The sequence below is a fragment of the Gossypium hirsutum genome, chromosome D09, assembly GCF_007990345.1.
Source record: "Gossypium hirsutum isolate 1008001.06 chromosome D09, Gossypium_hirsutum_v2.1, whole genome shotgun sequence".
Classification (NCBI taxonomy): Eukaryota; Viridiplantae; Streptophyta; class Magnoliopsida; order Malvales; family Malvaceae; genus Gossypium; species Gossypium hirsutum.
The window spans coordinates 10397792-10469880 of NC_053445.1; the positions used below are offsets into that span (position 1 = coordinate 10397792).

At 32.4% G+C, this 72089-nt stretch overlaps 3 protein-coding genes and 1 long non-coding RNA gene across 5 annotated transcripts; 2 read left to right on the plus strand and 2 right to left on the minus strand.

The window, feature by feature from the left end:
- Positions 1-821: 821 nt before the first annotated feature.
- LOC107892238 (terpene synthase 10) lies at positions 822-3577 on the minus strand. Its single transcript, XM_016817262.2, has 7 exons — positions 3290-3577; positions 2892-3159; positions 2425-2803; positions 2121-2339; positions 1893-2031; positions 1555-1803; positions 822-1437 (listed from the first exon to the last, which is right to left on the minus strand). The coding sequence occupies exons 1-7, from the start codon at positions 3527-3529 to the stop codon at positions 1135-1137; spliced, it is 1797 nt and encodes a 598-aa protein (XP_016672751.1). The 5' UTR covers positions 3530-3577; the 3' UTR covers positions 822-1134.
- An 11152-nt stretch (positions 3578-14729) lies between these two features.
- Positions 14730-15320, plus strand: LOC107892745 (uncharacterized). Its single transcript, XM_016817797.1, has one exon. It carries the CDS (start codon positions 14730-14732, stop codon positions 15318-15320), a length of 591 nt encoding a protein of 196 aa, XP_016673286.1.
- Positions 15321-53592: 38272 nt separating this feature from the next.
- Positions 53593-54252, plus strand: LOC121221140 (uncharacterized). Its single transcript, XR_005918536.1, has 2 exons — positions 53593-53841; positions 53965-54252. It is a non-coding gene; the product is annotated as an uncharacterized lncRNA (long non-coding RNA).
- A 14949-nt stretch (positions 54253-69201) lies between these two features.
- Positions 69202-71770, minus strand: LOC107892237 (terpene synthase 10). 2 transcript variants are annotated; one of them, XM_016817260.2, is made up of 7 exons: positions 71499-71770; positions 71097-71364; positions 70630-70981; positions 70317-70535; positions 70089-70227; positions 69752-70000; positions 69202-69631 (listed from the first exon to the last, which is right to left on the minus strand). In XM_016817260.2, exons 1-7 carry the CDS (start codon positions 71736-71738, stop codon positions 69332-69334), a joined length of 1767 nt encoding a protein of 588 aa, XP_016672749.2. In that variant the 5' UTR covers positions 71739-71770; the 3' UTR covers positions 69202-69331. The 2 variants fall into 2 exon arrangements, with proteins under 2 accessions (XP_016672749.2, XP_016672748.2); XM_016817259.2 differs by having other exon boundaries at positions 70630-71008.
- Between the last annotated feature and the right edge of the window lie 319 nt (positions 71771-72089).

The window sequence follows — 72089 nt, forward strand, 5'->3', positions numbered from 1 at the left end:
GTTTGTGTAGTCTTTTCTTGGTTTATTATATGGCATATACCTAGGTTGAGTTAGTTTTCACATAATGTTTGATCATGTTAATATTTGAAGTTAGAAATGGTGAATTGGAAATAGTTAAATGGTTAGTTTGTATACTTGAGTTTGGCATATAGTTGAACTGCATGAGATGTTGCAATACTTGTGACTTATATGTATATGTAGTTATGTCGAATGCTGAAATGGTTAGTATCATGAAATCAACTGATGTGATTGAATGGAAATGATGAAATTGATGTGATTCAAATGTATATAAAGTATTATTGGTTATAATTAAACCTATTGGAGATATATTTTTTGTTGGAAAAGTGAATGAAAATGTGAAATAGTTTGTTTAACTATTGCAAATTGGTATCTTTAGGACCATTTGGAAACAAACAATCATGTTGACATCAGGCCATTAACGTCATGACGAGATCAAGCTAGTAAGTTTCATCACAATGAATAACCCTCTAAGTCGCGAAGTCAACCTGATAGTTTGCAAAATTTTACAATTTGGTCCCTATTTGATTCCAAGTCATCTTAAAAGCTTTCATAAGCTCGTATAAGACCCGAAGATGTTTGTATAACATGTTGCAATCATGTTTTGAACATAAAAATATCTCTTAAATGTTAAAATGATTTTTTTTCTTGTCGCGATTGCTCCAATAATGAATGTGACATCTTGTAGCTAGGACCCGGATCGGGTTGAGTTGGGTCGAGTATAGGGTGTTACATAAATTGTGATTGAAATGTGTTTATGTGGTTTAATTATATAAAATGATATATATGTTTAGTTTGAGTTGTTCCGATAACAAATATGACATCTCATATTAAAATCTGACAACAAGGTCGAGTGTGGGGGTGTTACATGTTTGACTTTTTATTTTTAAGGTGCAGCAAACATGTAGCTTTCCTTTAATAAAAATAGAGGAACAAGAAAATGCTCATAGGTTTCAAAAACAAAACGAGATACAAAGGGAAGAAGCAAAAACCATTAGAAGCAAAGGGATACATGTAGTAGGATAGTCCTTACACTACCAAAATATCAGAAAATGATTTGGTGCACTATACTAAAAACTGCCATTTTGTGTAGTTTGGAAAATAATTCCAATGTTTTTAATCATTGGGCAAAGAAATTGGGTTAATGAATAATGATAACACTCTATCCTTGGTTTCATTACCTTCAATACCAAAACCATCACCATTTTGGTACAACAATAAGGCCACTCTCGTAAAGTCCATAACAATTTCAATAAACGTCTGAGAGAATGGAGATTTGGTCGTTTGTTCTTCATTCATATTTTTCCATGTTGCATCAATTAATTTCCTTATGTGACCACGAGCTTCTTCTTCAGATGTGCCGCTTTCATTCATATAACATTGGATTGATTTCGGAACATCACCTCTTTTGAGCTCATACTAGTCCAAAAATTTATATAAAAAAAATGTCAAACGGGTAAGCATATCACTATTAGACTAATTTAATGGAAATTTTAAGTTTACAACTATATATATTTATTAATATATATTTCTTACCGATGATGTGCCTAAATCATCTGCTAATCGTACAATTATGCACGACCAATAAATTATATTGGGGTGACATTCTTGGAAGTGGTGCAATCCCTCCTCTGTTATACGACCAGTTGCTAAATAGGAATAACCAAGAATTACACAACCCGATACTGAAATCCAAGCATTATTCATATACTCTTGTAGGGTTGGCGTATATCCAGTGTAATACCATTTTGCCTCCACCAAATATGATTTACATAGATTTGTCCACTGAATATATATATTAAACCATGAGTAACACAAATCAGACAGAGCTCATAATGAAAAGCAAAATAGATTCTTAGGAATTGGTTTGATACCAGTTTAATGAGGAAGGGAAGGACATCTATCCCTTGTTCCTTAAGAGTGTCAAAAGCCATTTCATTTATAGAATTGTATAGCGCATGGTAACATATCTTCATATAGTTTGGAAGCTTTTGTATTGCATTTATATCCCATCTGGAATTACACCAACACATTAAAGATTATTAAACATTTTTAAGAAATATCAAAAGCAGATAAAATCATATAGTAGTACAACAGCAAACCTTTCAACAACATCTGTGAACAGCTCCAACTCATCTAAGGTTCCATAGACGTCATAAACATCATCAATAATTGTTATTAGTGAATTGACCTTTGTTTGAATTCTTCTACCTTTTCCATTCTGAGGACTAATTATCATTCCCACACTCCATAAGAAGTTTTCCATTAGCCTATCTCTAGCAAAGCTCATCCTCTTGTCAAGACCAAGTTCCTTCCACCATCTAAATAATACAAGTGAAAGAAATCATACTTACATTGGAGCATATGCGAGTCAACTTTGGACTAGAATGCAAGAGGGATACTTACGCAGAAACATATCTAAGATCATCCTGGTGTATAGATTGCACTATGTTGTAATCCAATATAGCAAGCTCTAAAAGAATGGGATTTTTTTCCTTGTTTTTCTCATACACATCTATGAACCATCCAGCTTCAAACCTTGGAATCCTCCAATGTAGAGGAAGCTCCAAGGCATGTTCCACAAGCATCCAAAGATATTGATTGTCATTATTCTCCTTCAGACATTGATTGAGAAGTTTAGCTGCTAACTCTCTTGCATTCTCCAGCATTGTTTCACCTTCTAATAAGTGGTATGAAGCCTCATACAAGTTGAGCAATCCCTTGTAATCTTGATTAAGGCTTGCTTTAATGTTTCCAACGTCATCCATGAAGCAAGCGAAAACATCTATTGCATGAAAATAATTCAATGTTATGTATCATTAAATTAGATGTAAATTAAAACATCCAATTTTGAATCGTTTCTTGTGTTGTACCTTGATTCACTTTATACCCATGTTGTCTTAGCAGTCTAAATTCAAGAGCTGTAGCATATAAATTGTCTTTGTCCCTTGCAACAGTAGTGCTACGATCGATACTTATATTCTTCAAAGTTTTCTTTATTTCATGTCCAAAGTCATAGGACAACCCGAGTCTTTGTATGGTATCAATAAGCTCAAGTTTCTCCAAAGGATCCACCTCATTTTCAAGCATCATCCTCACTTCTTCCTTTAGTTTGCTTGCTCGTTCCTTGTATGATTCATCCTATATGCACAGGTAACAACAAGTTTTTGTTAGCTTGCTCCAAATTTAGCTATATTAGGGGGAAAAGGAAAAAAAGTTGGTATATCAATGCAAGTGCCCCGTATATATGTATTAAAAATGTGAAATATACCTGTACAAAATCGTTTCTGAGTGATTGAATATAATCATAATCCCAAATAGATGGGTCGTAATTAGCCGATCGTCTAATTACGATATCATCTTCAATAGAAATTTTGTTTGTAGCTTCACATTGTGAGGCAAAAGAAATAATTAACCTATGAAAGCTTGACCCATCATATGAGAAGCGTTTCGATTTTGAGTGTACGGGAAAACTGGAAATTGGAAATGAACGAAAGAAACTAAAAGCCATTTTCAATGCCTTTAACCTAGTATACTCAAATATATGGTTATCACTTGACGTGGAGAACATATTATAACAATGCATACTATATATAGAAGAGATTTTTGTTGATACATGCATTACCAAGCATTAGCACATAAAAAATAAATTTGGGATTATGATTATATTCAATCATAATTTTACGTATTACCAATGCATTACCAATGTATTACCAAATTTATTTTTATATGAGATGTTTACTTATCTTTTATATAACAATGCATTACCAAGCATTACCAAACTTTATATGGATGTTTACTTACATTCAAAATGCATTTGCAAACATATAATATTTTTAATCTAAAATGTTGAAAATTATTTTTTTTTAAAATTAAAATAATTTTTTTGTATTCATTTCTTAAATTTTTTTTTAATTTTAAAACTTAGTTAAAATTAAAAAAAAACTGTTTTATATATAATGCTCAAAATATAATAAAAAACTCTTAAATACAATATAAAAAATAATTGAAATTTTTAGCATTTTAAAAGTTTCAGAAGTTAAATGCTATTTTTAAAACAATTTTATAAGTTTTTTAAGTTGTTTATATTTTTCTAATAAAATATTTTAAAGAACTAAATAAAAATATCTTATTAAAATTTAAATATATTACAATGTTTAAATCAATTTTTTTATGAATGTGATTATTAAATATTTTTAATTGTTATTTTAATGATAACAATTTTATATAACACACAAGTAATCCATGCATCATCCGAGATAAAAAAATTAGTGTATTATATATTATAAAGTCTCGGGTTACCAATTGACGTGGATAACTTTTTATTTTTGCCACCTGACTTATTCATATTTTAAATTAATTAATAGTTTTAAACTTATGTGATAAGTTAAAATTAATAATTATCAATGCAAAAAAAATTAATTTTTAACCCACTATCTTTTTTCTTAAATAAAAAATGATTATGTCATAGGAATTTTTAATTTACAAATAAATTAATAAAATAAAAATATACATACACTAGTTTTTAATGTGACATGCATTTACTGTGATCTTATTTGTTTGATATTTAATTTTTAATTGCAATAATTAACATAAAATTTGAAAATCAATCTCGTTAAGATTGAGAGCGATATTTAAATAAAGCCTTCTAATAATGACGACTCTAAAATTTATAGCTAAATCAAATGTTTGAGAAAAAATCCACTTTCATTATTTCCAACCATTTACTACTTCGTTTAAGTGTAATTGAAATTACAAAAATTTCCCTTTATTTTTGAAATAAATTATTATTTTTTGTTAATTTAGTGTGCTGTTAATGTTTATTTAGTTGTAGTCGGTAATAATATGATTCACGTGATTTTATTTTTCTTCTACCTTTTTGTCTTCTTGCTTTTTATTTTATTTATTAATTTTAGCTCCTTTTTACGACATTATTTAAACTTTATTGAATTTGGTTTAATCAATAAAAAACCAAATCTAAAAGCAAACTTCAATACAAAAATGAACCAAATCTGAATAGCTCTAAATCAAATTAACCAAAAGAATTAACCTTGAGATAAGCCAACTTATAATAAAATTTAGGAGTACCACAAAGCATGCACTAAGCAATAAATGGTTATAGAGATATATTTATTTAAAATATTGTAATTTTGAACTTATTTACTCTTAGGAATTTTTGTGTTTTTTAGAGTTATTTGATTTAAATTCTGTTTGATTTGATTTGAAAAGTTTGAGATGCAACTCACTTATTAAAAAAAATAAAATAAAGATGTGAAATTAAAAATCTATGGGGACAAAGGTCCATGTAACACGCCAAAGTTTTGATTTGTGATTTGTAAAATTTTGTCAGGTGATAAGTATTTGATTTAGTGGTTAAGGGCTTTGTTAATGTGTTAGGGTCTTTGGTTTGAGTCATTGTGTGGGTAAGTTGGGTTATTTTGTTTTTGCTATGGACTTTGGGAGGTGTGCATCTAGCACGGTTTGAGTTGAAATTGAAATTAAAAAAAGAAAAAAAGAATCTGTTGGATAATGGTAAGATTAGTGGGTTAGTTGAGATAAGTAGTGCATTATCTTATTTTATTTTGCTTTATTTTTTTATAATAATAATAAGATTTCCTTTCCCCCACTTTTCACGTTTCCTTTCACTGTTTCTATTCGGTTGAATTTCGGCGCTTCTAGAAAGGGAAAAAATAAAAAACAAGAATTCTCAAATTTTGGTTCATTCTTTTTTTCTCTTTCGTTGATCTTTGCCATTTTTTTTTCATTCGGCTATTGGGTTTTATTACTTTGATTCAATTATATTTTGCGGTTTGTGGTGGTTTAATCTCGGTTTTTATTGTAAATTTAATTTTTTGGGTATCGTGTGGTTGCTTTCATAATGAAATTGTATCAGGTGTGTACCGAAAAACAGCGAACGGTGAAAGATGAAAAATTACACTGTCAACGACACACGGCCGTGTGACAGGCCGTGTACTGGACCATGTGTGACACTGCTATTTGGGTCCTGTGAACCACACGGGCGTGTGGACTCAAAATTCTAAATTTTTCCCTAGGGTCGTACACATCATGTTGATTAATCGTAGGCCTTCTGTGGAGTCAGTATGTGATCAAATAGACTGTTAAGTATGAAATTCGGTCAAATGCTAGTTTAAATTCTAATATCTATTCATATATTTGAGATGTTATTTGTTAAATAAACATTGTAATAGGATATGAGAAACCTGAAAAATGCTATGTATGCTTTGTATCTGTTATGTCATGCATTTATAACTGTAGCATGTCTGATTCTATTCTGTTCTATATTTGCGTCTGGAATGAGTTATATTATGTGGATGAAATATTTCTGTGAATGTCAATAATTTTCCTATTACAATGGCAACTCAGCTGCAAATATTCTGAAAAGTGTCATATCGACGCTAAGTGGTGTGTAGGGTTGGATGGGTGTTTCATATCCCATATGGTGTGTTGGGATGGTCGGAGATAGTGTGTAGTGGATGGGGGTAGCAATATATGTTTGAATATGTACTGGTTTGATATGAATATGTTCTGCTAAATCTGTCTGATATAAATTAACTGTTTAAAATTATTCGTTATACACTGAGTTTTGAAAACTCACTTTCTATTTGTCTGATATTTTCAGGTAATCCTCAAACTTAGGCAGATTGGTGCGACAGAGCTCGGTTAAACTGATTTAGTTTCAGTATCTGAAATACCTAAATTTAGGGTTATTGTGTTTAATTATTTTTGGACTGTTGGAACTTTTTCGACTGTTTTGGTTTTTGGGATTTTATTTTCAATTTTTGCATGATACTATTAAGAACGTTTCATCGAAAATGTCTATTTTCCTACAAAACAATTGATTTGAGAAAATAAACTTGGTTTTCCAAAACATAACGATCTAAGAATTTCTGCTGCTAAGTATTTGTTTTAGGAAATGTAAGCAAACATTGTTTTCAACTATAAAGTTAAGTCAGATGTATTTTTCTATTAAACCAGGGTTATGTAATAAAAGTTTACGACATTTTTCCAAAAGTTACGAAAAACTGGATTTATAACTGTTTTACGTAACATCTCTAGATTTGGCTATAACGTCTATGCTGGGTGTGGGGTGTTACATTTAGTGGTATTAGAACCAAGTTGCAAAACTCTGGCTATGAAATTTTAGGTTCAAAATTTTTTGAAAACTGTTTTTCAGGTAAAGTTCACTTCTACAAAAAATACCGAGTCTCCGGCACCGACCCTATAAGTACTTTTGACTTAGATAAACATTAGTTTAGAAAAACTCTGAAATGATTAGAACTGTAGAGACTGAACATCTCTGTAAATTCTTCTGATAACTTTTTGAGCATAAAATATCTACTAATAAATACTAGAACTGATATATAAAATTCGTAATGTAGATAATATATACGATGAGTACTAGTGTAACACGTGGACGCGGTACCCATAGGCATGGCGAGAGCCAAAGAGGGGCTCGATCTGAGTCATCCTTGATGGGCAATATGCCCAATTTAAATACAACTGAGACACCGGGTACACCTACTGCTGAGACTAGGTCTCAAAGTCGTTCGACTGAGGATGACGCATTGTTCCAAAGCATGTTCAAGGTTTTGGAACGGGTCGATGGGCCCTATTCTAGTTCTAGGAGTTGTGGGTCGGTAACAAAACAACTCTCATCTAATAGTGCTGAATTATTTACAGGTACCACTGGAATCGTCCCGACTATGGTCGAATATTGGTTGGAGGCCATAGAGAGAACTATGAATGATATTGACTACACCTCTAAGCAAAAATTAAACTGTGAAATATCTCTACTTCGCGATGAGGCGTATCAAGGGTACTCAGCCAAGTCAAATTAAGTCGGATCATTTTAATAGCGCCTTTCAGAGTAAATATGTGGGGGTGAGTTATGTGGATGCTCGTAGACGAAGTTTATTAACCTTGCTCATGGGGATAGGACTGTGGCCAATTATGAGTCCGAATTCATGAGACTGAGTACATATACTCGTGAGTTGGTATCGAATGGCTGTGATAAGTGTATCCACTTCGAGGAAGGGTTAAAGGATAATCTCAGGATTCTAATAGCTCCGTAAAGGGAGCGGGTTTTTGCTGTCTTCGTAGACAATGTGAGAATTTTTAAAGAGGTTAAGCGCGTTGAGTGTGAAAATAGGGACTGTGAGAGAGGTAGGAATAATATGGATTTAGAGCCTTCTAGTTCTGTTTCAAGGCCTAAGAAATGGGCCAGATCTGATGGGCCACTAAGGGTTGAGGTTCCGGTTGTGCCTATTGTGGTTCAGCCGTGTAGAGATTGTGGTAGATGCCATTCAGGCGAGTGTTGGAAGAGGTTAGGAGCTTGTTTGCATTGTAGGTCGATAGAGCACCGAATCAGGGATTGTCCACAACATTTTGGTTAGGTGCAAGCTCTAACTTCAAGTTTAGTTCAGCTTCAGCGAGCAGTTCAGCATCTGCCTAGAGGTTGTGGTCTGACCAAGGATGGTAAAGGTATGGGTAGAGGTCAGAGAGCACCGGGCAGAAGTGCTAATCATACTGAGGCTAGACAGCTTGCACTAGTATGTGCGACTAGACACCGTGAGGACTAAGACGCTGCGGATGTTATCATCGATACGTTCTTCATTCATACTGCTCCCTATATTGCTTTGATAAATATAGGATCAACATACTCTTATATAGCTAGTTCTGTCTCTGTTAACTTGGGCATGTCTGTTAAGAGCACTTTTGGAGAGATTATTATGATTAGTCCACTGGGTCAGTAGTTCGGGTTAATAGGTTTTATAGGAATGTCTCATTGGAGATGCAATAGGTTGTGTTTTTTGCTAATGTAATAGAGTTGTCATTCAGAGAGTTCGATTTAATTCTTGGAATGGACTGGCTCGTGAAGCATCGGGTCAACTTGGATTGTTCTAAAAAAAGGGTGGTTCTGAGATTTTAGGATTATGTAGAAGTGGTTATGATCGGCGAGTGTCGAGATTAGCACTCAAATGTGATCTCTACTCTTGTGGCCAAAAATTTAGTTTGAAAAGGATGTGAGACGTTTCTGGCCTATGTATGTGATTCAACTTCTGTGAATTTGTCTATTAGGGACATTCAAACTGTTAAGGAGCTTTCGGATGTTTTTCTTGAGAAGTTACTGGGTTTGCCTCTAGATTGGGAGGTCGAGTTCGGTATTGAGATTCTACCAGGAATAGTTCTGGTGTCCATTGCTTCTTACAGCATGACATCGAAGGATTTTATGGAACTATAGGCTCAACTTTAGGAACTCCTCGAATGAGGGTTCATTCGGCCTAGTGTGCCTCCGTAGAGGGCACCGGTTCTCTTTGCTAGGAAGAAAGATGGGACTGTGATGATATGCATCGATTACCGTCAGTTGAATAAATTAACGATAAATAATAAGTACCCACTTCCAAGGATCTATGATTTGTTCGATTAGTTTTGTAGGGGTTCTTTGTTTTCCAAGATAGATCTTCATTTTAGGTACCATCGACTTAAGGTCAAGGAAGTCGATGTCCATAAGACTGCTTTTAGGACTTATTACGGGCACTACGAGTTCCTTGTCATGCCATTTGGTTTGATGAATGCTCCAACTGCATTTATGGACCTTATGAATTGGGGTTTTCATCCATATCTGGATCAATTCATTGTGGTTTTCATCGATGATATTTTGGTATACTCTAAGATTGAGGATGATCATGATGAGCACCTTAGAGTAGTTTTTCAGATACTTTGTGAGAAATAGCTCTACGCTAAGTTGAGCAAATGTGAGTTTTGGCTTAAGGAAGTCACTTTTTTAGGTCGTGTGGTTTTTGCTAAGGGGATCCAAGTTGATCCTAAGAAAATTGAGGTTCCGTTTAAGTGGAAAATAGCCTAGGAATGTTTTTGAGATTCGTAGATTTCTTGGGTTAGCAGGTTACTATCGGAGGTTTGTTGAGGGGTTTTCAATTATCGCAGCTCCTCTGACTAAGTTACTATGTAAGAACGCACCATTTATCTGGACTGATGAGCAGTAATTGAGCTTCGAGAAGCTCAAATCTATTTTGACTCAAGCTCATGTTTTGATACAGCCTGAATCCGACAAGTAGTTTATGGTTTACAATGATGCATCACATATTGGTTTGGGTTGTGTTCTGACGTAAGATGCTAAGGTAGTGGCTTATGCATCCCGACAGCTTAAGTCACATGATGGCAACTATCCCACACATGATTTGGAGGTAGTTGCATTGTTTTCACCTTATAAATTTGGAGGCACTATCTGTATGGTGAGAGGCGTATCATTTACACCGATCAAAAGAGGTTCAAGTATCTTTTTACTCAGAAGAAGTTAAACCCTAGGCAACGTAGATGGATTGAGTTGCTTAAGAACCACACTGTACGATTGAGTAACATCCTGGTAAGCCCAATGTAATGGTCGATGCTCTTAATCGTAGAGCAATGTATGATTTGAGGGTAATGTTTACCGAGTTGCAAGTTAAGCCAACTTGGATTGATCAAATTTGAGTTAAATAGTTGGGGAGTGATTCTCTCCTTATATGTTTTCGTCAGGTTGAGGAAAGAAGTACTACTGATTTTGGATAGAACAGTGATAGGGTTTTATGTTTCTGAGGTTAGGTTTATGTGCCTAACGACTCTGATTTGAGGAAGTCCATTCTACGGGAAGCGTATAGTAGCCCTTATGCTATGCATCCCGACAATAATAAGATGTATCGTGACCTGTGTGAGTTGTACTAGTGGCCTAGTTTGAAACGGGAGGTAACAGATTTTGTCTCTCATTGTCTTATGTGCCAGCAAGTTAAGGTTGAGAATCAACTGCCTTCAGGTTTGCTTCAAACAATTAAGATTCCCTTATGGAAATGAGAACGGGTGACTATGAACTTCATTAGTGGGTTTCCTTTAACACCCACTAAGAAAGATTTTGTATGGATTATCGTGGATCAGTTGACTAAGTTAGCCCATTTTATTCTTGTTAGGACAAAATTGGCCAAGTTATATGTTTCTAACATCGTGTGTAACAGCCCGATTTTAAATCTAGTCGGAACAGTGTTTTCGAGGCCACAAATTCGATGAGAAAAAATTTATTTTTTATTATATTTTTATGGTCTACAATTTCACAAAATGATTTTGTAAAAATTTCGTTCAAAAATTTTGACGTTTGGGCACTCAATTTAGCCAAAAGGACTAAATTGTAAAAAGTGCAAAAGTTGAGTTCTAGAAGCTAGAGGTGTTAAATTGCATGAAATTTTAAATTGGATGTCCTAAAATGGTAATTAAACCATTGGTTAACTTGTTGGACAAAAACGGACAAGAGGTAAGTGAAGTAGGATTTTTTTTAAGTATGGGGCATTTTGGTTATTTAGTAATTAAAAGAATTAAAAAGGCTAAAATAGCCAAAAATTTGTCCATCTTCAAGCTAAGGCCGAATTTAGCAAGGGGAGAAACCATAGTTAGGGTTTTCAAGCTTCCAAGCTCCATGGTAAGTGATTCTAAGCCCTATTTTTACTGTTCTTTACGTTTTTGGAGTCTTGGTAACTTGTTTTAGCTATTTCTAGCAATAATTTAACCTAGGGTTTATATTTGGAAAAATACCCATAGGTGAAATGTGTTTATTTTGATGTTTTATGGTAGAATATAAATCTAGAAATTATGTAAAACAACTTTTGCTAAGCGATTTTAAGTGAAAACGAGTAAAACAACATAATCGGTAAAAATACCTAATGTTCATAAGTAAGTGTTAGAGTGGGAATTTGATGTTTCCATAGAAGGGAAAAATGTTCATTATGTCATAAAACATAAGAATAAGAGATGAATTTTAATTTCCGAGCTTTGGGGAAAAAGTGTAAATATGCAAAAATTTAGGGGCAAAAATTGTAATTTTTCCAAAGTTTGAGTTAAGGACTGTTTTGATGAATGTGCATGTTAAATAAGTTAAATGTGTTATTATAGTTCAAGAAAGAAGTGGAATCGACCTTGATCGGAGAAAAGAAAAGATTAAAGACTAAATTGCTAAATTTCTATATTGTTACACCAAAGTAAGTTTGTATGTGAATTAATGCATTGTTTTGATGTTATTCAATATATTGTTGAGATTTGAGTGAATATAGATTAAATATTTGATGTAGATTATAAAAAAATGTGGTTAAGTTTGAGAAATGTGGTAAAATGTTAAAAAAATAAGGTTTCCGATTGAACACTCGGAATAGACCGGAATACATTGGATAAAAAGGGGTTGCTAAGTGCAGATTCCCCGAGGGGTTGCTAAGTGTTGATTCCCAAATTATTGATTCTAAAGGTGGTTTCTAAGTGCTGATTCCACCGTATATTTAATTGTGAAAGGGGTTGCTATGTGCTGATTCTCCATATCACTGAATATAAAGGTGGTTGCTAAATGCTGATTACACCGTATATTTGATTGTGAAAGGGGTTGCTATGTGCTGATTCCACCGTATATTTGATTGTGAAAGGGGTTGCTATGTGCTGATTCCCTGTATCACTGAATATAAAGGTGGTTGCTAAGTGCTGATTCCACCGTATCTTTGATTGTGAAAGGGGTTGCTATGTAGTGATTCCCTGTATCACTGAATTTAAGGTGGTTGCTAAGTGTTGAATCCACCGAGTAACGGATAATATTTCGAGTGTTCAATAGAGAAATTGGAAAACTGAATGTACATATGAAATGGACAAGATTATGTGAGGAATATTGGGTTTGATACTTAATCGACCCGTGTGTAAGATGGTATGAAATATCAAAACTATAAAAGAGTAAATTTAGACATAAAACAGTTTTGAACAACAGCAGCTGTGCAATTTTGAAAAATCACCATAAATGTTGTAAATTGAATTAGAGGCTGAATAATATATGAAATTGAAGCTGAGTGAGTCTATTTTCACATGAAAGAAACAAAGCAAGAAAAATAGTTATATATTTTGAAATATTTGAATTTTAGTGAGACAAGGTTGAATTGATTTCTAAATCCCCTGTTCCAACTTTGAAAATCATCAAAAATTGTACAAAAATAATTATGACTTGTATTATACATTCTTGAACTTATCAATGAGTATATTTTCAATAGGAACAAACAAGAACATCGTTTTAATTCTGTAAAAAGAGTTAAGTAAATTTTAGTGAAGAGGGGTCAGAGCTGTCGAGCAGTGAAATAGAGGAAGTTTAAAGAATAAACTATACTAATTGGATAAACCAAAAATTCTAAAAATTTTATGGTAAGAAGATATGTGAGTCTAGTTTCGGGGAAAATTAACGAAACTTAATTTGGAGCTCTTTAGATTTAGATAAAAATAATTTAGTGATTGTAACTCGACTAGACAACTTTAAATTTAAATATAAGTGGATAGTGAAATTATGTATAATGCTATTTAAGCATGTTATATACGTAAATGATGTGGGATGGAGAGGAGGAGGAGGAAAATAAAATGTATGAATGAATTGTGTATAAATGGTCATATGCCCGACTATAATCAGTAAATGTTAAATTGAATGGTAAATACGTATTGGTACTGAAGGAGCTATTGCGGTATTGAAAAGCATATGATCAAATGTTTAAGAAATTTAGTCATGATGTATATATGTGTGATAATAATGATGTATGAATGATTATATTATTGAGTTGCATTGATTAATTCGATTTAGGTGATCGAAATGTCAAGATCATTTGTCTTTGGTATGTGATGATCATGTGATGCCATGAAAATTTGTTTAATTGTGTGGTTTAAAATGTATCTATATTTTGTTATATAACTTATTTTGTAATCTATTTGACAAATGATAAAAAAAATTAATTCGGTTACTATGTGAAGTGAATTATGATTTGTGAAGCATATCTATATTCGACAATAATGGATAAAATACATTTATGTCATGGGTGAATGGTTAAACACTTGGGTTAGTATAAAGTGTATTTTTAGTAAGGTTTGTTGGAAAAGAAATAACAGGTTTTGGTTTATATCGAATAGAGAAAATTTGTACTATCTTTGTGGTTAATTTTGTTAGTTGTACGGGAGATGAATGGTTAATGTATGTATGTGACAATTAGCTTACCAGATAGTGAACTATTGATTTACTACAATAGTTAAAAAGGAAAATTTGACGATATGAGAATATGTAATGATACAGATCAATTCAGGTACTCAGGACGAATTCAACAAGTAAGTGAAAATTTATAAATTCATACGACGAGGAAGTCAAAGATTGTGAGTATATTTAGCCAAGTAAACCCTAATTAACGATCCAAGAATAACAATTGCAAAGTTTTAATTTGGATAAAATTTTATAACTCGGATTAATATGTATATAAGTGTATTTATTCTCGTAATGCCTCGTACCCTATTCCAGCGTTGATACGGGTAAGAGGTGTTACAATGTGACATCACCAGATTCGGCCTTAATGTTTAGGCCGGGTTTGGGGTGTTACATCGTGAGACTTCATTGGGTTCCAATCTCGATTATTTCTGATAGAGGTCCTCGCTTCACTTCTTGGTTTTGGAAGAAGCTTCTTGAGGCTCTGGGTTCTAGATTAGACTTCAGTACTACGTTCCATCCTCAAAACGATGGTCAATATGAGAGGGTGGATCAAATATTGGAGGATATGCTTCAAAGTTGTGTCATTAACTTCTAAGGTAGTTGGGACGAGTTTCTGTCGTTAACCAAGTTCGCTTATAATAACAGTTTCCAATCTAGTATTCAAATGACACCTGACGAGGCTCTGTATCGTCGTAAGTGTCGTACTCTATTGTGTTGGACTCAGGATAAAGTTAGACTGATTCGATATTGTCTTAAGGCGGCTTTTGATAGAAACAAGTCTTACTTGAATTTGAAGAGGCGAGATATCGAGTATTTCGTGGGTGATTATGCTTTTCTTAAGGTATCTCCCTTAAAGAAAGTACATCGGTTTGGATGTAAGGGCAAGTTCAGCCCTGGGTTCATAGGATCTTATCGGATTCTAAAATGTGTGCGATCGATTTCTTATCAGTTAGAGCTACCTTTAGAGTTGAACGGTACTCAAGATGTGTTTCACGCCTCCATGTTGAGGCAGAATCGATCTGACCCATCTCATATTGTTTCTATTAATGAGATTGAGGTTAGGCTAAATTTGTCATTCGAAGAGGAGCCGGTTCAAATTTTGGATCGAGTTTTTAAGCTCTTGAGGAGGAGATCCATTCATTTTGTTAAGGTTTTGTGGCAGAATCATGGCACAAAGGATGCCACATGGGAACCTAAGGACTTAATTCAACAGCAACATCCGCATTTGTTTGAATCAAGTAAATTTAAAGGCTGAAATTTCTTTTAAGGGGGAGAGTTGTAACACCTCAAAGTATTCATTTGTGTTTTGTAAAATTTTGTCATGTGATAAGTACCTGCTTTAGTGGTTAAAGGCTTTATTAATGTGTTAGGGGTCTTTTGTTTGAGTCTTCATATGGGTAAGTGGGGTTATTTTGTCCTTGCTATGGACTATTGTGAGGTGTGTAGCTAGTAGAGTTTGACTTGAAATTGACCTTTAAAAAAAAGAAAATAGAAAGAAAGAATTTGTTGGATAAGAATAAGGTTAATGGGTTAGTTAAGTAGTGGATTCTATTTATATCTTATTTTATTTTGCTTTATTTTTTAATAATAATAAGAATATGATTTCTTTTCCCCCACTGTTCATGTTTTTTTTTCATTGTTTCTATTCGGTTGAATTTTGGCACTTCCAGTAAAGAAAAAAAAGAAGAATTCCCAAAATCTGGTTCATTATTTTCTTCTCTCTCGTTGATCTTTGCCATTATTTTTTTCATTCATTCAACTATTAGGTTCTATTCCTTTGATTCGATTGTTTCTTGCATATTGGTGGTGGTTAAATCTCGGTTGCTATTTCAAATTTAATTTTCAGGGTATAGCATGGTTGCTTTCGTATCAAAATCGTGTCAGGTGTGTAACGAAAAACACAAAAACAGTGAATGACAAAAGCCAAAAAATTACATTGTTGATGAAACATGGCCATGTGTCAAGCCGTGTGTTGGACCCTATATGATATGACTATATGGGCCCAAAATTCTAAATTTTTTCCTACGATTGTACACATCGTGTTGATCGATTGTAGGCCTTCCGTAGGGTCGATATGTTATCAAATAGACTATTAAGTATGTAATCCACTCAACTGCTAGTATAAATTATGATATTTGTTCATATATTTGAGATGTTAAATAAACCTTGTAATAGGCTATGAGAAACCTAAAAAATGCTATGTATACTTTGTATCTTTTATGTCATGCATGTATAACCGTACCATGTCTGATTCTGTTCTGTTCTATTCTGTATTTGTGCCTGGGATGGGTTATATTATGTGGATGAACTATTTTTGTTAATGGCGATAATTCACCTATTACACTGGTAGTTCAGCTGCAAATACTTTGAAAAGTTTATATCGACAATCAGTCGTATGTAGGGTTGGATGGGTGTTTCATACCCCATATGGTGTGGTGAGATTGTCGGAGATGGTGTGTAGCGGATAGGGGTACCAATATATGTCTGTATCTATACTGTAATGGTATGAATCTGTTTTGCTAAATCTATCTGATATAAATTAATTGTTTAAAGTTATTCGTTATACACTGAGTTTTGTAAAATTACTTTCTGTTTGTCTGATATTTTTAGGTAATCCTCAAACTTAGGCGGATTGATGCGACGAAGCTCGATTAAATTGATTTAGTTTCATTATCTAATATACCTAAATTTGGGGTTATTGTGTTTAATAATTTTTGGACTGTTGGGACTTTTTAGACTATTTTTGTTTTATTTTATTTTATTTTCAATTTTTGCATGATACTATTAAAAATATTTTATCGAAAATGTCTGTTTTCCTACAAAACAACTGATTTTGAGAAAATAAACTTGGTTTTCCAAAACTTAATGATCTGAGAATTTTCACTACTAACTATTGTTTTAGAAAATGTAAGCAAACATTGTTTTCAACTATAAAGTTAAGATGGATGTATTTTTCTATTAAACCAGGGTTCAGTAATAAAATTTTACGACATTTTTCCAAAATTTACGAAAAACTAGATTTACAACCGTTTTACGTAACATCTCTAAATTTGGCTATAATGTCTAGGCCGAGTCTTAGGTGTTACAGTCCGAGGGCCAAAGCTCTCGCCTACAGACCTTAGAGCACAAGTTGAATCCGTATAGGAGTATACTTCTTTTAACTTATAAACAACGTATAGCTCAAAACCTCTTGTATTATTATTTTTCAACATTAGTGAATTTCTCCTTCTCTGTCGTAATTTTTCGTAATAAAAGTTTTTCATGTAAAAACTGTGTGTTTTATTTTTATTTTTTTATTATTTTATGATCATTTCTACTGTCATTATTACATATAGTATAACATTTTTGAATTCATGGCATTTCTATTTGTTTAATTGCTTGTTAGCTTTGAAACTTGAAACATCAAACGACAATGAAAATTTCAAGAATCGAGTTCTTTCGATTCTAAACATACAGGTAAAGTCCAAACTTTCAAATAAAAATAAAGTATTTTAGGTTAATTATATTTTAAAGTAAAAAAAATGTCACGTGTGGGGTATTCAATGGACTAATCTATGTTAGCAAGTTATTAGTGGATTAATGAAATTTTAACAATGATGATTAATTTGGATGATTATCTTAATTAGTGTGACTAAATTGAGAAATCAAAATTTAGAATCATCAAAATATGACAACCTATTTTAAAGTGACTATGGGTGTGATTTACCCTAAAAGTTATCCACTTTTATTTTTTGAGTTTTTTTGGTTAATTTTTAAATTTAGATAAATTATAATTTAATATATACTAATTTTAAGTCTTTAATTAAGTTAGTGTCACAAGTCAATTGACCTCAACTGAATTGAATAATGATTATCATTATTTTACGAAGTAAATTATATTATTTTGTAAGTATTTTTGTCTTTTTATAACTTTATATATAAAACATAGAAATAATGCAAACACATAAGAGATTTGAACTTGAAACACTATTGTTTTCAATATCTCTACTTTACCCTTTTAATTAAAGCCTCATTTGATTTTGTGTATCAATTTTTCTGTAAATATATTTATATTGACTTAAATAGTGACTAAAATATCATTACTTTACAAAGTAAATTATATAATTTTAATGGTGTTTTTATTTTTATTTTTTCATATCATGTATATAAATGAAAAAATACACACTCAAAACACTATTACTATTTCAACCAAAACATAATCTATTTTTATATTAATATTTTAAAATATATTTAATACATGATTTTATTTTTTATCCACGTGGTGGATGTGATTTGATAGTAAAAGGAATGTTAAAAATTAGATAAACAAACATAATGATAAAACCAAATTGCAATTTTATGAACAAAATAATTCAAACTACTCCACAAAATCCTCTTGCTACTGGATTGGGAAAAGAAATACAACCATTAATTCTTTTATTGATGAAAATGACCAAGTGTCCCAATAACGTATGGTTAGTTATTTATTAATGCATCAAATAGCTTCTTTCAGGATCTATTCAGTAAATGTGAGACAATATTTACTTAAGCAAGCAGCCATAAGCTAGGAAAGTTGCATTTTAAAATGAGTATTATCATTATTATCAACACTAAAAGTTGTCGTTAAATATTGTATTTGTGGGGTGTGCCTCGTATTTATAGGACACGTTATAGGTCGAGGTGAATGGACAATGTCGTGACGAAGTGAATGGGATGTTGCAACATCACGACGTGTTCTCCTATTTGGCAACCGTATTTTAGAATTCAAGCAAGACTTCTTCTCCCAGTTAGACTCTGATTATTCTATGGATATTTAATATGATTAGAACTCTAAGATTAGCCTATTTAAAGGGGCCTTGTATCCCTATTTTGATAAGCCAATCAAGATGTAGTCGTAGGCTTTTTCTTTGAGGGTGACAAGATGTAGTCGCATATGAGTTTGAGTGAAAGTTTTGTAGTAATTATGGAGAGTATTTTTATACCCCTTTTGTGAGTGTCTTATTAGATTTTGGGCTTTGTTTACTGATTTGCTCTTTGAGATTTTGAGCTTTGTATTCGGGGTTTTGGGTAATGTACAGGTTGTACATTTAGGTTATTTTCTCCATATTGTACTCTCATTTGTTTACTCATTTAGTGAAAAGTTGATATATCATTTGTTCGTAGTTTTCCCAGTTTGAGGGTTTTCCACATAAAATATTTTTCTTCTTTCTTCTCTACTTTTACTAGCTCGTTATTTATGAGGGTCGATCCCCCAACAAATTGGTACCAAAGTCTGGTTCAGCTTCTGCAGATCGACTCGTTCAGTGACACAACAATGATTTTGGATATCAAGATGTTCGATCGATCACAAATTTTAATTTTTGGCAGTTTTGGATAATTACGGAGGTAGTTGATATGGTCGAGGAAAAAGGGTGATGATTCGTTACTCTCCACATAATTCGGTTGAAGGTGGACTCATGTTAGATGTCAAATATGTTCCTGGTTTAGAGAAGAATCTAATCCCCTTTTGGTTTTAAGGACTCGAATGGTTCGCAGAGTATTTGAGGCAAGGTTGGTTGTAGAGGGTTATAGTTACGGTTGAGAGAGTTAATGCTTTCTCTCCTGATTAGGTATTATTGGCCCCTATTGCTTTATGCAACTTTGATTTTAAGACTAGAAATCTTTTCGTTTTCAAGTCTGAACACAATTTAGACTTGGTTGACATTCTACAAAATTAAAGTTTGGATCGTGACGGGGCATGAAAAAGGATGCGTGATAAATACAAGTCAACTTGGAGATTTGTGGGGTGTGCCTTACATTTACCGGATGCATTGTAGACACCTTAGATGAGAATCAACGAGCATCCGAAGAAGGGCCAAAACAGGCCCGATGTCAGGATGAGGAGCATCGGCTCATCAGAACGATGCGATGGACGACATCGTGACGAAGCGAATGGGACGTTGCAATGTCACAACGTGTTCTTCTATTTGGCAACCGTGTTTTAGACTTCAAGCAGGAATTGTTCTCCCAGTTAGACTCTAGTTATTCTAGGGATATTTTAGTATCATTAGAAGTCTAATATCAACCTATTTAAAAGGGCATTGTATCCCTGTTTTGATAAGTCAATCAAGATGTAGTCTTAGGCTTTTTCTTTGAGGGCAATAAGATGTAGTCGCATATGAGTTTCTATGAGAGTTTCGTGGTAATTATGAGGAGTATTTTTATACCCTATTTGTGAGTGCCTTATGAGATTTAGGGTTTTGTTTATCAGTTTACTCTTTGAGATTTTGAGCTTTGTTTTAGGGTTTGAGCTTTGTATTCAAGGTTTGGGGTAATTTACAGGTTGTACATTTAGGTTATTTTCTTTATATTCTACTCTCATTTGTTTACTCATTTAATGAAAAGCCAATACCTCCTTTGTCAATGGTTTTTTCCTCTTTGAGGGTTTTCCACGTAAAATATTTGTCTTCGTTCTTATCTACTTTTACTAGCTTATTGTTTACAAGGGTCGATCCCAGATAGTATTACTGTTGCTAAATTTTTATTGTAACAACGAAAATTTTTTGAGGCTCATTTTGTATACTATAGACAATGAAAGTATACGCAACCACTTACAAATAAAAATGTCATTTTTATTTATAGATATTGCAACGAATTTTGTCGTTTTCAAATGTAATGTTTTTTTTATCAAATACTTAATTTATTTGTGTGAAAATGTTTTAGTTACAATAAAATTGATTACAAAATTTATAACTCAACAATAATATTTTAGTTACAAAAGTTATTTTGTATACATGATAACTTTAGATTATATGCAAAAAAAAATGACTACTTTTATATTAGTTGCAAAATAGATTTCATAACAACATAAATTTAGATGCTAAATCTTTTATATAACTATAATATAATGGTTGTCAAATATTATTTTGTGATGATATTTTAGTTAGTTATGTATTACATTACACAATGACTAAAAGTCATTTCCAAAAAAAATGTTTTAATAACTATAAGAAATGGTTGTCAAATTGTTTATGTACTAACGATACTATTGGTTGCCAAATATTATTTTGCAACGATATTTTAAATGGTAGTGTATTACAATACATAATGGCTATATGTCATTGCCAAAAAAGTTATTTTAACAACCATAAAATGTGGTTCTCAAATACTTTACAAAATAATAATAGTAATAATAATAATAATAATAATAATATGGTTGTTAATACTTTTACATAACGATATTTATAAAACTACGAAATATTAAATTGCAATGACATAATAATTGGATGCATTCTATGTTACACAACAACATTTACTCATTGTATAAAGTAAATTTTAGAAACTATAATATTTGGTTTCAAACGTTTATAAATAAGATATCATTATGGCTATTTAATTTTATTTTGCAATAAAATATAACCCAGTTGGTAATAAAAATAGCCCATCACAATATTAAAATCCTAGTTATTTATTCAAAAACAATATTTTTTTAGTTGAAATCAAATTAAAATAAAAAAAACTAGCAAAATTAAAGAAATTTATAAGAAATATTATAATAAAAATAATTTCATAAGTAAAATTGAAATAATTCATAAAATTTAAAGTTTGAAAAATTGTAAAATCATATATATTGTATCATAATAAAAACATAACTAAAGTTGTGGGGTGTGCCTCACATTTATCGAAAATAGATGTGCAACGTCACGGTGAGGAGATATGTGGCATTACGACAACGCAACGAGCAAGAGGCGACACCACGACGAGGGTCATCAAGATGAGGCGTCGATCTCTTGAGGCAGGAGAAGGGGAGACATCATGACGAGGAGAGTCATGACGTTGCGATGATATCTCTCCAAATGTAGCCACATTTTAGACTCCAAGTAGGACTTCTTCTCCTAGCTGGACTCTGATTACTTCAGGGTTATTTTAGTATAATTAGACCTCTAATCTTAACCTATTTAAAGGGTCTTTGTAACCCTAATTCAGACATGCCAATCAATAAGGGCTTTTCTTGAGGGAGATAAGATGTAGTTGCATATGAATTTTTGTGAGAGTTTCGTGGTAACTATGGAGTGAATTTTGTTCCCAACTTAGGGATTTGTTTTCGGGGTCTAGTATTGTACGTTAAGCACATTTAGGTTTATTTACATCATATTGTACTCTCGTTTTTTTACTCATTTAGTGAAAAGACGAAGCCTCCGTTGCTCTCGATTTTTATCTTCTTTGGAGGAGTTTTCTATGTAAAATATTTGTGTTGGCTCTTCTCTACTTTTCTTATCTGTTGTTTATAAGGGTCGATCCCCAAAAAATTGGTATCAGAGCCCAAGTTCATCTTCAATAGATTGATTTGTTTGGTGACACAAAAATAAATTTGGATATCGAAAAGTTTGATGGAATAACAAATTTCAATTTTGACAGTTTCAGATAATTACAGAGGTAGCTGATGTGGCTAAGGATAAGGGTGATGATTTTTTTCTCCACATATAATTCGATTAAAGGTGGAGTCGTGTCAGACATCAGGCATGCGCTTGATTTAGAAAAGAATCACATCTCTTTTTTGGTCTTTAGGACTCGAATGGTTTGTAAAGGGTTATAATCAAATGGAGATGGTTGTTGTTTTCTCTCCTATTCATATATTATTGGCCCTTGTTACATTATACAACTTTGGCTTGAAGACTAAGAGTCTTTTAGTTTCCAAGTTCGAGCATGGTTTAGACTTTGTTGACATTTTGCAAAATTCAAGTTAGGCCCATAACAGGGCATGGAAAAGGAGACGTGATAAATATGAATTAGTTCTTCACATTCAAAGAAGCAGTTGTTGCAATGATGTATCCACAAATATTAACTAAGTCATGTGCATTTTCCCCAATGACACAATCTATATCATATGCCATGTTAACCTTTAACTTCGATTTTTCACCATTAGTTTTCAAGTCTAGTTTTATGCATTTTATATTTACCAAGCAATTTTATTTTACCTTGACATAAATTAACATAAGCATTATACCATTGTCACAAGAAACCATCAACATATCATTGACTTTATACATTTAATTCATCAAAAAGTAATATGTTAAATATCACAAGTTTTAACTAAGCCGTGACCTTTTCCTTAAGGGACAAGTTGAGGCATATCTATTTGAAGGCTATTAAGAGGACATAACATTGCAAAATTTTACGAACCAAATATGAAATGCATAAAGAACGCAAACATTGGATAAAAAAAAGTATTGTACTTAACTATGGAGACATGTATAAATAATGCTAATATTGCATCATCGAACTGAATTATTCACTTAAAATAATGAATACGTAGGCTAATTTCCACAACCTAACACGAAGTATATGTAACACCCCATACTCGACCCAATCTTTAGGTCTGAGCTATAAGAGGTCACATTCATTTTCAAAGAAACTACGATCAATTATATTTAATTTATACCATTAAATATTTAAATACGAGTAATACATGCATATGGTACAATATTTAATCATTTTTGGGTCTCATACGAGCTTACAAAAGCTCCTTTGCTAATCCAAGGTTGAGTTAGGATCTAATTGAATAAAATGAAAACCTGTTATGAAATTATGTTAGGAATAGAAAGTATATGGTCTCTAGTGAATAAATGTGAAATCGAATTTTAATCTGAGGAAATATATTGAAAATTATGCTTGTCCTGAATTTAGGGACTAAATTGGATAAAATAAAAAAATATGCTTGGTTTGTATTTGATTGCAAATTGGATGAAATTAGATAGTGTGTAATTTTTGAATTACTATTCATAGTTAAAGACGGCGTCAGGTCATCAAGAAGGAAAGGAAAAATGAGAGCCGACGACGAGTGACACGTGATCCCAATTTGTATTTTTATGATTTGAGATCAATCTAACTATTGCATATTCATGTTAACTTGCATGATTTATTAATAAGGTGAGAACATAATGGTTTTTTGAATTGAATTTACTATGATTCGAGTAGAATATCATAATAGTGGACTAAATTGAATAGAACAGAAAGAATCATGACATGATTGATATGTGATATAAAATGGAACTAAAATATTTTATATGGTATGAATAGTTAGTAAAATGATGATGAAATTAGAATGAAATGTGAACTCAATCATATAATGAATTTGAAAAAATGGTTACCCTATTAGTTGTTTGGATCGAGTCGAATATAGTTGGCATGTAATAGGGACAAGATATTGATAGAAATCATCATTGCCAGGCAACCGGGGTGGTAGAATGTGCAAATAGAGTCATCGTTGCTCGATAACCTGGGATGACAGAATAATCAGATTTGGAAACCATCGTTGTCGAGGAACTTAGGGTGGTAATATGTACATATTTTAGAGTCATCATTGTCGGGCAAACTAGGGTGACAGATCCATGTATCCATTCTAAGTTCATGACTAGTTAACAGGGTTATAAAAACATGAATTGACTATGGTATAAGAAATGAAATGTAGTTGAAATGTGGTATATGACAACATGTGAAAGATTATGCAAAATGAGTTGAAAATGAGCTCTTGGGGCCGATTGAGTATTAAAGAGCTAATAAGCTCAAAAATGATTAAAATATTGAGATGTAATTGAGTATATGTGTATATGTTGATGATGGTAAATGAAGAAGTATATGTACCTATAAATGACAATATGAATTGATTAAGTAGTGTAATGCCTCAGAATATAAGGGGTTAGATGAAATGAATAATTAAAAAATAACTTGGTCTTGATGGATAAGTAGTTAGTGCTCTCCTTAGAGATCCTAGGTTCTATCAATTTCACTCTCATTTCTTTTATTTTTCATTTTAGCAATCTAGGTTGTAAAACACTTCTAAAATAAATATTAAATAGGGTAAAAACATAATAAGAATAGGTAGTAGCTCAAATGGTTAAGTAGCTACTCCTCTATTATATCCTAGTTTCAAGTCATGCCAAAGTCCCCCATTTTTCCTTTTAATTTTGAAGGCAAGGGTAAATTACATTAGGATTTTGTTTTAGTTTCCATTCCAAATTAGAATTCCTCCCTTTTTTTTCTCTATATCTTAATCTTTTCTTTTCTCCCCTTTTCTTTTCATCATATTTTTAATCCATTGTTGAATTATTATTTCCTTTCCCAAACCAAAGTCAATCTTCCTTAACCTATTTTTCCACCAGAATCGAAATCTTTATTAGAAACATTTCAAATCCTAGCCAAAAATCAGTAAGTACGCCTCAATCCCGATGTTTAGATCTCGAATATTTAAACAATTCCTATCTAACGATAATCTTATGATCAATTAAATGATCTTTCTCAATTTTTCATCAAAACTTTTGACCATCTTATTTTATCTTGAAGTCAACCATTAATCCTTGTATAATTGCTAGTTAAAGGACCATTTTAGGTACCCCGAATTAGATTTGAAAGAGAGAGACGTTGCTCGATGTTTTGATAAAAGGTGTGTGTTCTTTTACTACAGAGTCGGGGCAAAATTGTGCCTAGGATAGGGCCACATGGACATGTGGACCACATAAGTGGACCGCACATCCATGTCCCCCTGCAAACCCTAAGATAGTTCGCTTCTCATACAGGCACAAGCCTTCCATATGGTCTACCACACGGGCGTATGGGCCACACGACCATATGTCCTAGAAACCCTAGTGTAGTTCATAAACCACATGGCCTCAGTATGTGACAGCTCGATAAATATTAGTATTTAATATTTATGAGTCAAATATAATATTATATTAATTTTTTATTTGATATTTTTTGCTAATTAAATGAATAGTTAAGTACAATTGGTTTGTCCCTAAAGTCAAGTAGTTTTGGAAAATGAGGTATCGGGTCCTTGTTTCGCAAACTAGGGTTACTTTATAGGTGTATTGAAGTTTGGTCGGGAAATTTTAGTGATTTTTTAGTTAATTAAGAAAAAAGACTAAATTGTAAAAACTGTAAAAGTTAATCACTATGATTTATATGGACTAAATGTATTCACTTAATTAATTAAAGGGTTTTAAATGGAAAATATGCCATAGTTATTTTTAGTGGACGGTTTGGTATGATTTTTAAGTTAATTTATAATATTCTAATGTTAAAATGTTAAGTAAAATATAATAACATGAAAGAAAAATGTTATCACCTATTCGTTCTTCTTCTTCCACCAAACCTCCCACCATTTTTAAGAGAAATAAAAGCTTCAAATCTTGAACGTTATTCAACCTTTGTATGTAAGCTATTATTTAGCCCATTTTTTGTAATTTTATGTTTTTGATATCTTTGTAACTTAGTATAGCTCGACCAGGGACTAATTTTTAAAAATGTTAAATATTTAGTATTTTTCCATGGATGAATTTGTGATGTTTTTTGAATTTTAGTGACAGATTATTAAGCTTGATAGTTAAATAGGACTATTTTGTAAAGTGATTTTGGTGAGTTTTTAGTTAAAAGACTAAATTAATAAAATATTAAATTGGACATAAAATATTTGTGAAAATTTAATAATTATGGGCTATATTAGTATAAGGGAAAATTTGGCTAGCACGAAATTGGGTTAAATTGTGATTGAATTGAAAGTTTCGAGTTTAGGGAATAAATTGATTAAAAGGTAAAATTTTAAGGTAAAAGTGTAAAATATTGATAAAAGGTCAAAGAAGTGAATTTAAGTATTTTATGATATTTGAATTGGTTAATTGAATAAAATTATTATATTTAGATCAAGAAACAGATCGATTTGTTGATAAATGCGGGAAAGGAAAAGTTGTTTAGTAATCGTTGTTACGTGTCGTTAGCTATCATATTTTGGTAAGTTTTTATTATGTTTATTATGTTGCTAATGTTTTAATTTAGTATGTATTTGATTATATGAATTTGTATGATGTTATGTTTTATTAAATGGTAATGAAATGGAGAGATTAAAGTTTGAAAGATAAATTCTAAACATGGAAAGATCTCGAGAAAACAAGATAAGCCCGTGTGAACTTAGTGAATAGCTCAAATACAAATCACATGTCATTAGAGCGTAGCAGGCACTCTGTACTGGTGTTATATTTAGCAGGCATTAGTTTCTAATGATCTCAGTAGCAGGTACTTTGTACTGGTGTTGTATTAGCAGGCACTCTGTGTCGATGTTATATTTTTAGCAGGTACCATGTACCGGTGATGGATATCGTACTAATGGCTTGAGATCCTGCATGTGTTACGGATTCTCTCAAGCTTGTGTGAGCAGCATCATGTATCGATTAATGTCCTTTTGTTAGCTTGTGTGAGCATTACCCTCCTGTGTATCCAAAGTTTACTATTGTTCTCCAGGCATAATAGTTAATGATCGAAATGGAAATGGAATATAAAAATATGATGATTTATATTTTGGTGTATAAATATTGATATGTTATGTTTTAGTGATATGAATCATCCAAGTTTAAGTATTTCTGATAGTTGAGATAATGAAATATGAAAAAGAGTTAGTAGTATTACATTTGTCTGATTTGTAATTAAGTTGACATGTATGTTATGTTTTGTTTATGAACTTAATAAGTTTTTCGCAAGCTTACTTTATTTGGTTTTTCTTCTTTGTAGATTGTGAAACTTTTTCTTTCGATTGGAACGTCGTTGGAGACCACACTATCCAACAACTCATTCAGTAGTTTTTTTTTTATTTTGACCCAGTTAAAAGTGGCGTGTAAATAGAGTTTTTGGTTAGGTATGCTATAAGCATTATGAGTATATTTTGTGGCTTTTGGAAAAAAATAATGTATGTATTGACGTAAATCTTACTTGGTATTTTGGTTGATTATGGTATGTGATGTTGAATGAATAATTTGTATCTAAATGTTTTTAAAATGGTTGTTTTGGGATGTTTATGATAATAGACATCTTGGAATGTTTTGTACTTTGTTGAAATGGTCAATTTGGTTGTGGCAAATTATGAACTTAGGATTAGATATATATGCATTTGATAATTTGACATTTGATGCCTAGAATTTGGATGATGATTGAATGAGTTTAACTTGGGGTATATATTTTAGTTGAATGGTTATTGTTTATGTTTGAAATTGTGGTACCAATGAGGGCATATTGGTTAGGCAAATAAATTTTTTGTGAATTGGTATATTTTGGCTTGTTTTGGCACATTTTGAATAGGTCTGGAAGTTTGTTAATGCATAGCTTGGAGTCTAAGTTTTGGTATGTGAATGACTTGTGTTTGAAGGTATTTTTGGGCACACACAGCCTAGGACACAGTCTGCCACACGGTCGTGTGTCCCACACGGTTGCATGACACGGCCATGTGGCCATTTTGATTTTTGATGCAGGTTTGTCCACATGATCTCAAAGAGTGACCCTGAGTTGCACAGGCACAAACTGTTACACAGTTTAGCCACATGGGCTGAGCTCTGTCACATGGCCATATGACCCCTATTTTCATTTTTTACTCAAAATCTTGTAGAAGTTTGATTTTAATCCAGAATTGTTCCCTGTTTGTTTTAAATGTTTTGTAAGCTCGATTTAAGTCTCAATTTGATTGAATAGCATGGAAATGATTACATATGAATTATTTTGGTTATGTTTTATTAAATTATGAATAATGTTAAATATTTATAGTTATAATACCTTATATCTTGGATCGGTGACTGGACCGAGTATAGGGTGTTACTCTTATTTTTTTAGATTTTACAGTTTTGTCCAAAATTTTATGTTTTGTACATATTAGTCCCTAATTGGTTCCCGAATTGTTATTAGCATTTTATTTTATTCAATTAAGCCCTTGATAATATGAATAATGTTAGAATCCATGATATAATTAATTGAATTGTTATTTTGAAAGCATGATATGTGATTGTTACATATCCACTATCACTATATTTCTGATGTATTGATATTGTTATGCAAAACAACGATGATACTGATTGCATGAGATACACGCCATTATTCCCATTAAATCAAACATATGATAAGAAAATTTGTTGCTACTATTATGACTTGTTATAACCATAATAATCGCTATTGTATATACTTGATATAAGCATGTTAATGTTACTGCACTTAACTGTTATAACATGTCATGCTGCATTACATGGGGTAGGACATTTGAACGGAGGAAGTAGCTGGAAGTTCATCTGCTTGACCAGTGGTTTATCCACAACATATTAGCAACTTTTATTTGCACAAATGAATGGTTCATCCACCAATATTCTAGTCGGCAATCATATGCTCGACAAGTGGTTTATCCACAACTTATTAGCAACTTTTATCTACATAGATGGATGGTTCATCCGCTAATATATTTATCATTAGCAGCTCATCTGCAATGATCAGTGGTTTATCCACAACGTGGTGTGAAGGTAAAGGAGAACTCCTAACTGTGGTGTGTAACGGTAGGATAAGACCTTTTTACTGTTAAACCAAACTTGCATTACATTCATAAGTAATTACATGGCTACGAACATTGAAATTTTATGTTGATTTGTTGCTCTGAACTATCGATATTCTGTATTGCTAATTAATTTTTATTTGTTCTATGAGTTGATATTTTGCTTAACTTGTCTGTTTTTTGCATCGGTTCCCTTGTGATGGAACTCACATTGAGCTTCATAGCTTACTCCCCTTTTATTTCCATCTTTACAAATAACTCATCAAGTTAGGACGTGGACGGGCATATGAAGAGTTCAAATACGTTTTATTTATTTATGAAGGTATTGTTAAGCTTATTCAATAGCTTCTGTTATTTTGGAATCGTACGGTTTAACTTATTTTGTGGCATGAGACTCACATTTAGGGTTTATTTAGCATGCACAACACTTAAATTAATTTAAGATATGAAATTTAATTATCTATGCATGAAATATAGTTTTAATCAAAACTAAGTTTAAAAAATCACTTGTCTATTGCTAAGTTTATAAATAAATTAAGTAAGTTTTCAAAAATAGTCACTGTTGCAAGAAAAATGTTAATATTAATTGGTTTTTTGTTAAATTAGTTGTTTTTTTGAAAATAGGCTAAGTTTTCTTTTAAAATAAACAAATCTTTTAAAATTATTCTTTTATAAACTCCGATCATACTAGGTCACCTCGGTGGCCAATGTAATCTCCCAAATTTGAGTCTAACGTCTAAGTCGGGTTGGGGAGGTTACAAGTTGTTGTGAAATGATTGAGAAATGGTAAGTTTAGGTGCATACATAGTGAATTGGAGTGTAAAAATGATTATATGCATATTTTTATGGTAATAGAAGTTTTAAGCATGAAATTGCATGAGAATTGGCTATGAATTGAACTTGAATTGACTATATGCAACTGATTTAAACTTTTATTATAATGACTTGAATCATGGAAATACTACTGAGCTTCATTGCTCAGCGTATGATTTTTTTTCTCTATGCGCGGGTATAGGTAAATCCTAAACTTTTTAAGTGTGATCTAACATCCAGCCAGTGATCCTTAACTCAGTAATGTGTTTATAGTCATGTTTTATTAACTATATGGCATGTACTTAGGTTGAGTTAGTTTTTACATAAGGTGTGATCATGTTCATATTTAATGTTAGAAATGGTAATAGGAGAATGGTCAATTGGATTGGCTTTTGTATTAGAGTTTGGCACTTAGTTGGATTGCTTAATATGTTGCCATATTTGTGATCTATATATGTATGTATATGACAATTTAATAGAAATTTGGAAATTTCCATAAGTGCATAGTTTAACATGTATGTGTATGTATTTCAATGTATATATGGTAACATATGTTAGAAATGTAGATTTAGGAATGCTATATTTGGCTGAAATAGGAAATGATTGAGATCAATTTGGTTTTAGGCCTTTAACAGATACAGACTCTGAAAAACTATAAGTTGTAGTACTTTATTGCAGTGGTGACAGTTGATAAAGTAGGCTATCATGATCCACCATAAAAATCCAAAAAGTTGACTAAGGTCAATTTGGTAATCATCAAGGAGATGGCAAAAGAACGGGTTCAAAGACAGGTAAAACCCAACTTCCAAGGCGTGGAGGGGGAGCATGAAACTACCATCACTTGTATCACTGAGCCTGTGCAAACCCTCAAGAATAGAAAATTCATAGGCGAAATTGGGAATCTCGAATCCCGGCTCACGTAAGGCCCGATGCATCTCTTTGTATTTTGTAGTGTAGGGAAAAAAGTTGGCTTTGACAAGGGTTTTGGAAGCACGCTCTCTCAAAAGGCAACGCGGAACTAATTGACTATGAGCTCCTCTCATTCTCAACATGTTTTCGACGCAGAAAGAAGAAGAAAAGAATAGAGGAAATTTAAAACCTAAGATGAGAAGTTACTGAGAATTACCTTGAAGAAAAGTTTTGACTGATTCCGGTTACAAAAATATTAAGAGCGTGATTTTTAAGGTTTCAGAAAACCCTTTTAAAGAAGTCTTTTCCCTCCACATTCTGACGGTTCAAATAAATGAGGGGCACCAATGGTCCGGTACACGCGAGCACGATCCGTCCCTAAATGTGGCGAATTTGACATAAGATCACAATAGACGTTCTATATTCTGCAAGCTGTAATAAACGTGAAGTGATGGCCCTAAGGAGCGCCACTTTATAACCCTCTTTAGGCCCACTACCAGGGGGACTAGATTGTCATACAGTAATAGTCACCGACCCGAGACCAAGATAAGCTTCGGGTAGCCTACTTGCGACCCGACTAGACCCCACCAGATGGATGCACACAAGATGTACGTGAGAGGTCAGTTAAGGGAGCTCGTGGTATCGGCTTGCAGGAGTTGAAAGGAGCTCACAGTATCAATTCATAGGAGTGGAAGGGAGTTCATGGTCCCATCTCACATACACCCAATGAGTTCATATGAAAGGGACTGCGAACTCCAACATGCGACTTGGAACAATACACATGTCCAACATGCTCGAGACCTGCTCAGAGTGTCAATCTTATGAATAGTGGGGTTAAGTCATAAGCAGTGGAGTCAAATCATGAACAGTGATAATATGTGTAAATAACCAAATGTTTCCTTTAATGAGACACGCAAAAAATTACTCAACAAGACTAAATTAAACATATTCAGAATCACATCAAGATTGAATCATGAACATACTAAATATGAAAATAAGGACTAAAATGAATCCAATTGAAAATCACATGCAAAGAAATAGATATTTCAAAGGAATTAAGTTCACAATGGCGCCTAAAATCATTAATGCACACTTAAAACCTAAAAAGTTGGGTCTTATTTGCTTTCTTTTTCTCTCATTTTTCATGCGCCATTCAGCCTCATTTTCTTTCTCCTCTTCTATCACCATGGTTTAAAATTCCTCATAATAGACCGTATTAAAAAAATTAATTAAAAATATATAATATTTTATATTTTATATTATATGATTTTTATGATTTTTAAAATTTAAAAGAATAAATATATTACATATTTTATCTATCCAAAATTAAATTATTTATATATCTAATTCAAAATATTTAAATTAAGGTATACGGGATCAATTAACATATATTAGTTTAAACTTATATCTAATATATTAATCTTTTAAATCAAGGAAATTTAATGTCACGTCATTTAAATAGTTTGCCCACTTGTTAATTGTTATAATAGATTCACCAAGTGCTCTCTTTATCATCAAATTTTTAAATGTGATTTAATTTAGGTACATATTTTGACATGAATGTGTATGTATTTCAATGTATATATGGTAAGATATGTTAGAAATGTAGATTTGGGAATGGTATATTTGGCAGAAATAGGAAATGATTGAGACGAATTTGCTTTCTAGGTGAAGCTAGTTGGTACTATTTTGGACCATATGCAAACAGACGGTCACATCGCAATATTGAGCCCTTTTTGTTACAATGAGACAAAGTCATTGAGTTGCGTCGAGATGAGGAACCTCCGAAGTCATGATATCAACTGGATATTTTGCAAACTTTACAATTAGGTCATAATTCGAGCTCAGGTTAGAAAAAGAGCTTTTGTAAGCTCATATAAGACCCAAAATGATTAAATATCGTATCATATGCATGTATTACTTGTATTTAAATGTTTAATGGATTACACTAAATATAGTTTATCGTAGTTGCTCCGAAAACAAATGTGGTATCTTGTAGTTCGGACTCGGCGATCGGGTCGAGTAAGGGGTGTTACAATATATATACACTTTGATAAAATCTTATGTGATAGTGATCCTCCGATATATATAAGCAATAGAGAAAAAAAAAACACAAAGATCATTTATTAAAATAAAAGAAACCTATATTCAGATCATTGATTTTAGATAAGTCATTTGATAAGTTGTATTTATCCTCTTCAATTTCTCAAGTATGATTTGGTGATTGAGTTTCATCTTCATCAATAAGAGCCCTTTCTATAAAATTCTTTCTAGATATGTGATTTCTTTAGGAAAAATCATCACAAACACCTTGAAATTTCTCTTTTCTACTACCTCGCCTATTCATCCTATACAATAACATATATACTAAAAACAAATACAAAAGTAATACTATATATAAATTCGTTATAAAATAGAATATGAATAATCTTAACAACTACTTATATTTTAATATAATTTTCTCCTTTACAAAGAGAAAAAAAAAAGACAAGGGAGAATGAACTTGTAAAACAATTTTCAATATTTCTTTGCAAAAGGATTTTAACTTAGTGGTGAAAATTTTTAGTACCAAAGTGGTAGGCAATTGCCTCCAATTTCCCATGTCAAAATTTTAAAAAATTTTGTAAATTTTGGATTAACTCAAAAAAGAAAGGAACAAAATAAGGTAATTATTAAAACCTTGCATATTTTGTTTTAAAGTTTATGGAATTTACTAGGGTTGATAAAATAGAATACAATGTTTCCTATTTTCACAAATTACTAATTCTTATAAATTATAAAACCCTAATAATTAAATCTTTCTTAAGAAAATGGAAAATGTTAAGTTAAATTTGCCAATGTTAAACTTATTGTAGTACCAAAAGCAATCCTAATGAACTATATGACTTTCAGATTATATAGGTAAAAATAACCTTTCAATTTTATAAACTTCGAATACTTGAGAAGAAAGCTATACATACAAGGTTAGTAGAAATTTAACCAAATATAAATTTCATTAAAGACACTCGAGAAGATAGAAAATTTTATCCATGGATGTTGAAAGTAAAATTCTATTGTTTATTTATAAATATTTTGGTTTTGATGAACTTTGAACAGAAGAGATTAAATTACAATAAAAGTAGAAATGGAGTTTATGTAAGAAACTAATGTAAGGAAACATAAAATTTTTAAAAAGACACCCATCCTTTTAATATAGGACTGGACCTTTTTAGTGTATATTATAATAAAAGGGATCAATCCTTCTAATATAAGGATCAATCATATTTATTGTTTTTTTTTTTAAATCGTTCAATTCTTTTTTAAAATGTTTTTGTTACGGTTGTTCTTGAAGTCTCCATGGTTTGATTTGATGCTCTTGATCGTTGAATCTTATTCGACTCTGGTTCTCATGGGTCTACAATTGGGAGTTGAGCCCTTCAAAGCTTTTATGGCTATAATGAGTTTAATAATATGTTGCTTTTGAAGTGGTTCTTTTGTGGCTGTATTGATCCTCTGGTACATTTTTCTTTTGTTGAATCTTTGTTTACACTGGTGATTTTTCACGAAGATTTTCTTTTTTTGTCAGTGTTTCTTTGTGATGTTCGGTTGTTATGTCGTTTTAGACAAAAAAAAGCAATTTTTTTCTCAACAATATTATAATTTTATTAAAAATATTATAAACAACATCATCTTAAAACATTATCAACCACTTGTAAATCCCAAACAGTGTTAAAGTCACCCCATAACTCAAATTTCCAGTAGTTCTGCTAATGTCAAACACTTGCATCTGACACAGCCATGATTAATGTCAAATTTTTAGAATTAACCAACGATGAAATAAAAATTTCATATCACCAATTATTTCACAAAATTCAAATTTAACGGTATAATTATGGATTAGAGGTGTTCATTGTTTGGGTTCAATTAAGTTCGGGCCAGGTCGAGTCCACGCAATGATAAATCGTATTGTTATAATCAATAAGTTAAAAATCAAAATACATAATATTTTAAAGTTGTTGCTAATATTTTAATCTTTAGTAACAACTTATTTTGTCATTGCAAATTTTATTAATAATTCAAAATGACTAATCATGTCATTGCTATTACTAAGTAGAAAACTTAATTACGTAACAACATTTTAAGGTTGGTGTTAATATTTTAACATTTAATAAAAACTTATTTTTTAGTTATAAATTTTATTAATAATTCACAACAATAAATCGTGTTATTGCTTTTAATAAACAAATAAAATTAAATTATATAATAACGTTTTAAAGCTGTTACTATTATTTTAATGTTTAGCAACAATTTATTCCGTCGTTATACATTTTATTAAAAATTCACAACAACAAAGTATATATTTAGAATTAATAGATAGACGATTAAATTATATAATAATATTTATAGTTTGCTAATATTAAAATATTTAGTAACAATTTATTTTATATTTAAAATAACAAATATTATGGTTGTGCTTAAAATACACCACCAAATTTCGCCGACATCCATGGTACAAAATCACAACATTTGCAGTCGGAGATTCGTATCGACCTTTCTGCACATCACATCACTAAATATTTTTATTAATATTATTATTTACTTATTATATGAATCCTATAATCTGAAATAAGAGGAAAAAGAAAGATTAACACGTTCTTTATGTTGATTTATTTAAACAAAAATGAGGTAGGAAAAACAGATGGTATTTTCTACTTGACATTCTTTTCTTTTTTTTGTCTATTTTTTAATTTATGTGTTGAAAAATATGGACATCGTATATATAATAAGAGTAATTATATGTTATTATTTACTATCATAAAATGTTAGTCCAAATTAATAATGATCTAATTTAATTAAGGTTTATTAGCTTTAATTATTAAATAAAGTATGGGTCAAATATGTGTAGATACTCTAGTAACTAATTTTAAAATTATTATGAGTTAATTAGAAATTAGGGTTAATGTGTAAAAATTATATATTAGGATTATAGTCCCCAAATTATACACAACATAACTTTTTTAATATCTTATCTTAAAAAAAGAGAGTCACATTCTCTAGATTACTTGTATACTAATTTAGAAGATCAAAATCATAATATCTGAATATTTCAAGAAATCGATGAATTCAGGTACATTTCCGCAATTAGTTTTGCTCTTTTATTTATTCTTGATGATTTGACATGACAAATCCTAACTTATGGTTAAGGTTTATATCATATATTATTTTACGGTTTTAATAAGTTGCATCGGAGCCTCGTCATATTAAACCATTGAGAAAAAAAAATTGATTTTCTATTATTTTTGGATTAATTCATTATGAATAATTTATGGATTTGATATATGAATTAAATGTTTTTAATCATACATGTTAAATATTTTGAATTTATGTAAAGAAAATAAAGGTTTTCATTTTTTTTTCAATTTTTAACTTTGGTCTTCGATTATTAAACCTCAATTATGAATATTTACAATCGAATTATAATTCAGGATTCAACGTTTGAATTATATTTGCAATAGAACTCAATGTATGGTTGTATTATATAAAAATTGAGGATGTTCTCGTACAAATACTCCAGTGTGTATATTAAGTATCATAGAATTGTTTGAAACCCAAAATTGATTGGATCTAATGTGCCGCTGAGTTAAGTTAGTATTCTGCACTTATTTGTCTATGATTTTAAATTTTCATTGAATTCCGTTGTCTTTAACTTTTGAATCTCAAAGCTTTCATGTTTGATTTATGTTGATTTTGTGGACTGAGATGAAGCTTGTGTAACTGTATTGAAGGCATTATTATTTGTTTGCTTTTCAAAAGGTTATAGTGTTTGTCTCTTTGATTTACTTTTGTCTGCTCACGCGAAAGGCACGAGTTTCTAGTGACATTTCCTTTTTTAATAGATTACAAGTAACATTAAGTTTATTAGAAAATTTTATAGGAACTTTTTTGGTGCTCGGTGAAAATCTATGTCAATCATAATAGCTGTTTAAAGAATTTGGTTTTAATATTTGACTCTATAATATAAGTTTTGGCATCCAAATATTTGGTTAAATTATTATGATATGATTTATTGTATGAATTGTGGGATATGCCAACTATTATGATTTTGTTTTTGAGATTTATTAGCTTGAATGGATTTTTCAAGTATTCATGCAACTCTCTGTTTAATCATTAATACAATTTTAGATTTACATGTTATATGTAGGGTAAGTTTCTCTATTTGATTTTGAATCCATGTATATGCGTGAATTGCTTTGGTGTATGTACTTGTTAATTGTTATGAAATTTTTAAATTTGAATATTGGAATGTTTATATATTTTAAAATAATTTCATCGAAGAAGTAAGTCGCCAAAGCGATCTTTTTTGTGTAAATTATTTTGTTTTAAAATATAAAAGGTTGTGTGCATGTAACTTAAGTTATGTTAATATTGATCGGCCCAAATGAAGGTTAATTATATTACATGTGCAACTATGGTAATAAAAATGTGACGATTATTCGGTTTTACAGGTGAGTAATAAATCAGCCCAAAGAAAGATTTATTTTTCGACATGTTTTTTTTTATTGTTAGTGTTTGATTACTACATTAAGATATCACTTACAAGTTAATATTTTGTCCAAAGATGAAATATTAATGGAGTGTCCGATATCTTGAAATGATGTTTACCTTTATTGAAATTATTTTTGTTTAAATTTTAAATATTTTGAAATAAATAAATTCAGATTTTGGCTTTAGGGTTTAATTAATGTTGTCTAATATTTTAAATAGATTAGTTGAAACAAAATGTCACCAAAGTGACCTCTTTTGTGTAGATTAATTTATTTAAAATATCAAGATCATTATATATTCTATTTCATTTATGTGTTTATTAATTGACCCAAAGGCAAACTAATATTTAGCATAATTTCAATAACATCTATGGTGATAAATGTGTGACAATTATAAGGTGCTTTATATGAGCAATAAGTTAGTCCAAAGATTGATTCATTTTTTGACATAATTTATTGTCAATATTTGATTGCTACAACAAGAGTGCCGCTTACTATTAATATTACTATTCAAAGACTTGATATTAATGTTGTGTTTAGTATCTTGATATGGGATTAGCCACTATTTTGAATTTATTGGTTACTTATGAATATTCATTTGAGCTTGTTTTTATCTATTTTGTTCTATATTCAGCTAATTCATCTTCTGCTGCCACAATATTTGCTAATATAAATTTTATACCCATGCTTAATGGGACTAATTTCAATGAATGAGAAAGGCAATTACTTATAGTGCTTGACTGTATGGACATAGACCTTATACTAAGGGAAGAACAACTCGCACTTCTCATTGCAAAAAACACCCTTATGTTAAAAGGGTTTTTGAGAGGTGGGATAGTTCAAATTGCATGAGTCTAATGATCATGAAGCACAACATTCCAAAAGCCTTTAGAGACACAGAATCTAAAGAAATTACTCAAGCCAAGGTTTCCTTAACGAAATTGAGAAACATTTTTCCAAAAATAATAAGGTTGAGATGACATCACTTTTGACTTCTTCGATGTGTATGAAGTATAAGGGTCAATGAAATGTGAGGGAGTACATTATGGAGATGTTTCATATTGCTTCAAGACTTAAGGAACTTAAGATTGAGCTTTCCGTTTTGGTTGAGGTCCTGCATGTGTTGTGAACTCACCACAGCTCGTATGAGCTTACCGATTTGTAGCTCGTAGGAGCTTATCGATATTCAGCTCGGAGGAGCTTACCGTTTATCACTCGTATGAGCCTATATGTACAGGAATTGACAGATTACAGTTCAATACATCTGGTGTGTACTACCTGCGTATCTAACGAGATTCTAAGGTAGTGTTATTACGAGATTATATAAGTTCGATATGAACTAGTACATGTGTTTACATGGAGATGGTTTATATATATGATATACGGATATGCGGTAGAGATGTTACATGTACATGAAATTTTAATAATTGTTGAATTCATACATGATTCTCGGTTTTTATGTGTATACATGGCTAACTTGGTGAATGGTTATTTGATAGGCTTTGGCCAAATTGAATTGAGTTATGCTTTGAGTTATTTACCTAAATTTCTGGTTATACAGTAAGTTTTATTCTATGTTTTACGAACTTACTAAGCTTAATTTCTTACTCTGTTTATTTTTCTGTGTTTTATAGTGCTTCGGAAGTTCACTCTGTTTGGAAGTCGTCGGAGATTGCTTCACACTATCAAACACTCTTTTTGGTATTTTGGACTTTATATATTTTGGTTAAAAAGCATGTATAGGTATTTTGGCTAATGTGTGCTATATTTCTTGTTGTATTTTGGCCATTTGAATTGGCTTGTAAGGTGGTAATATATTTTGATATGTATATATGTATAAATGGTCTTATGATATGTGGTGTATAGTTGCTATATGAATGCATTGCTTGTGAAATTGAGTGTTGGCACTAAATATGTAGGCATGCTAAGTTTTAGGCACAATGTCTCATATATGTAATTGACCATTTAGGTAGACTTTAGAAGTGTATTTGGTATGTTTAAAAGTGGTCAAATGAATGTGATCATGGATATCATGTTGTATGTGCGGATAGTACATGTTATAAACTTGATATTGGTTGGTTTTGAGTGTCTATTTATGTCATGGTTATGTACAAATTGATGTGTATAGGTTGGTACCAAGGTAGGTGAGGAATATGACTTGGAAAATGGTCTATTTTTATCTACACGGGTAGAGACACGAGCGTTATCTTAGCCGTGTGTCAGGTGACACGGCCGTGTCTCCCCTGATACTTCTTAGAAATCAAGCCAGTAGCTTCACACGGCCTAGCACACGAGCGTGTGGCTTCGCCATGTGGCTCAAGTTAGTATACCTCTAATTTTCACACAACCTAGCACATGGCCTGGCACACGGGCGTGTAAGGCCATTTCAAAAGGTACACGGCCTAGCATGTGGGCATGTGGTTGGCTATGTGACCCAAGTCAATGAGTTACATGGGGTTGGACACGGGCTGAGACACAGTCGTGAGTCCCCATTCCGAATGCCCACATAGCCTGAGACCCATTTCGAATGCCCACCGGCCTGAGACACGGGCGTATGTCCCTTACACTTTGAAAAATTTTAATGTTTTTCTAAAAATTTCTTGAGCACTCGTTTTAGTTCCGAACCACTTTTAATGTCTATTTGGGGCCTCGAGGGCTCGTGTTAGGGACCATATGATTGTCTATGAATGGTTTTTGAATTGAATGAGAAATATACATGAAATGGTTGATTGATTGAACTGTAAGTCTGGTAATACTCCGTAACCCTATTCCGGCGTCGGATACGGGTTAGGGGTGTTACATATTTTCTGTAGAAATAAAATTTATTTGGTTTAGTCACATTCTGATTTTGATAAGGTTTGACCTCACTAAGGTTTAAGGAGGACCAATTGCATGTGAAAGATGGAATTTCAATCAAGGTACCCAATATGACCGACTTGTCGTTTTTATTTTAGTATTAGTATATATTTATAGTTTAACTTTTAATTTTTAAGAAATTATATATTTTTTATATACTTATAAATATACCTTAATTAAATAACTATAAATATATTTATATATAAACATAAATTTTAAAATCTTTCATCAATTTCAATAATTATTAAATTTAAATAAATACATTAAGAGTTAAATAAAAATTTAATTTAAAAATTAATTTAAAATATCAAAATTTTGTAACGATATGAACAAATATAAGTTGATTATTAACCGAAACAATTCAAATACATCGAAATAGTTGAAACATGCCAAAATTTTAATCAAACTAAAACATATACTACTGTGTACTCATTTAAGATTGAAATGATATATATTAACCGATACAATTCAGATACATCGAAATAGTTGAAACATGCCAAAATTTGAATCAAACTAAAACATATACTACTTTGTACTCGTTTAAGATTGAAATGATATATATTAACCGATACAACCCATACCTAAGTACCACAATTCCAACCTCCACTCCAACCCATATTTATTTTAATCTAATATTAAAAAATAATCTCAAATGTTCCAAATTTCATTTCTCTATTGGTACAACGATGCACTTAATTTTTTAGTTTACTCTCATTAATTGAGTAATGAAGCGACTTGTTTATACTTTTTTGCTAATTTAGCGTTGATTTTTTTTAAATATATAAAATTAAAAGATAAAAAAGACTTAAAAATTATAAAATTAAAAAAATAATATGAACCTAAAAAATATACGAAATCACATAAATAAGTAAAAAAACACTTAAATCAAGGATTAATCCAAAATTAAACCTAACAAAAACGAATCTAGAGACTAAATTGAACATATTAATATATCACATTAGGATTGAATCATGAACATACTAAATATGTAAATAAGGACTAAAATGAATCAAATTGAAAATTTCATGCAAAGAAACAGAAATTTCAAAAGACTTAAGTTCACAATGACCCCTAAAACCATTAATGCACACTTAAAACCCGAAAACTGGGTCTTTCTTGCTTTTTTTTTTCTCTCATTTTTCATGCGCCAATCAACCTCATTTTCTTTTTCCTCTTCTATCACCATGATTTAAAATCCCTCATAACCGACTTTATTAAATAAAAAAATATAATAAATTATATTAAAAATATTTTATATTATATGATATTTGAAATGTAAAAGAATAAATATATTTTATATTTTATGTATCCTGAATTAAAATATTTATATATCTTATACAGGATAAATTAATATATATTAGTTTCTAATATCTAAGATATTAATCTTTTAAATCAAGGAAATCTAATGTCATGTCATTTAAATAGTTTGCCCACTTGTTATTTGTTATAATAGATTCACCAAGTGCTCTCTTTATCATCAACTTTTTAAATGTGATTTAATTTAGCTACATAATTACACTTCTTTTTATTTTTAAATATTATATATCTTTAATAAAATATAGATAAATCAATCGTTTTGATTTAATATACATTTAATTTTAAAAAAATAATAAATTCCAAATCAAGTTCAAATAATTGATGTGTGAAATGAAAAAGAAATAAATTTAAAATGCTCAAATCTAAAGCAATATCTATATGATCCACCTAATAAGTAAAATTGTAGATATCACACCAAAGGTAAGCTAATATTTAGCATAATTTCAATAACATCTATGGTGATAAATGTGTGACAATTATAAGGTACTTTATATGAGCAATAAGTTAGTCCAAAGATTGATTCATTTTTTGACATAATTTATTGTCAATATTTGATTGCTACAACAAGAGTGCCGCTTACTGTTAATATTTGAGCTTTTTTTTATCTATTTTGTTCTATATTCAGCTAATTCATCTTCTGCTGCCACAATATTTGCTAATATAAATTTTATACCCATGCTTAATGAGACTAATTTCAATGAATGAGAAAGACAATTACTTATAGTGCAAAAAACACCATTATGTTAAAAGAGTTTTTGAGAGGTGGGATAGTTCAAATTGCATGAGTCTAATGATCATAAAGCACAACATTCCAAAAGCCTTTAGAGGCATAGGATCTAAAGAAATTACTCAAGCCAAGGTTTCCTTAACGAAATTGAGAAATGTTTTTCCAAAAATAATAAGGTTGAGATGACATCACTTTTGGCTTCTTTGATGTGTATGAAGTATAAGGGTCAATGAAATGTGAGGGAGTACATTATGGAGATGTTTCATGTTGCTTCAAGACTTAAGGAACTTAAGATTGAGTTTTCTAGTTAATTGTTTATTTTTATGGTTTTGGTATTGCTTCTAGCACAGTTTAAACAATTTAAAATTAGTTACAACTGTCAAAAGAGGAAATGGACTCTAAATGAGCTCATTTCTCATTGTGTTCAAGAGGAAGAAAGGTTGAAACATGATAAGTCTGAAAGTGCTCATTTGGTCAGTACCTTTAAAGATAGCAACTTATATTCTGAATAGAATAGCCACTAAAGTAGCTACAAAAACACCTTATGAGCTTTGGATAGGTCAAAAGCCTAGTCTAAAGCACTTTCACATGTAGGGATGTCTAGTTGAGGCAAAGCCTTATAGGCCACATGAAAATAAATTAGACTCCAAAGCAATGAACAACTACTTTATTGGTTATTCTGAGAGATCTAGAGGCTGAGTGTTATGATCCCACAATTAGGAATATTTTTGAGACGAGAACTGCAATATTTTTTTAGGATGTTGAGTTTAAAGGGAGAAATAAGGTTAGAAACATTGCTTTTGGTGAGGAAATGGATTCTAACTTAGTTCCTGCTATCACTGTTGACGATGATCAAGTTCTCATACCTACCATTGATCAAGAAATGAATCCAGAACTTCAACAAGACAATGTTGAAGAGCTTCCTATTCAAGATAAGGTAATTATTTTAGAAGAACAAACTCAACAACCTCAAGAAAAAATGTCATTAAGAAGATCCACTAGAGAAAGGATTATAATGGCTTTAGTAGAAATATTTTGACCTTCAACTGCATTAGATTAATGTTAAGTTAATAGTTTCTTGATGGTAACATTGATCATATATTTTAATGGTTCCTCAAATGGGTGTAATCACATTTAAGGATATTTGGTTTTAGTGGGAGTTTGTACTTTTAAATGCTTTTACGTTATAAACAAATTTTCAGTTATTTTAGTTTATGGATATTAAGTTTATTTTGTAACGGCCCGTTTTCAGTGAAATCGAAACAGTGGATTTGAGACCACAAATATGAAGTCAAAAAATTTATTTTAATATTATTGTAATATCTACAGCATGATATTATTATAGTATAAAAATTTCTTTAAGAAATTTTACCGTTTGTATGCTTAATTTGTGAAAAAAGATTAAATCGCGTAAAGTGTGAAAGTTGTGTTCTATAAGATAAAGGTGTTAAATAGCTATAGAACTTTAAAATGGAGGTCCTTATATGGTAATTAGACCATTAAAGGTGAGAGTGGATGTGCATGTCTTGGCAATTATGAAAATTTTAAAGTTAGGTAAGGGTAATTTGGTAAAAAGGCAATTAAGGATAAAATAATAAAAAATTTAAAGCTATCATCTTTCGTTCTCTTCCCCAACTGATTTTTATAGAAAATAATAACCATGGAAGCTTGAAAATTTTGGCTAAGAAAATCCCTTGCATGTAAGTGATATCTTGTCCCGTTTTTGTTGATTTTTATGTTTTCGGGGTCATTATAGCTTAACCTAGCTAACTAGTGGACTAATTTGTGAAACTATTGAATATTTTGAGACTTTCCATTGATGAATATTTTAGGGTTTTGAATTTTAATGGAAGAAAATGAATCCTTGTTTGGAATTAAACAACTTTTGTTAAGTGATTTTTAATGAAATTGTCAATTAGGGGTTAAATTGAGAAATGTGTAAATTATGTGTTAAATAAGTGAAATTGTGAAATGTATGGGCTTCTATAGACTTAAAATATATTTGGCTAGGCTTGGGTGTGGTGATATTACATGAATTTCATTTTTAAGAGCCTAGGGACTAAATTTTAAAGAAGTCAAATGTTTAGGGGAAAAATGGTAATTTTTCCATAACAAGAAATTTGGATTGAATTGATTAGAAATATGATTAAATGAATTAAATTTGATTATATAGATCAAGAAAAGAAACATTCGGAACTAAATCGGGGAAAAGATAAAGTCATGGACTAAACGATCATATTCTCCGTTTGAGAGGTAAGTTCGTGTAAATACATTACCCTAATTATATGTTTTGATTGAAATATATATGTGTGTGATTAGTTTAGTTAGTATTATGCATAATTATCGAGCACATAATCGACGATGTACAAAGAATACCAAGCCCCGTTTAAACCTTAGGAATTCGTAGGACACAAATGACATGTCATTAGGGTTACTGTTTTGGTTGAGGTCCTGCATCCGTTGCGAACTCACCACAGCTCGTATGAGCTTATCGATTTGCAGCTCGTAGGAGCTTACCGATATTTAGCTCAGAAATTCTTACCGTTTATCGCTTGTATGAGCTTACATGTACAGGAACTGATATATTACAGTTTAGTATACCTCATGTGTACTATCTAACGAGATTCTAAGTGGTTCAACTGGCATAGTATTATTACGAGATTATATAAGTTCGATACGAACTAGTACAGATATTTACATGGAGATGGTTTTTATATATATGATATACGGATATACGGTAGAGATGTTACATGTACATGGAATTTTAATAATTTTTTAATTCATACATGATTCTTGGTTTTTATGTGTGTACATGGCTAACTTGATGAATGGTTATGTGATAGGCTTTGGCCAAATTGAATTGAGTTATGCTTTGAGTTATTTACCTAAATTTGTGGTTATACGATAAGTTTTATTCTATGTTTTACGAACTTACTAAGCTCAATTGTTTACTCCATTTATTTTTCTGTGTTTTATAGTACTTCAGAAGCTCGCTATATTTGGAAGTCGTCGGAGATTGCGTCACACTATCAAGCACTCATTTTGGTATTTTGGACTTTATATATTTTGGTTAAATGGCATGTATAGGTATTTTGGGTAATGTGGGCTATATGTCTTGTTGTGTTTTGGCCATTTGAATTGGCTTGTAAGGTGGTCATATATTTTGATATGTATATATGTATAAATGCCCTTATGATATGTGGTGTATAGTTGTTATATGCATGCCTTGTTTGTGAAATTGAGTGTTGGCACTAAATGGTTGGAATTTAGATACGTAGGCATGCTAAGTTTTAGGCACAATGAGTCATATATGTAATTGACCATTTAGGTAGACTTTAGAAGTATACTTGATATGTTTAAAATTGGTCAATTGAATGTGCTCATGGATATCATGTTGTATGTGTGGATATTACATGTTATAAACTTGATATTGGTTAGTTTTGAGTGTCTATTTATGCCATGGTTATGTGAAAATTGATGTGTATAGGTTGGTACAAAGGTGGGTGAAGAATATGGCTTGGAAAATGGTCTATTTTTGTCCACAAAGGCAGAGACACGGGCGTGTGTCTCAGCTATGTGTGACACATAGCCAGGTGACACAACCGTACGTCCCCTAATACTTCTCAGAAATCAAGTCAGTAGCTTCACACGGCCTAGAACACGAGCGTATGGCTTCGCTGTGTGGCTCAAGTAAGTATACCTCTAGTTTTCACATGGCCTAGCACACAGCCCAGCACACAGGCGTGTGAGGCCATTTTGAAGGGTACACAACCTGGCACACGAGCATGTGGTTGGCCGTGTGACCCAAGTTAATGAGCTGCACGGAGTCGGACACGAGTTGAGACACAGCCGTGTGTCCCCATTTTGAATACCCACATGGCCTGAGACACGGGCGTGTCTCACACGGCCTAGCCACACAGACGTGTGTCCTCTACACTTTGAAAAATTTCAATATTCTTCTAAAAATTTCTTGAACACTCGATTTAGTCTCGAACTATTTTTAATGTCTATTTGGGGCCTCGAGGGCTCGTATTAGGAATCATATGATTGTCTATGAAATGTTTTTCAATAGAATGAGAACTGTACATGAAATGGTTGATTGATTGAACTGTTAGTCCGGTAGTACTCTGTAACCCTATTTTGGCGTCAAATATAGGTTAGGGGTGTTACATTTATTGGTATCAGAGCTACGGTTTAGTCGATTCTAGGACTAACGTAGCGTATGTGAGTCTAGCTATACATGTCATTTTATAACATGTGATAGTGTGACATCTCTTGATAGTTTAAAATCATATTTTTCATATAGTACTAGATTCCAATCAAGCAGACTCCGATGATGTAGAAAGTAACGCACCAACCTTTGTTCGTGGAGCATTATCGTTTGGGTCTAGACCTATGTCAGAGGGTCGTGGAGGAGAGACTAAGGAAACCCTCTTCCAGATGATGAACAAATGGTTCACTGAGTTTGTCTGAACTAATCCGGCTGCTCAGTAACCTCCACCCTCACCTTTCCCCTACCAGTTTCAGTAGCTCCTCAAGGTATGAGTAAACCGCCTGTTGATAAAATCTAAAAATATGGGGCTGAAGCGTTTAGGGCCACTGTTGATGACGATCCAAAGAGAGTCGAGTTTTGGCTAGAGAATACATTCAGAGTTATTGATGAACTGTCTTGTATTCCAATGAAATGTGTTAAATGTGTCATATCTCTTTTGAAAGATGTTGAATACCAGTGGTGGAGCACTTTAATTTCTGTAGTGTCGAGGGAACGGGTTACATGGGAATTCTTTCAGACAGAATTACGAATGAAGTATAGAAATCAACGATTTCTTGATAAAAATGTAAAGAATTTCTAGAGCTGAAACAAGGTCGTATAACCATATCTAAATATGAAAGAGAGTTTTTTCAGATTAAGCAAGTATGCCCAAGAATGCATTCCAACTAAGGTGGTTATGTGTAAAAGGTTTGAAGATGGGTGAAATGAAGAAATTAAGCTTTTAGTTGGATTTGAAACTAGAGATTCGAGAAAGAGATTTACAGGAAAGTCTCTTCAGTCAACATCGAAGAAATTTAAAGAACATCACTACCATCCTACTGTTTCTGCGGGGCATTCAAATAGAGATAGAGATGCGAGACACTCCAGTCTAAAACCTCAGGCTACATCTGTAGCGAGTATGGGTAGTGTTAGAAATGTTAGACCCGAGTGCAAACACTGCAACAAGCCACATTATGACGAGTATTCAGTTAAAAGCGGAGCATGTTTCAGGTTTGGTTCATTCGACCACTACCTTAGAGATTTCCCTAAAAATTCTGAGAAAGAAAAAACTCAAACCACGAGACCAAGCAATACAATTGCTAGAGGGAGACCACCCTAAAACATTGGAAATACGAGTGGTAGTAGAGGTGCAACGAGAGATTCAGCAGTAAGATCTGAGGCACAGGCGCCAGTTAGAGCTTACGCTATTCACGCTCCCGAGGATGCATCGACATAAGATATTATCACCGGTAGTTTTCCTCTTTATAACACTGATGTAACTACTTTGATTGATCCCGGATGAACTCATTCTTATGTATGTACAAATTTAGTGTCTAGGAAGAGTTTACCTGTTGAATTCACTGAATTTGTGGTTAAGGTATCGAACCCTTCAGGTCAGTATGTCCTAATTGATAATGTTTGCAAGAATTGTCCTTTGATGACTCGGGCTTACAAGTTTTTAGCTGATTTGGTGCTTTTACCGTTTGATGAATTCGATGTGATCTTGGGTATAGATTGGTAGACCTAACATGATGCAGTTGTAAACTGTAGACGAAAGCTTATTGAATTGAAATGTCGGAACAGTGAGACTTTTCATATTGAATTTGATGATTCGAGTGGGTTACTTATTGTGATATCGGCTATGTTAGCACAAAAGTATGTGAAAAAGGGTTGCAATGCTTACCTTGCACATTTACTGGATACTAAAGTGTCTGAATCGAAGATTGAATCAGTTCCAGTAGTTTGTGAATATCCAGATGTATTTCCGGAAGAATTACCTAGGTTACCACCGATGAGAGAGGTTGAGTTTGCTATTGAGTTAGTATCGGGAACATCACCGATATTGATAGCTTCATACAGAATAGCTCCGACAGAGTTGAAAGAGTTGAAGGCTCAGTTACAAGAGTCAAGGATAGATGTTTTGCACGGCTGATTTTCTCACCTTAGGGTGCACCAGTTTTATTCGTTAAAAAGAAAAATGGTTCAATGAGATTGTGTATTGATTATTGTCAGCTCAACAAAGTTACGATCAAGAATAAGTACCCATTGCCGCGAATCGATGATTTATTTGATCAGTTGAAAGGTGCAACGGTATTTTCAAAAATTGATTTATGTTCAGGTTATTATCAATTGCAGGTTAAAGATTCGGATGTACCGAAAACTATGTTTCGGACTAGGTACGGACACTATGAATTTCTTGTTATGCCAATTGGGTTGACTAACGCTCTTGTAGTGTTCATAAATTTTATGAATCGAATCTTTAAACCGTATTTAACTAGATTTATTGTTGTGTTCATTGATAATATCTTGATATACTCCCGAGAAGAATCTGAGCATGCCAAGCATTTGAGAATTGTGTTGCAAGCTTTGAGAGATAAACAACTAATTGCTAAATTCAGCAAATGTGAGTTTTGGCTTCAAGAAGTTGGATTCTTGGGACACATTGTTTCGGTGGAAGGCGTCAAAGTTGATCAGAGCAAGATTTTAGTAGTTGTTGATTGGAAACCACCCAGAAAAATATCCGAAGTCAGAATTTTTCTAGGGTTAGCTGGCTATTATCGGTGATTTGTAAAAGGGCTCTTGATGATAGCTACACCGGTGACTCGGTTATTACAGAAAGATGTAAAGTTTGAGTGGTTTGAGAAATGCCAATAGAGTTTTAATCAGTTGAAAGTAATGTTAATCGAAGCACCCGTTTTAGCTCTGCTTGAGTAGGGTAAAAAATTTGTGATTTAATGCAATAAGGCAAAGTGATAGCTTATGCTTCCACACAGTTAAATTCGCATGAAAAGAATTATCCGACACACAACTTGGAGTTGGCCACAATTGTGTTTGCATTAAAGATTTGGTGACACCATTTGTTCGGTGATAAATGCCACATATTTACCGATCACAAGAGTTTGAAGTATCTGATATCACAAAAAGATCTAAATTTGAGACAGCGAAGGTGGCTCGAACTGTTGAAAGATTATGAACTAATTATTAATTATCATCCGGGTAAAACAAATATAGTTGCAGATGCTTTCAGTAGAAAATCCTTGTTTTCCTTGTAGGCGATGAACACGCAATTGACTTTGTTTGATAATGGTTCGATATTAGCCGAATTAAAAGCTAAACCAATATTTCTTCAGCAAATCTGTGAAGCTCAGAACTGTGATAATAAATTGCAAGCTAAAAGAGTACAGTGTGAGTTGGCTACTAATTTAGAGTATCAGATAGGATTTTATGATTTTTTGTTATTTCGAGTAGAGTTTGTGTACCGAAAAATACATAACTTATATAGAAAATTTTACATGAACCTCATACTGGGAGCTTGTTTGTTCATCTGGGAGTACTAAGATGTACGGTGATTTGAGACAAATTTACTGGTGGTCAGGTATGAAACGTGACATTTCAAATTTTGTGTCGAGATGCTTGATTTGTCAGCAAGTTAAAGCCGAACATCAAGTGTCTTTAAGACTATTGTAGCCAGTGATGATACCGGAGTGGAAGTGGGATAGAGTTACGATGGATTTCGTATCGGGATTACCCCTATCTCCGAAAAAGAAAGATGCTATATAGGTCATTGTTGATCGTTTGACGAAGTCTACACATTTTATTCTGGTACATATAGACTTCTCACTTGACAGATTAGTCAAATTGTATATTTTTGAGATTGTGAGATTGCACGGAGTACCAGTCTCCATCATCTTGGATAGAGATTCGTGATTTACATCACGATTTTGGAAGAAGATGTAAGAAGCTTTGGGTACACGGTTGTATTTTAGCACTGCATTTCATCCTCAAACCGATGGTATTTTGGCTAATGTGGCCTATATGTTTTGTTGTGTTTTGGCTATTTGAATTATCTTGTAAGGTGGTCATATATTTTGATAGGTATATATGTATAACTGGCCTTATGATATGTGGTGTATAGTTGCTATATGAATGCCTTGCTTGTGAAATTGAGTGTTGGCACTAAATGTGTAGACATGCTAAGTTTTAGGCACAACGTCTCATATATGTAATTGACCATTTAGGTAGACTTTAGAAGTATATTTGGTATGTTTAAAAGTGTTCAAATGAATGTGCTCATGGATATCATGTTGTGTGTGCGAATAGTACATGTTATAAACTTGATATTTGTTAGTTTTAAGTGTGTATTTATGTCATGGTTATGTGCAAATTGATGTGTATAGGTTGGGACCAAGGTGGGTGAGGAATATGCCTTGCAAAATGGTCAATTTTTGTCCACACGGGCAGAGACACAGGCATGTGTCTCAGCCATGTGTGATACACGGCCAGGTGACACGGTCGTGTGTCCCCTGATACTTTTTAGAAATCAAGTCAGTAGCGTCACACAGCCTAGCACACAAGCGTGTGGCTTCATTGTGTGGCTCAAGTCAGTATACCTCCAGTTTTCACACAGCCTAACACACGGCCCAGCACACAGGCGTGTGAGGCCATTTTAAAGGGTACACGACGTGGCACACGGGCGTGTGGTTGGCCGTCTGACCCAAGTCAGTGAGTTACACGGGGTCCGACATTGGCTAGGATACAGCTGTGTGTCCCCATTTCGAATGCCCACATGGCCTGAGACACGAGCGTGTCTTTTGGCCGTGTGAGACACACAGCCTGGCCACACGGGCATGTGTCCCTTACACTTTGAAAAATTTCAATGTTTTTCCAAAAATTTCTTGAGCACTAAGTTTAGTCTTGAACCACTTTTAATGTCTATTTAGGGCCTTGAGGGCTCGTGTTAGAGACCATATGATTGTCTATGAATGGTTTTTGAATTGAATGAGAAATGTACATGAAATGGTTGATTGATTGAACTGTAAGTCCGGTAATACTCCGTAACCCTGTTTCGGTATCGCATACGGGTTAGGGGTGTTACATATTTTCTGCAGAAATAAAGTTTATTTGGTTTATTCATATTTTGATTTTGATAAGGTTTGATCTCACTAAGGTTTAAGGAGGACCAATTGCATGTGAAAGATGGAATTTCAATCAAGGTACCCAATATGATCGACTTGTCGTTTTTATTTTAGTATTAGTATATATTTGTAGTTTAAGTTTTAATTTTTAAGAAATTATATATTTTTTGTATACTTATAAATATACCTTAATTAAATAACTATAAATATATTTATATATAAATATAGATTTTAAAATCTTTCATCAATTTCAATAACTATTAAATTTAAATGTAATTATAAAAAATTTAAATACATTAAAAGTTAAATAAAAATTTAATTTAAAAATTAATTTAAAATATAAAAATTTTGTAAGGATCAGTATGAACAAATATACGTTGTTATTAACTGAAACAATTCAAATACATCGATAGTTGAAACATGTCAAAATTTTAATCAAATTAAAACAGATACTACTTTGAAATCATTTAAGATTGAAATGATATATATTAACCAATACAACCCATACCTAAGTACCACAATTCCAACCTCCACTCCAACCCATATTTATTTTAATCTAATATTAAACAATAATCTCAATTGTTCCAAATGATATCGGATCAAAACTTTCATTCTCCTTCCTGGTAAGAAAATTGCATTAAAAAAGAAAAAGTAGAGCAATAAGTTCCAGATAAGTTAATGATGGGATGAATAGTATATCGTTGTCGGCAGATTGCTATTTCACTACTCTATTGGTACAACGATGCACTTAATTTTTTTAGTTTACTCTCATTAATTGAGTAATGAAGAGACTTGTTTATACTTTTTTGCTAATTTAGCGTTGATTTTTTTTAAATATATAAAATTAAAAGATAAAAAAGACTTAAAAATTATAAAATTAAAAAAAATAATATGAACGTAAAAAATATACGAAATCATATAAATAAGTAAAAAAACACTTAAATCAAGGATAAATCCAAAATTAAACCTAACAAAAACGAATCTAGAGACTAGATTGAACATATTAATATATCACATTAGGATTGAATCATGAACATACTAAATATGTAAATAAGGACTAAAATGAATCAAATTGAAAATCACATGCAAAGAAACTGAAATTTCAAAGGAATTAAGTTCACAATGACCCCTAAAACCATTAATGCACACCTAAAACTCGAAAGCTGGGTTTTTCTTGCTTTTTTTTTCCTCTCATTTTTCATACGCCATTCAGCCTCATTTTTTTCTCCTCTTCTATCACCATGATTTAAAATCCCTCATAACCGGCCTTATTAAACAAAAAAAATAATAAATTATATTAAAAATATTTTATATTATATGATATTTGAAATGTAAAAGAATAAATATATTTTATATTTTATGTATCCTGAATTGAAATATTTATATACCTTATATAGGATAAATTAATATATATTAGTTGTTAATATCTAAGATATTAATCTTTTAATTCAAGGAAATCTAATGTCATGTCATTTAAATAGTTTTCCCACTTGTTATTTGTTATAATAGATTCACCAAATGCTCTCTTTATCATCAACTTTTAAATGTGATTTAATTTAGCTACATAATTACACTTCTTTTTATTTTTAAATATTATATATCTTTAATAAAATATAGATAAATCAATCACAATATGTTTTGATTTAATATACATTTAATCTTAAAAAAATAATAAATTCCAAATCAAGTTCAAATAATTGATGTGTGAAATGAAAAAGAAATCAATTTAAAATGCTCATATCTAAAGCAATATCTATATGATCCACCTAATTAATAAGTAAAATTGTAGATATCACACCAAAAACGTGTTTTAAATTGTAAGAAGTAATGAGTTTCGTGTGACGATCCGATAGTTAAGAGTGTTCATTGTTTCAGGTGTGGTCTAAGCTCGAATAATGTTTATATTAAACTTTGTCATGTTATTGCAATTCAAAATAAAAAAATTGGAAGGAGTAATTCTCTTTTAGTCCATAACTTTTTGTTTTTTCTTGGAAGAAATTCTTATAATATAAATAATAATGAATCGTTTCAGTATGATTAATTTAAAAAATACTCCCTTTTGTTATTATTTCTTTGAATTTTGAAGCAAGCCGCCCGGAGCTTTTCAAGTTGCATCTTTGGACTTAATCCATTGTTGGTCCCTGTACTATAAGTAAATTATCACTTTGATCTTTTTACTTTTTTTTGGTCACTTTTTATTCCATCTATTTTATTCCGTCATTTAATTTAGCTTTTTGTTGAGAAGATTTAATAATCTCAACACTTGCAATTGCAGGTAGGACCTACAGTTCAAATGCATCTTGGGCAAACCTTGGGCACTCGTTCCGTCAAATATTATTTATATTTTGGTGATTTTAAAACTTAAGGTTGTTAAAGGTTGCACTTATAGTTAATCAATCATCAAATATTATTTATATTTTGGTCACATGAGAAATATATTTATACTTTGAAATAGTGAATATTGTCTCGGATTGAATCAGTTATAGTTGGCATGTCATATGATTAGTGTACAAGATTTTTCTTCGATTTATACTAATGAGGTGCGAAGCGCAATATTTCTGAACGTATCAATGATACACTTGGTGCTAGTTATATTGGTGTGATGGTTGGATGATCTATGTTTGTTTATATAAGTCTGAATATGCTAGTTAGTAGATTAAACCTTAATCCTTTTGATACTATAATAACGTTTGATAGTGTTTACATGTGTTAAATTGGTGATTTTGCATTGGTGTAATATTTGGGTATGTTTTATGTACAATTAGGTAAAGTTTGAATGTTTGAAAATGTGCATTTTAAACCATTCACCATTAAGTCTCGAAAGAACGAGAGAATGTCTTGAGACCGTTAGAATAAAAATTTACTATATTATGTGTCGAAACCACTTCTTCTTTTTTTAAATCGGGGATTGATTTTGAAAATAAAATGGGAGTCGCCACCGATATTTTGTTGAGGTGTGATCGGATCACTTTGAAAATAATTTTAGGTCTGCGAATTTTGAGAAAACAAGTTCGGAGTCGGTTACGCACGAGGAAGGGTTAGCACCCTCGTAACGCCCAAAATTGGTACCAAATTGATTGTTTTATGTCTTAGGGTGGAAGTTTTTGAAAAGATTTAAAAAAAATACGATCCTTTTAAATTTTAAATTTAGATAAACCAAATTGAATAACAAGACGTACTTATTTTGAATAAACAAATTGCTGCACTCAGTAAGTTAGAGTGCAACAATTCAATCATCAAAATTAAGTACGTTCCCTTTTTTTTTAATGAGTTTAAATAAGGTTATTTGATTATTTAAGTCAATCGAGAAATCAGAATCCAGTGAGTTAGGGTTCAATTTCTCGAAATTCTTAAACCTCAAATATTGTCTTTTATTTTTTTAAATCGAGATAACAAAATGCCACATCCAGTAAGTTAGGATCCAACATTTTGCAATCTTAAGAGCTTTATTTTAATAACGGTATGGTTTTAATAAAATGGAAACTAGATAATATAAATCCATCGAAGAGAATTGAAGCCCAGTAAGTTCGGGCACAATTTTCTCGAGAATTATTAAACACCTAGTCCTTTTTTGGAGTTTTGAAATAGAATGATTATAATGTTTTAATGGAATGCAATTCTTACAAACAATATAATTGAATAACAATATACGAAGCGAATGATGAATAGCAAGTTAATTCTACAATTTGGAGCAACCACATATATAATACATCGACGTTAATAATTAAATAAACTAGTAAACAATCTTACAAATAACAAATTGAGAATAATTAATACAAAAATAATTTAATCACAAGTAAACCAATCAACATAATCGAAATGAATAACAATTTTAAAGCGTAGAATAAAATTTTAGAAATTACAAGTTACAATTCATTTTATACACATATATATTAAAATAATTCCATATCATGAAAATCTAAAAATGATGCCAATGAATTTAGAACATATTAATAATAATTTAAGAGGGTAAAGTATTATATTTTAGAAATCATATCTGTACGAGCCCATTTTGCCCGGGCCCATACCAACAAAATAACTCAAATAATAAACCCAAAAGTAACAGCCCATTTACAAACCCAAACTCTGACCCAAAATTTAAACCCAAACAAATCAAAATCCTAAAGCCCAAATGGCCCAAAATCTAAAACATTTTTCAGCAAAATTCAGCAGCAAACCCTAGCTGGCCGTCGCATGCCTCACGTGGCCTCCTCATCTGCCACACCTCCAGCTCTCCATGCCACCATGTCGGCCACCATGCCCCTCAGCCTTGGCCACCACGCCCCACGCGTCTGACACTCCCACCTGCTCCACCGTGCCCACCACCTGCAACAAGAACAAACACAACAGCAAAGAAAGCATGCGAATGATGGGGGAAGTAATAAACAAAAGGAACGAAAAAAATATATTGGCTTTAAAAGCCGAAATCTATCATTTGTAATTGGGGGGTTTTTTTTCTTTTCTGTTTTCGTTTTAACATTCGTTCAAATGTTCAAAAAAATCAATAATCAAGATAGAATGAAACACATGTACAAGCCGTGATTTTAACACTGAAATCAGAAGTTCAAAGTTGTCAAAAAAAAATCAAAAACCACAAGTATAAGGTAATCTTTTTCTTTATTTTTTTGTCTCGTTCTCTAAACCTATTTTCCATACATAAATATTAATATATATAAAAAACACAAGAAATATAAAAATAAAAAAAAATAAATAAATATTTTTTTACCTTTTCTGGCCACCGCGTGCGGTGGCCGGCGCCGGCGCCGGCGAGCCTCCGGTGGCCGTCCGGTGACCGGCCCCTGGCCGGATTCCCCTCCCTTCTCTCTCCCTTCTCTCTTCCCTCTCTCTTTTTTTTTCTTTCCCTCTCCCCAAATGATTTTTTTTTGGTTAGTTTAGGCCTTATATAGCCCTCCACAACGACGTCGTTTTGGGGGCTACACTTAAGCCCCAAAACGACGTCGTTTTGGCCATGCCCGACCCATCCGACCCGACCCGCTAGAGGATCCGCGTGTTTTCATTTGAATGGGATATTTATGCGCGCAGTCCTTCCGCTTTTCTGATGCTTCACAATTAAGTTTTTTATGGTTTTCAATTTGGCCCTATAATTTCTCGCGCTTTTCGATTTAGTCCCCGCCAATGTGCTGCGTTTTAAAGGAAAGGAATAATTGTTGTTTCGGTCCCCCAACGTTTCACGCGCGTACAATTAAGTCCCTTTTCTTTGTTTTCATTTCAAATTGGCCCCACAACTTTGTTTTTAATTCAATTTTAGTCCTTTTTTTGTTGATTTTTATATCTTTATTAAATATCCTTGTTATTTTTATATTACCATTATTATTATTATGTATTAGTATATATTTTTATTATGTACGTGTATACCTATATATATTCTCATATTTAATATTTTTATTTCACTTTATTTTAATATTTTATTAATGTTATGTTTGTTTCTTTTATATTCCAATGTTATCATTATTATTATTCTTATTATTTTTATTAGTTTATGCTTTGTTATATATTTATATATTTATAATACGTATATATACTTGATATATTTGTATATACCTCGGTAATATTATTACTAGTTTTCAATATACGCATATATTACCTAAATATTTTAGTATTATGTAAATATTTTAACATTATATTATATATGTATTTATATATTACGTATGTACATATACCTTTTAATATTATATTTTGTATTACGTAAATATTATTTTAAATACTGTATTGTATATATATATATCCTTAGTACCACGTTACATATATATTGTGTATATACTTGTTTTCTTACCCTTATTATATTCATTGTTAATACATTTATTTTTTTATACATGTATACGTACCCTTTTTATAATATTATTTTTTACACATATATGTATATATTTATCTATGTTTTCATATTCTATAATTTATATGCATTTCTTATTTTATGGCTTAAAATTATACATGCATATACTTTTTTACATAATTGTATTTATTGTCATCATTGTTATTTGGCGTTTGTTTATTTATTCATGTACACTTGTGCTTTTTCTAAAAGGTTATTTCTATTTATTTATTTGTATGCTTTGTTTATGTAATCGCCTCGTCATTTCATTTTGCCTATTGTATTGTTGTTACTCACTTTACTTTGCTCACCTCGTCGTATTCGTTGTTGTTTTGTCAAGCATTGACACTAAACATCAAAAGGAAAATTTTTCTAAATGAGGCAATATTTCGCGTTTGGAAAATCGAGAAACGTGCCCTAACGTGCTGGGTTTCGATTCCTCGTTCGACTAAATAGCCAAATATCCTCTTAAAGCTTCAAAGTATGGTTTCATTAAACTATAAGGTGATCTTGGTTTCGATGGTTTTGAGTATCGTGTCCTAACGTGCTGGATGTGATATTCCTTCGGAACAAGAGAATCTTATATTTCAATTCACGTTATCAGAGTTTCTTTTAAGGATCGCATTTTTAAAACTCTTCAAATTTTCAATTTTCGACACTAAGACACTGATTAATCAACTAGGTACCAATTTTGGGCGTATCGAGGGTGCTAATCCTTCCTCGTGCGTAACCGACTCCCGAACCCATTTTTCTGAATTTCGTAGACAAAAATCGTTGTTTTAATAAAATCTAAATCGTTTATTAAAAACAACCGTTTTACGAGGTGACCCGATCACACCTCATCAAAAAAGATTGGTGGCGACTCCCATTTTTCGTTTTATTTTCAAAATCCAAGTCGACCCCGTTTCCATCAAAAAAAATGGTGTCAACAATATCAATAATAATTTGACAAATATTAAGCCAATATTACAATACTTTTAAAAACAATGAATTGGTATAAAACTTGATTTTTTAAAACTTTTGAAATCAAAATTAAATATGCAAATTTTTTGAAATTGAGAACAATAATCACCAAATTTCAAATCGAGACTTAAATAAAATTTGAATGATGTTAAATTAGAACAAAATTAAAATGCAATTTACTCAAAATATTGGTGTATAATGAATAAAAAATAAACAAAAAGTAATAATTTATTACATTTTGAACTATTATAATAAATTTAAACACTATTAAAAATAAATATCACAAATAATATTAAATATTACAATATACGAAAGTAGGATTTAATTAATTAAAAATATTGTGGAATTTAAAAAAAGAAAACTGAATTTGTATTAAATCGAAATCAGTTTCAACATTGACGGACTAAACTAGCAATTAAACGCAAGCATTAAAATAATTACAATCAACCACATAAGACGGTATCGTTTCAAGTTGGACCTGAATGAAAACAAGTTAAATGCACCGTACAAATTACAAACAATTAAAGAAATCAAATCATAATCATAGTAAACACATAGGGACCTATTTAGCAAATAGGCCATTTAGTCCAGCATGCGCGGATCCTACCCCGGGTAGGGTTACCGCCTGGATCTGGTCGTCAAACGACGCTGTTTTGAAGCTATTATGTTAGCAGCAAGCAGCGACGTTTTAGTCCCGTGTTTAAAAAACTGAAAACCCTACACATTTTCATTTCAGAGAACCAAAAGAGAACTAATGTTCTCTGCGCCGTTCTACGCACTGAGGGGGCTCAAGTGATCTCCGATCCAGACCTGTTCCCCGATGGCAACGGAAGAGGCCCGAATCTTGTCACAAGGTACCTTTCTCCCTTTCTTACTGCTATTTCTATCTTTAATGAAAATTAGTAGATGCCTAAACGAAAAAAGAAACAAAATATGAATGGAAAGAAGAAAGGAAAATCGTAAATCACCTTTTTGATATCTTTTGTATTTTTTTGAATGCGTAATCTGTTTACTGTGTTTGAATGGCTTTCTTATAGCCTTATTTTATAGAAAATAAAATAAAAAATAAATACAAGGTTCCCCTATTCTGTTGTTTTTCTATTGGTTGCTGCTTCCGTGTGTTTTTGCAGGTATTCGGCCAGCCTGGTGGTACGGAGGTGGTCGTACGGATGCGTGCGTGGTTGGGAGGCGTGGTGGTGCACACGCGAGAGGAGCCTGACCTACCTGCGGAGCAAAATGTTCTAGAAACCCTAGGGTTTCTGGATGTTTCAAGCAAATGGGCTAGTTCGAGTTGGGCTAGGGTTTGGGTCTGGTGTTGGGTTACTCAGCTTTGGGTATTAGGCCTGCTATCGGGTTTGGAAATGTATTTTGGGTTTGGGTAATGGGTTAATTATTGTAACTGGACTGATATTATTGGACTTTTAATTTTTATTTGGCTTTATATATTTTTTAAATGTTTGTGGGCCGGGCAAATTTGGGTTATTACAGTTGCCCCTCTTTGCTCATTGTCGTGTAACGGGAATGAAGCAAAGATTTTGATAAAGCTAAATTTTCCTGGTCATGTGGGATTTGGTGTTCTTCTTCTAGTAGCCTCATTCCATCCTACTGCATCTTCAGAGGTATAGGAATTGCTTCGATCCACTCCGCCAAAACGTCGGGGAGATAGGCTTCGCTGTCTTCGATCTGCTCCACTACTGCTTAGGGAGATAAGATCTGAAATTTTCAACCTACTCCACTACTGCTTAGGGAGATAAGGCTGGTGACTTAAATCTGCTTAACTGCAATGTCATGGAAGTAGGATTCGCTATTGTAGCTTCAATTTGTTGCACTGCACCGCCTGGGAAGTAAGATTTGAAAATTCTTTGATCTATTCCCCTGTAATCTCAGGGAGATAACACCTGATGCGATCTACTCTACTGTAATTTTAGAGAGATAAGATTCTTTATTTTAATTCACTCCACTGTAATCTCAGGGAAATAGGATTACTGGCTTCAATCTGCTCCGCTGTAATCTCAGGGAGATAAGATTTTTGGCTTCAATCTGGTCCACTGTAACCTCAGGAGATAAGATTCTTCGATCTATTCCACTGTAATCTCAGGGAGATAATATTTCTAGCTTCAATCCGCTCCACTGTAACCTCAAGAGATAAGATTCTTCGGTCTATTCCACTGTAATCTCAGGGAATTAAGATTTTTCGGTCTATTCCACTATAATCTCAGGGTGATAAGACCTGATGCGATCTACTCTACTGTAATTCCAGAAAGATAAGATCCTTTATTTTAATCCGCTCCACTGTAATCTCAGGGAAATAGGATTACTAGCTTCAATCTGCTCCGTTGTAATCTTAGGGAGATAAGATTTTCGGCTTCAATCTGCTCGACTGTAACCTCAGGGAGATAAGATTTGAAATTCTTCGGTCTATTCCACTGTAATCTCAGGGAGATAAGACCTAATGCGATCTACTCTACTGTGATTTCAGAGAGATAAGATCCTTTATTTTAATCCACTCCACTATAATCTTAGGGAAATAAGATTACTGGCTTTAATCTCAGGGTGATTAAGATTTTTCGGTCTATTCCACTATAATCTCAGGGTGATAAGACCTGATGCGATCTACTCTACTGTAATTCCAGAAAGATAAGATCCTTTATTTTAATCCGCTCCACTGTAATCTCAGGGAAATAGGATTACTAGCTTCAATCTGCTCCGTTGTAATCTTAGGGAGATAAGATTTTCGGCTTCAATCTGCTCGACTGTAACCTCAGGGAGATAAGATTTGAAATTCTTCGGTCTATTCCACTGTAATCTCAGGGAGATAAGACCTAATGCGATCTACTCTACTGTGATTTCAGAGAGATAAGATCCTTTATTTTAATCCACTCCACTATAATCTTAGGGAAATAAGATTACTGGCTTTAATATGCTCCGCTGTAATCTCAGGGAGATAAGATTTCTGTCTTCAATCTGCTCTGTTGTAACCTCAGGGAGATAAGGTTCTTTAGTCTATTCTACTGTAATCTCAGGGAGATAAGACCTGATGCGATCTACACTACTGTAATTTCAGAGAGATAAGATCCTTTATTTTAATCCGCTCCACTATAATCTCAGGAAAATAGGATTACTGACTTCAATCTGCTCCGCTGTAATCTCAGGGAGGTAAAATCTGCCATCTTTGATCTGCTCCACCGTCGATGCAGGAAGGCAATATCTGCTATATTCATTGATCTGTTCTTTGGGGAACATGCCTTGTATAATGGACCTAAATATGTCTAATGATTAGGATGGCATGATCAAAATGAATCAAATGCTCCTAACTAGACATGTGTGAATGGTGTTTGCATGAATGCAGAATTTTATTTTTCCGAGAATGATCCCGCTTAGGTTGTCATTACTCGAAATTTATTAAGGCTTTAACACCGACGTGCTCCAACGCCTTTTTGCTTGACCGACTTTTCTAAAGAAACACTTAGTCAGATTGCCCCCACTGTAAACCTCAAAGTTCTATCCATTAGGACGCAAAATTTGTACCATCATTCTCCCCTATAATCCAAGGGTAGAAATATGTGGCTTTTCCTTAATCCTCTCCTATCATGATTCAAGGATCCCAAATTTAAATCTTTCTGGTCCCTTACATCATTCCCAGGGTGTCATACCAAAATTTATACTCAAATGAAGGTTTTCTTCTTCGAGGAAACCTCTTCCTATTTCCTAATGATCATTGCTTGCTTGTTTATTTAAGCTTTATCATCAACATGATCTTCTTATCATTGTTTGTTTATTTCCTAATGATCATTGCTTGTTTATTTTGTTCAATCACTGTTCTGTCAACAAAATCCAAAAGGATTGTCTTGATTCAGACTTTTCCCTTTTAGATTTCTGACCTTTAAACTTGGTTTGTTCTAAACAAAAGTCCTGTTTCATGGTTATTATATTATTTAGAAAATTTTTCTGAGTAATATGCAGAACTTCCACTGTGAAAGTTTTATTAGTCCATTAATCCTTATTCTAATGCAACATGCTTGCACAAAGAACAAAACAATAGACAGAATAGACTTGATTTGAGAGCATAACATGCAATGAATAAATTATCAAGAATATTGAGAATAAAAGAGGAATTGACTTGTGTCTTGAAAAAGAATGAAGTATTCCAAGAAAGAAAATATGAGTCTGAACCTGGTGAGATGCACCTGAGTCTGAGTCTGAACCTGCACATGCGGAGGCGTAAAGCCTAGAGGATAGCTAGGTCCATCCTTGTCTTCTTCTTCATCATTAATCATAGGACCTTTTCCCTTATTTACTCCTTTAGTCAGTAATTGCATCAACTCAACCATCATGTCCTTTTGAGACTCTAGCATCCTTTTTGTCATGTCATGTTTAATTTTTTCAAATTGCTCCTTCATTTACATCTATAACTGATCCTGCAATTCCTTTTGAAGTCACTCCAACTTTTCTAATCTTTGATCCATAATTTTTTACTTTGCACAGGTACCGTTGCGGTGCTTGGTTGATGAGTTTTTGTTGGTGTCCATGTTAACTGAGGCAAAATTTTAACCAATTAAAACCCTTTTTAATAATCTTGAATGCATATGATGTCATGTAATGCAAATGTATGGAACGAATGCAAAAAGGTGTCGATTCTAATCCAATTTCTTTTAAAAAACTTTATTGATAAACAAAATTCTTTACATAAAATGGATTACAAATATGACTTTGCCTTAATGCTCAAAGTTTTAACTTCCTTTAACAATGAAGCTAACTCCTGACCCCGATCTGATTCCATCTCATACTTTGTGCTTAAAACGTCAGCTTGAATTGCCATTTTTTGTAAATGATTTGCTACTTCACGAATCTGTGACACGGTCTTGCCCATAATGTAATCTCTGTTCTGGATTTGATTCTGCGAGTGATAAAGTTGTTCCTTCCAACGCTCTTCATTTCCCTCCAAGAATTCTATCTGTTATCCACAGCCTTGTAATGTGTACTCTAATTCTTCCATCCTCTTTTTCATTTCTTCAATCTTGCACAGACTTGCCTTTAATTCTACCACAGAATTATGACTTCTATACAACGCAAGCGACCTCTCGAGTTCTGCTATTCTATTTTTTAGTTCTGCTTAATGGTTTTGAGTTTCTAACATCTGTCGTGCTAGAGTCTCTTTCTGTACTTGTGTTTCTTGAAACTTTTTTTTCCCACTGATCGGCTTTGCTTCTTTCTTCCTAGATCTCCTGTAGCCACTACTCCGCAGTCTTTCCCAGCCCAGCAGTTCTCCTCGATAGTCGTAACTTCTTGTAATCCGTCTTTAGACTATCTAGGTCCTCCTCCGCTTTATTCTTCCCCTTTCTTAATTTTTCAGCCTCTAATTTTTGAAAGTCAGCATCTAACCTTAAATGCATCTTTTCCTCTTCCAACCGTTCTATCTTCTTTTCAAGCTCTAAATTATTTTTTTCGAAATCTTGCTTTATAATTTCTAACTCCGATGGGATCACTTCTAAGTACTCTTCCATTGGTCGAACACCCTCTGAGTTTAACTCCAGAATATTATCATTAACTCTCTTGCTTCGCTACTCACTATACTCAGGAGTTGTCATTGAGCCCACAGATAACCTTTTCATCTTATGAGCCTAATTCCATGCTTGAGAAATTTCTTTTACCTTCTTCTTGTAATTATCCCCTCGATACAAGAACTCACACTAAGCTAAACCATGCGCTGCCGGCTCAAACTGTCTTGAACCATATTGCCTCAGTACAAGCAAATGTGCATATCCAACGGCTCCCCAAATTCCAAGCAACGGAACCCAATCAAAGCTCCCACATCTGTATAGAATTCTGTCAGGAATCAGCCAATGATCTTTCCACTCAACAGCTTCTTCTTAAAGATTTTGGAGAATTGCAGTCCAATTCTCTTCCGATATGGTGTCCCTTCTTGGCGTAGCCACTAACTTTTTTAACAGAGAGTAATGTTCAGAGAAAACATGGTACGAAACCCTGTCGACCTTCCAAATATGACTATGAAACCAAGCTAGTAGCAACTACGCACAACCTATTAATCTGCCCTCGCCAGCTTGCCTGCATGCGTTCAAAGATCTAAATGTTTCAGCCAAAATTGCAGGAACAGGCGTAACCCCTTTATCCAGACGGTCAAAAAGATCTACAACCGCCTCATCAACATGCCTCAGTGCTCTAGGGAAGATCACCAACCCGTAATTACTCAAAGCAAACACATCTACTTTCTTTTTCATATCTGGATGTGCTAGAATCAAATCTCGCAAATTCCTCCATGGGATACATTTACACTCACGCTTCTGCTTGATCCTAGCCGTGATCCATTGCTCACTCATTCCCGTAATATTCAATAATTTCTTCTAAAGTGCTGGGACATATGCGGCTCTGGAATACGCTTTATCGACCTGAAGCCTTGGGCAATGCAGTAAAGCTGTATATTCCTCCACTGTAGGCACCAAATCTACGTTCCCAAAAGTAAAACAGCTATATGCAGGATTCCAATATTGAGTAAAGGCTCGAAACAAATGTTCATCTACCTTGATGTCAAATAGGTATGGCAAGTCCCCATAATTAGAGTAGAACTACTGCTTGGTCTCATCATTCCACCGATCCCATATTTCCCTTAACTCTTGAAGGTTATTCTACGTCACACTAATACGAGTGTAGTCCCACAGCTCTGACACATATCCCTTAGCTAAACTGTCTCCTTTCTCCGATTGCCTTTTCTCTGACCATATACGAACAATGGCATTGTCTTCCACTTTATCAAGAAAGTCGTTTGCCATGAAAATTTTCTAATTTAGTAACTGAACTTGAATCGACACTCTTTAAAATATGCAGTGACATGCAAAAACAAAATACAAGTCAGTACAACAAAAAAAATTCAAAGTAGGTATAAGAGATACAAACACTTATCTGGGCAATCACTAGAGGTTGGAATAATTCTAACTAGGTTGAGCTCCTAAGTCCACTATATGGAGTTTGGTTCTAAAGTTAAGGTACCTGAACCAGCAGATTCCTCGATCTTCACCCATTATAGGCTCATACAGACCGAGTTCGGTTCAAGGGAATACATTTCCCTATGGCTGCATGGAGATGAAAATCTCACGAAGACATAGGTACAAATGTATTCCGAAAGTGATCCACTATCCTGCACGGAGGCGAAAACCTCATGAAGGAGTAGTTTCTCCCTCCCACTTAAAAGGGTAAGACTAAACAGTCTTTATGCAATATGATGCCAAGGTATAAAATCACAAATTACAATGATCATACCAATAAATGCAAAGAGAAGATCGTAAAATTTTTTTAAAACACAATTTTAATTTTTGACAATAAGACAAAACAATCAATTTTACGGCCTGACTCTCTGGTATCCCTAGTGGAGTTGCCAAGCTGTCGAAACCAATTGTTTTTTGAAAATCGGGGATTGATTTTGAAAATAAAATGGGAGTCGCCACCGATCTTTTGTTGAGGTGTGATCGGATCACTTTGAAAATAATTTTAGGTCTGCGAATTTTGAGAAAGCAAGTTCGGGAGTCGGTTACACACGAGGAAGGGTTAGCACCCTTGTAACGCCCAAAATTGGTACCAAATTGATTGTTTTATGTCTTAGGGTGGAAGTTTTTGAAAAGATTTTTTTTTTAAAAAATACGATCCTTTTAAATTTTAAATTTTGATAAACCAATTGAATAACAAGACGTACTTATTTTGAATAAACAAATTGCCACACTCAGTAAGTTAGAGTGCAACAATTCAATCATCAAAATTAAGTACGTTCCCTTTTTTTTTAAATGAGTTTAAAGAAGGTTATTTGATTATTTAAGTCAATCGAGAAATCAGAATCCAGTGAGTTAGGTTTCAATTTCTCGAAATTCTTAAACCTTAAATATTGCCTTTTATTTTTTAAAATCGAGAAAACAAAATGCCACATCCAGTAAGTTAGGATCCAACATTTTGTAATCTTAAGAGCTTTATTTTAATAACGGTATGGTTTTAATAAAATGGAAACTAGATAATATAAATCCATCGAAGAGAATTGAAGCCCAGTAAGTTAGGGCACAATTCTCTTGAGAATTATTAAACACCAAGCCTTTTTTTGGAGTTTTGAAATAGAACGATTATAATGTTTTAATGGAATGCAATTCTTACAAACAATATAATTGAATAACAATATACGAAGCGAATGATGAATAGCAAGTTAATTCTACAATTTGGAGCAACCACATTTATAATACATCGACGTTAATAATCAAATAACCTAGTAAACAATCTTACAAATAACAAAATGAGAATAATTAATAAAAAATAATTTAATCACAAGTAAACCAATCAGCATAATCGAAATGAATAACAATTTTAAAGCGTAGAATAAAATTTTAGAAATTACAAGTTACAATTCATTTTATACACATATATATTAAAATAATTTCATATCAAGAAAATCTAAAAATGATGCCAATGAATTTAGAACATATTAATAATAATTTAAGAGGGTAAAGTATTATATTTTAGAAATCATATCAATAATAATTTTGAAAAATATTAAGCCAATATTACAATACTTTTAAAAATAATGAATTGGTATAAAACTTGATTTTTTAAAACTTTTGAAATCAAAATTAAATATGCAAAACATTTTTTTTTTGAAATTGAGAACAGTAATCAACAAATTTCAAATCGAGACTTAAATAAAATCTGAATGATGATAAATTAGAACAAAATTAAAATGCAATTGACTCAAAATATTGGTGTATAATGAATAAAAAAATAAACAAAAAAAGTAATAATTTATTACATTTTGAACTATTATAATAAATTTAAACACTATTAAAAATAAGTATCACAAATAATATTAAATATTACAATATACGAAAGTAGGATTTAATTAATTAAAAATATTGTGAAATTTAAAAAAAGAAAACTGAATTTGTATTAAATCGAAATCGGTTTCAACATTGAAGGACTAAACTAACAATTAAACGCAAGCATTAAAATAATTACAATCAACCACATAAAACGGTACCGTTTCAAGTTGGACATGAAAGAAAACAAGTTAAATGCACCGTACAAATTACAAACAATTAAAGAAATCAAATCGTAATCATAGTAAACACACAGGGACCTATTTAGCAAATAGAAAATTAGTCCAGCCTGCGCGGATCCTACCCCGGGTCGGGTCACCGCCTGGATCTGGTCATCAAACGACACCGTTTTGAAGCTATTATGTTAGCAGCAAACGGCGACGTTTTAGTCCCGTGTTTAAAAAACTGAAAACCCTAAACGTTTTCATTTCAGAGAACCGAAAGAGAACTAATGTTCTCTGTGTCGTTCTGCGCACTGAGAGGGCTCAAGTGATCTCCGATCCAGACCTGTTCCCCGATGGCAACGGAGGAGGCCGAAATCTCGGCACAAGGTACCTTTCTCCCCTTCTTACTACTATTTTTATCTTTAATGAAAATCAGTATATGCCTAAACGAAAAAAGAAATGAAATACGAATGGAAAGAAGAAAAGAAAATCAAAAATCACCTTTTTGATATCTTTTGTATTTTTTTGAATGCGTAATCTGTTTACAGTGTTTGAATGGCTTTCTTATAGCCCGATTTTGTAAAAAATAAAATAAAAATATATACAAGGTTCCCCTATCCTATTGTTTTTCTATTGGTTGCTGCCTTCGTGTGTTTTTGCAGGTATTCGGCCAGCCTGGTGGTACAGAGGTGGTCGTACGGATGCGTGCGTGGCTCGGAGGCGTGGTGGTGCACGCGCGAGAGGAGCCTGACCTGCCTGCGGCGCAAAATGTTCCAGAAACCCTAGGGTTTCTGGATGTTTCAAGCAAATGGGCCACTTCGAGTTGGGCTAGGGTTTGGGTCTGGTGTTGGGTTACTCAGGTTTGGGTATTAGGCCTGCTATCGGGTTTGGAAAATGTATTTTGGGTTTGGGTAATGGGTTAATTATTGTAACTGGACTGATATTATTGGACTTTTAATTTTTATTTGGCTTTATATATATTTTAAATGTTTGTGGGCTGGACAAATTTGGGTTATTACATTATGCATTCATTTGCTTAATGTCTTGAGACAAACTCATCTAGGTCTTAAGACTAGTGGTCTATGTCTTGAGATAAGGGCACATAGAAACTAAATAAATTTTGATCCGCTTTAGGTATCGAGAAATGAAAACATCGAAGCTAAGATAGGAAAATAGGGGAGGTCTGTCTCGAGACCCAATCTCGAGGCTTGAGGAATTTTTCCTTGAGACATGAATTTTATTGTCTCGAGACATATAAACATCAAAGCAAAATTTTAAAAACTTATGATGAGGCTTGTTTCAAGATATAGAGTTCCTGTCTCAAGAAATAATGTCAAAATTTGACAAGTTTTTGAATTTGATTCCTATGCTCATATTAAACCACATTTAGACTCGAATGATTAAATTGTAATTCAAATGTGTTAATGTGGTTTAATTTTATGAAATGACATGTATGTTTAGTATGAGTTGCTCCAACTAACAAATGTGACATCTCATACTCGGATCCGATTATCGGGTTGGATATGGGGTGTTACAAGTTTGACCTTTTATTTTATTTTTAATTTTTTAAGGGTGGGGGAAACATGTAGCATTCATTTGATAAAAATGGAGTAACAGCTCAAAGGAGTGAAAAACAAAATGGGATATAGAGGGGAGAAGCAGAAACCATTAAAAGCAAAAGGAAACATTTAGTAGGGTAGTCCTTACACTACCATAAGTTTATTGTACACCATATTAAAATATCATAAAATGATTTGGCACACTATACCAAAAACTAACATTTTATTCGCCCAGTTTGAAAAATAATTCCAATGTTCTTAATTATTTAGGCAAAGTAATTGGGTTAACGAATAATGATAACACTCTCTCTTTGGTTTCTTTATCTTCAATAGCATGACCATCGCCATTTTGGTACATCAATAAAGATATTCTTGCAAGGTTCATAGCAACCTCAATAAACGTACGAGAGAAAGGAGATTTAGCCATTTGGTCTTCATTCATCTTCTTCCATGTTGCATCAATTAATTTTCTTATGTGGTCACGAGCTTCTTCTTCAGATGCTCCACTTTCGTTCATATAACATTGAATTGATTTAGGAACATCACCTCTTTGAAGCTCATACTAATCCAAAAATTTAAAAACAAAAAGTCAAACGGGCAAGCAAATCACTATTAGACTAATTAACGAATGGAAATTTTAAGTTGATAACTATATATATTTATTAATATATATATTGCTTACCGACGATGTCCCTAAATCATCTGCTAAACGTACAACTATGGACGACCAATAAATCATATCGGGGTAATATTGCTGGATGTGGTGCAATCCCTCTTCTGTTATAAGATCAGTTGCCAAATAGGAATGACCAAGCATTACAGAACCCGATATTGAAATCCAAGCATTATCAATGTACTCTCGCAGAGTTGGCGTATATCCAATGTAATACCATTTTGCCTCCAACAAATATGATTTACAAAGATTCGTCCACTGAACATTTATGTTAAACCATGAATAACACAAATCAGACAGAGCTCATAAGGAAAAGCAAAAAGAATCATAGGAATTGGTTTAATACCACTTTCTTGAGGAAGGGAAGGACATCTATCCCTTGTTCCTTAAGAGTGTCGAAAGCCATTTCATTTACGGAATTGTAAAGCGCATGGTAACATATTTTCATATAGTTTGGAAGCTTTTGTATTTCATTTATATCCCATCTGAAATTACACCAACACATTAAAGACTATTAAACATTTGTAAGACATATCAAAAGCAGATAAAATCATATAGTAGTAGAACTACAAACCTCTCAACAACATCTGTGAAGAGTTCCAACTCATCTAAGGTTCCATAAACGTCATAAACATCATCTATAACTGTTATTAGCGCATTGACCTTTGTCTGAATTCTTCTACCTTTTCCATCTTGAGGAGTATTTATCATTCCCACACTCCATAAGAAGTTTTCCATTAGCCTATCTCTAGCAAAGCTCAAGGTCTTGCCAAGGCCAAGTTCTTTCCACCACCTAAATAATACAAGTGAAAAAAAAAAACAAAATCATACTTGCGTTGAAGCATATGCGAGTCAACTTTGAACTAGTATGCAGTAGGAATACTTACGTTGAAGCATATCTAAGATCATCCTGGTGCATAGATTGCACTATGTTGTAATCCAATATAGCAAGCTCTAAAATAATGGGATTTTTGTCCTTTTTTTTCTCATACACATCTATGAACCATCTGGCTTCCAACCTTGGCATCCTCCAATGTAAAGGAAGCACCAAGGCATGTTCCACAAGCATCCAAAGATATTGATGATCATTGTTCTCCTTCAGACATTGTTTGAGAAGTTTAGCTGCTAACTTTCTTGCATTCTCCAGCATTGTTTCACCTTCTAATAAGTGGTATGAAGCCTCATACAAGTTGAGTAGTCCCTTGCAATCTTGATTATGGCTTGCTTTAATGTCTCCAGCTTCATCCATGAAACAAGCGAAAACATCTAGTGCATGAAAATAATTCAATGTTATGTGTTATCAAATTTAATGTAAATTAAAATGTCCAATTTTGAATTGTTTCTTGTGTTGTACCTTGATTCACTTTATACCCGTGTTGTCTTAGCAATCTAAATTCAAGAGCTGTAGCATATAAATTGTCTTTGTTCGATGCAACAGTACTGCTACGATCAATACTTATATTCTTCAAAGTTTTCTTTATTTCATCTCCAAAGTGATAGGATAACCCAAGTCTTTGTATTGTATCAATAAGCTCAAGTTTCTCCAAAGGATCCACCACATTTTCAAACATCATCCTCACATCTTCCTTTAGTTTGCTTGATCGTTCCTTGTATGATTCATCCTAACGCACAAGTAACAACAAGATTTTGTTAGCTTGCTCCAAATTCAGCTTTATTAGGGAAAAAAGGAAAAGCAAAAACAAAAAAAAATGGTGTTAAGTGCCATGTAGATATGCACTAACAATGCGAAATATACCTGAACAAAGTCGTTTCTAAGTGACTGAACATAATCATAATCCCAAATAGGAGGATGGTAATCAGCCGATCGTCTAATTACGATATTGTCTTCAACAGAAATTTTGTTTGTAGCTTCACATCGTGAGGCAAAAGAAACATTTAACCTACGGAAGCTTGACCCATGATATGAGAAGTGTTTCCATTTTGATTGTACAGGAAAACTGCAAATTGAGAATGAATTAAACATGCAAGAAGCCATCTACTCAGATTGATGGTTATCACTTGATGTGAAGAACATATTACAACAATGCATAACTATATATATAGAAGTGGTTTTTGTTGATACATGCACTAATGATGCATCTATTGTTAGTGCCTTTACTTTTTAAATAAATTATATTTTTATAGTGTGTTGTTAATGTTTATTTAGTAATAGTAAGTAACAATATGATTCAGATGCTTTTATTTTGATATTACCTTTTGTCTCTTTTATTTTTATTTTAATTACTAATTTTGACTCGTTTACTCGGTGTTTATAGTGGGTTGTTACTGTTTATTCAATGATTGTAGAGATATATTTATTTAAAAGAAAAAACGATGGTGGCCCAGA

What these genes read in the sequence shown, in the direction of transcription:
- LOC107892238 (XM_016817262.2), bottom strand. Translation starts at nt 3,529, where the DNA reads ATGGCTTTTAGTTTCTTTCGTTCATTTCCAATTTCCAGTTTTCCCGTA. An exon ending in TCAGAAACGATTTTGTACAG is followed by an intron (nt 3,160 to 3,289) that starts GTATATTTCACA and finishes CTGTGCATATAG; the next exon opens with GATGAATCATACAAGGAACG. An exon ending in TTCACAGATGTTGTTGAAAG is followed by an intron (nt 2,032 to 2,120) that starts GTTTGCTGTTGT and finishes GTGTAATTCCAG; the next exon opens with ATGGGATATAAATGCAATAC.
- LOC107892237 (XM_016817259.2), bottom strand. Translation starts at nt 71,738, where the DNA reads ATGGCTTCTTGCATGTTTAATTCATTCTCAATTTGCAGTTTTCCTGTA. An exon ending in TTCCCTTCCTCAAGAAAGTG is followed by an intron (nt 70,001 to 70,088) that starts GTATTAAACCAA and finishes ATAAATGTTCAG; the next exon opens with TGGACGAATCTTTGTAAATC. An exon ending in ATGATTTAGGGACATCGTCG is followed by an intron (nt 69,632 to 69,751) that starts GTAAGCAATATA and finishes TTTTTGGATTAG; the next exon opens with TATGAGCTTCAAAGAGGTGA.
- LOC107892745 (XM_016817797.1), top strand. Translation starts at nt 14,730, where the DNA reads ATGACACCTGACGAGGCTCTGTATCGTCGTAAGTGTCGTACTCTATTG.